Source organism: Brassica napus, chromosome C2, assembly GCF_020379485.1.
Source record: "Brassica napus cultivar Da-Ae chromosome C2, Da-Ae, whole genome shotgun sequence".
In the NCBI taxonomy this organism is placed as follows: Eukaryota; Viridiplantae; Streptophyta; class Magnoliopsida; order Brassicales; family Brassicaceae; genus Brassica; species Brassica napus.
In genome coordinates, this window is record NC_063445.1 from 57606046 (window position 1) to 57678134 (window position 72089).

Genomic DNA, 72089 nt, shown 5'->3' on the forward strand with positions numbered 1-72089 from the left:
GTCACACACACGTGTCCGTCGGTATCCCACCTTCTCTTTGCTGATGATAGCCTTTTCTTCTGTAAGGCGGAGTCCCATGAATGTGAAGAAGTAATGAAAGTAGTCAGGAAATATGGTAAAGCATCAGGCAATGCATTAACTTTGATAAATTGTCCTTACTCTTTGGTAAGCGGATCAATGCAGCCACTAGACAAGAGATTAAAGATGCACTGGGAATACAAAATGAAGGTGGAATGGGAACCTACTTAGGTATTCCAGAGGACATAAGTGGCTCCAAGTGTAAGCTCTTTGCTTCTAAAGGATAAATTGATGCATAGAGTGAATGGATGGATATGCAGATGGCTCTCAAAAGGAGGAAAGGAAGTGCTAATTAAATCCATCATGCTCGCTCTCCCGAAATATGTTATGTCTACATTCCTGCTCCCATTGGAGATATGTGAAAATCTAGCGAGTGCCATTGCTCATTTCTGGTGGAGTTCGAATCCACCAAAAAGAGGATTACACTGGGTAAAATGAGAGAAAGTCTGTTTACCGAGAGAGGAGGGTGGCATAGGTTTCCGTATGATTCATGAGTTCAATCTGGTACTTTTGGCAAAACAACTATGGAAGCTAGTTCAATTTCCTGATTCTTTGGTGGCAAGGGTCTTAAGAAGAAGATATTACCGATTGAGCTCTCCACTGAGAGTAAACTCGACCAGTAACCCATCATATGTGTGGACTAGTATTTCTGCTACAAGGAAATTACTACTACTGGCTATTAGGCAGAAGATCCATTTAGGCTATGAAGTCAAGTAATGGGAGGATCCGTGGATCCCAACGACCCCTGCGAGACCAGCCATTCCTATAGCACCCATTATGCATCCTAATATGAGAGTCAGCGATCTTATTAATCAGGTATCAATGGGTTGGGATGTTAATCTCTTGGGAAAATATGTCAATCTTGATGATACACACTTATAAGAAGTTTGGCTGTAAGCTTAACTCATCATCGTGATACATTCTGCTGGAACTACACAAGGAATGGACAATACACAGTTAAATCTGGTTAATGGGTGGCTCAGAATTTATTAACGATAGAGGATGAAAAGGAAGTTTTGGAGCCAAGTATCACTAAGCTTCAAGCCTCCTTTGCTTGGAAATTAAAGGTGCCTAAGAAGATATGTCATCTTATATGACAATTGTTAACTGGTCATGTGGCAGTAACAAGGAACTTAGCAAGACGCAATATGAGGTGTGAAAACTACTGCCCAAGATGCGGAGAACCTGGAGAATCAGTAACCCATGCCATCTTTGAATGTCCACCAGCTCTGCAGGCCTGGTCATTATCATCAACTCCAACAAGTCCAAATTTGTTCCCAGTATCAAGCGTCTACACAAACATGGATTACCTATTCTGGAGGAAAAACATAGTCATTGAGCAAGAACAAGACAGAGATCCTTATCCTTGGATAATCTGGTATATCTGGAAGGCTAGGAATGACAAAATTTTCAGGGGGATAGACAGAGACCCATTAGAACTGGTTAGGTATCCAGAAAGTGAATGTCAAGCCTGGTTTGATGCGAATGAAGTGCCACAACCAGTGATACATGAGAACAATACTGAGGAACCCGAAGTCTTAAGCTTGGGTAATATTTGCTTGTTAGATGGATCTTGGACATCTGCTGCTCACTTTAGTGGATGTGGATGAGTATGGCGGGGGGGGGGGGGGGGAACATACAGCTTATGGGGACCAAAATTATCACTCGACGCGAATCAGCCCTGCATTCGGAACTAGAAGCACTGCGATGGGCAATGAAGAATATGCTTCAACACTCGACATGTCAGAGCTTTGGGACAGACTGTAAAGACCTGATCGCAATGATAAAGGAACCTCATGCTTGACCAAGCTTTGCGACGGAATTGGAGAGGATAGAGACGCTTGAAATATGCTTCCCGGACTTCAGCATCACGCATGTACCAAGAGCGCACAATCAGATTTCAGATTTTTTAGCTAAAACTGCAAAATCTTTCCATAAAGAGTTACTTTTTATTGGGTGTTTTATTCCGGTCTGGTTACCCATGCTACTTCTAGCTTGAGTAAAAGAATGACCTTTCGACGTCAAAAAAAAAAAACCTTGTCGATAAATTTGCAAATCACCAGCATGAATCCACTGTTAACTATAAATAAATTCTAAAAGGAAACATTAAGGACCTCTGATGATTGGGAATGTTCCCTTTTTAGTTTGACAAACTTGAAATAAACATTTAGGTTTAATAAGTAAACATACATATGATATATTTAGTGTGACAACAACAAAAAGGTCACACACACACAAGCCTGTAAGCTGAAAACATCTATCACTAATGCTTAAAAATATTTCATTAACAAAGATAAGATATATTGATAGTAGTTTCTAATTTACAACCCACTCCAAAACCATGGAGAGTCTGACATTAGAACCATCACATACATAGCCTAAAACAGGAAGAATAAGGTCAAAAGACTCTTAATAGTTCCATTTTTTTATATTTGAAATTAATTGTACCGTCCCTAGAATCATTTTTTTTCTTCTTTCTTCAACATCAATATAATAATAGTAAAATTAAAAATAATCATCATCTAAGAATCTGTGCATTGCCCACCATCTGATGAGTCCCCATTGTTCCACACCCTTTCATAACCACTCCTCCGCCGCCACCACCACTCACCGCCCCCGTGACTCCACCACCGCCGACCAACACCCTACCTCCTCCCCCGCTGTTAACCACGGCTTGCCCCTCCAGGGATTGCACTTGTTTCTTTAGAAACTTCACGTAATGAATAGCTTCGTCGAGCATGGAAGCCGTATCCATCTTGGTTCCACCAGGAACAAGCCGTTGCAAAATACGGATCCTCTCGCTTATCCTTTCCCTTCGGTGCCGAGCAGCCACACTCTGTGGATCTTTAGAGATCCTCACGTTCCTCCTCTTAGGTGGCTTTACAGCCTCGGGATCGATATGTATCGGTTGCATCACGGCGATACGAAAGATCATCTCTCGCATAGCTGCCATGTTCGCGCTATTGTTTCTTTTGTCGTGCAGAACGGAAGAGTAAGCTGTGTTGGGAGAGAGAGAAGAAGGGTTTGTGAGTAATCCGGAACCGTACCGGAAACCGGGTTCATAGGTCATTGAGTCAGGATGGTTGTGGTTTGAGTTGAACAGAAAAGGGTAAGTGTTATTGTTGTTGTTGTGGTCGATGAAAGAGGGGTTTGTGTTACAGAACTCAGGAAGCTTCTCCATTTGTTGCATCATGTTCATTATGTCAGAATCCATGGAGAAATAGAGATGGGGAAGCTGTTGAAATGGGAATGGAGAGTAACTAAGAAAAGCTTACAAGAAAATGAAATTTAGGGCTTTTTTTCTTTCTTTTAGATGATTGATGATTGATGATGAGAGAAAGAGATGGTAAGAAATGGCAATGGTACTACTGCCCAATCAGAACTCAAGTAATACTACAGAAGAAGTGGAAGGATTTATATAGCCACTTGTGGCCCATCCTCTTCTTTTAACTTATACTATATATATATATTTTAATATAAAGAAATTCTTCATATTTTCAACTCTCAATTTCTGTGTACTTGTCTATATATACATATATGTGTGTATACATTCAATATTCAAATTTGTCTTATTGTCTCAGTGCAAATTCCAGTTTCACAAATGCATTCAAATTAACTATCAATACTATTAAATTAGAAACATGTCATATTGATAATAGTTGAGTCCAACTTAAAATATAACTGCATTTAAAATCAATATTACGTGTTTAAATATTAAAACTACATAATCTACATATTACGAAAATGGTTATTAAACTAACTTCTCCTTTAATTCCTATATTCTCGGGACCGTCACTCTTATCAATACTAACTAATTAAATTCCACGGTTACATTCCAGGTTTTGTATATTTGATGAACATACCAAAGTATCACTCGGTTGAATCTGTAATCATTTCCAGGTTCTGTAACTAATTAAAAAATAGTTAATTGTCTCAAAATCACTTTCCAATTACCCTTTATAGAATATCCAAAATTTTAAAAGTCACGTCTACCGTATTCTAAAACAAGATTTAGAATTCACGGTTACATAATATATTTGAGCGGGTGGAAGAATATGACCATAAGATTGAAATATATATATATATATATATATATATATATATATATATATATATATATATATATTTAATATATGTGTGTGTGTTTAGATGCTCACTCGATTTGGTGTAATGTTGAGGCCTGAAAAACTGGACAACAAAACCATAATTGTAATCTTTATAACACTTTTGAAAATCATAATGTATTTATATATAACGAGTGGGTTGGTCGCAAAATTTTGTTTAGTGGAGACGTAAGCTATGGAAAAGCGTATGTGCATCAGTTCATGTAGGAGTTACTATAAGTAGAATTATTACGTGACTTATCTTGCTTGGGAAGCAGAAACAAAAACGCAGAAGTAACGAGTAATAAAAGATCGTTACATTTACTAAGATCGATGATGACCGTCGATCCACGCAGGTATTGACCATAAGATCTTAGATCTCATATAGACCGTCTGGATCATTTGTCTCAGACACATGTCTTACATCGTCTGGCTTTAATTACGCGACAGAACAAGGTGCATGAACCGCTCCCACCAACACAGCAAACGGGAATTCCATTTTCCACAATTATTGATCGTATTATATGCATTTTCATCAACCCAAAACTTTTTTTTTTGGTAAATCAACCCAAACCTTTATTCCACCTTATTTCTCTTATCAACTGTTGGCGAAAACTCTATTTTTTTTATTGATCATCCACTGATTTTGCTGTATTGTATCAACAATATTGTTTTATGATCCAACAAAAATGATTCCTAACCAAGAAATTAAAATAGAAGAGAGCACACCATAATATCTATCGTTAGAACCCCCACATCCACATGAGATATGTCAGAATCCAGGGAGCAGTATTTTATTTCTAATAAATTCACTGGTTAAATATAAATTAATATGTAATCAATTGTATATTACTATGTAGTATGTATAAATTAATTACAATCTTTTGGTTAGAAAATGGGAAAATGTATAAGAAATGGTGGACGAACAAAAATAATATAGTAAAAGCAATATAGTATATACTATAATATATTATAAAATAATGGATGATGATTAATCGGATCGCACTTGACATCGAGTCCTATCGTATGGCACGCTTCTCAAAGCCGATCAGAGAACGACTTCAATAATTTTGTTTTATATTGTTAACGCATAATCCTCTCTCTCTTTCTCAGTAAGCGTCGTTGTAGATAATTTTTTTCCTTGCAAAATAAATATTGTTTTCGATTTTTAATACAAAATTTATTAGTTTTATTCAGTAATTTAGTTTTCTATTAGTTGAAATATGGTTAGATATATTGATAATTATATTTTTATATAGAAAATGTATAAAATTAATTATATCTTTAATCCGTGTACACAGATCCAAAACGACACCTAATATGAAATAGAGAGAGTATTTTATTTGTTGAATTTAACATATTATTGAATACTTTTGTTGCTTACCCCCACTGACTTTCCTTGATTTTCAGTTTATTAACATTGTCAACTTTTTGTTTTTCATTTTTGTTTCTCGCAGATGGCTTATTAACCAAAGAATTTACGATGAAATCGAAAAATAAAGAATCACCATCTGCTCCATCTGACAAGCCGATATCATTCCCAACATTGAGGAGGAAAACAAACAAATAAATTACCAATTTGCAAATGGAAATAGAGAAAAAAACAGTCATATTTATTTTTCTTTCATAACTTGTCCTCTATATGATAATTTTATTTACCAACCGCATAATCTTGATATGTCACGAACTAGATGAAATAATAATCTACAAGAAGAGTAACAAGAAACGTGCTATTGATTTAAGCAAAATACTAGCAAATACTAGTAGTAAATGGTTCTCACGCTAAAAATACACACACACAAGCTCTCACTGTTCTTTCGAGATCTGTCTGCTTCTTTTCGTACAAAATCACATTTAAGGCTGGTTTTTTATTTAAATATAATTATGATTTTTTCGTTGGTGGATGGTTCTTCCCCATAATTAGATAAAAACAAGCAGACAAACCAAGTGCTTCGATCTTGGTTTTACCTTCTTATATCGACACCAACGTATGCAAAATCCTACGAAATGATGACGCTTCACTGCCACCACTGAGTGCACTCTCTCAATCAAGAATCAACATATCCCTTTTTAACTTTTACCCTACACCACTACAACAATAAATACTCATCCTTGTGAAATTGTTCTCAACATTTACGTATAATATATAAACACAGCTAACGTTTGTAATCAGCAAGATCAAGAAAATATATATCAAAGATTCCGTTATTCTTTTATCTTTTACCAATCATGCATGCATGTTCAATTAAGAAAAACCATGCATGTAACTTTTGTAAACATCATGAACTGCATCATCTTATTTGGTGAGCTAAAAGGGGGAACAACAACTGTTATTTCTTGTTTATGCTTGGCAATTTCTATAGCAAGTTCGATTCGATAAACGAGCCCGTCTCGCATTTATACTCTTTTTCGACCATAATCGATCCTGATTTACTTTCGACTTGTTTGGGGTTTAATTAATTTTGTTATACATTTGATCGTGTTTCATCTTCGACAAAGAGTAAGCGGTACTTATCAAAGCATAAGTATCATCTATCGTTATAATTTCAGAGTTAGAAATTCAAAGTTGAAGGAATATATACTCGATAAAAAACTTATGGAATTCAAGATAAAAAGCGGGTCCATTACGATTATTACATCTAGGGATTCTTTTCACAATATTTATTTCATAGGTTTGGGACTTTATCATGACCTTCGTTTTGTTGTTGTTCTCCCTTTTCTCTCTCGAAAGATCTATGTGACAGCACAGTGGCAACAAAGGAGGACTTAAAAAACTTATGAAGGACCACAGACATATTACGCATATAAATGTCTTAAAGATATGAATATGATTGGTTGATCTCTGTATGGTAGTGGCCAAGCTGTCTCTCGGTTCAATGTATGTTGATATTAATCGTATTTTGGAACCAAATGTTAATCGTAGCGGTGTAAGTAATTATGGTATAGTTTATGAAAGCGTATAGAAACAAATACAGATTCGTATATTTGTAATAATTGTTGTTCTGTTTAGATCTCTAACTCTCTATAAGTACATTGAAACACATACAATTGTTTCGCACAATGCATAGTTTTAGAGTGGGCACTACGTATGTTACAATAAGAAGTTAATTATTGGAAACAAATATCATATCATATTTTATTTCCTTATTTTATTTTTAAATACTTGGGTAAGATACCAAAACTGAGATAGGTTGCCTCCCAACGCAAGGTAGCAATACAATTGTGTTCTTGTCCCAAGCATCATTTATGCTCCTTGCTCCACTAACAACCCATTTTATATTTATGATTAAACTAACTCAATCCAATTATTTTCACACAGGTAGTAAATAAATAAAATGCTAACTCCACAGAAAATTACATTGTTGTCTGATTATTGATAAGAAAAAGATCGTCCCACGTGAGATATCCCACAAACGTCCAAACATCACCACAGAGAGTCTCTGATCAATACAATATCCTTAAGATTACATTTATATAGACATTTTCTTATAATATCTTCTTGGGCAAGTGCACTGTATTCTTCTGACACATTTCTATCATCTTACCTTTTTAATTCTTTTGTTTTCTCTTTGAAATATTGAAGAAAATTTGAGAATTTTTTTATGTGTTTATTACATTATCTTTTCTTCAATGCATTTTTCTTCTTCTTCGTCTCCTCTGTCTCTCTTTATTCATCTTGGATAAATTCTCATCTTCTATCTAACAGGATAAAGTTGATGCACCGTTCATTGTTAATACTTTTTTTTTTTTCCATCTTTTATTAAATTGCTGGGCCGAAGCCCAAAACACAGAAAAAACACTAAAAGCCCACAAGATGGACATAACAAAACAGAAACAAATGGGCCTAAAGCCCAATCGACCCACAAACGTAAACGCGCGTCAACCAAACATACATGACCGTCCACACGTTGAGATTCACCGTAAACGCGACACACGCGTCCGGACACCTCATGCAATGTATATGAAGTATTTTATATCAAATACATGGAATATATATATTAATAGGAACAAATAAATATTCGAGATATTGTCAAATTAGCGACATCGTGTATGTCAGTGTACTAGTAGGTTCCAACTAAAACTGAACCGATTAAGTGTTTTTTTGTAAGTGCTTGAACCGATTAAATGTTTTATAAAAAAATTCAAGATGCAAACAAAAGTCAAAATCTAGAACACGGAAGCTTGGTAGGAATGTACTAAAACGATATTGTTGATGTACCATTTAAGTAATTTGTAAAAGTGCAGTAAGATTGGGGAAAGAATGGGGACAAACAAATAGGTGGGTTGATAAAGATTTTTTTATTTTATTGAATTATAGAATAGTAGGCTTTTAAAATGGGTAGGTGTTGAAATACAGATCCCGATTTTATATAAGTTTGTTTTATATATTGGTTTTCTTACTCTTTTTTTTTTGTTGGTTTGTTGATTATTTGGTATTCTGGTGCATTTCTTTGACTCCCTCGCACCTACGTCTCTTGTGCTATGTTAAATGTACTCATCTCTAACTTTCCCGGCCGGTGCACCTCACGACATATGCAAAACAAAATAGGATGTAAGATAATATATATGTATTTTGATGATTTGGGTATATGTGAATATTTTTTCTGCTTTCGTCTCTTGATTTGAGAAGTGTCGTGTAATATATTGATGATACATGTGGAAATCGGACATGCTCATCCGTAAGATGAACTCCGCGATGAGGTCAGAAAATGATCCTAGGTAGGAATCAACTAGGCTCCGACCCCTTTTGCTCGTTACTCCTAATTAATGATTATGGCTGGGCCACAAACTTTTCTTCTCGCTGGGATTCTAATTTTGGGCCATGGCCCATAAATTCTCTCTTGTTGCTTTTTGAGTTTGGATTCCAAGTTTCTAACTAAGGTCTAGGGCCGGGCAAAAAAAAACCTGGATCCGAAGAACCGAACCAAATCCGAAAAAGTAATACCGAACTCGAACCAAAATTGATTAAATATCCGAACGGGTTCAAAATTTTGGTATCTAAAGAACCAAAACTGAGCCTGACCCGAATGTAACCGAAATAGATTTATATACCTAAATATTACTTATTTTTAGATTTAATGTTTATTAAAAACATCCAAAATATATAAGATACTTTTAAGTTGTATAAAATACTTGAAAATATACATAAATAGTCAAAAGTAAATGTCTAAAATAGTTAAAAGTAAATATCTAAAATAGTTAAAATATATTCAAAACAGCAAAATACTTGAAATATCTATTGATTTTCTATCCAAATATTCAAATCAAACCAATTTATATGTTAATTTTAGGTATTTTGACATACATTATACAAATTTATATAATATATATATATTATTTTGTTTTATAGCTTTTGAAAATTTTTAAGCATATAATGAATATTAAAATTTAAAAATAATTTAAACTGGTTATCAAAACCCGAACCGAATCCGGAAAGATTCAAACCGAACCCGAACTGAAATTTAGAAATACCCGACTGGAACTGCAATGTTTAAACCCGAAAATACGAAACCCGAATAGATCCGAACCGAACCTGAATGGGTATCCGAATGCCCACCCCCTACTAATGTCTATTGGGTTCTTTATGGGTTTCTATTTTCAGTTATTATTATTAGAGTAGGAATTTATGTAATGCAATTTAATTTAATGCAATGAAATGTTCCAAAAAAAATATCGTGTAATATATAACAGATCATATACTGATCATATTGATTAGCACTTATTCTTCAAGTGTCGACACTCTGGAAAAGTGTAAAAAGAACTAGTAGGAGAGATATTGAAGGAAGCTTTTACTCTAGAATGGAGTGAGGTTCTAGAAGTAGTTTCTCATTCGATACACTCTCCAAGCTTTATTGCATAGTTTATGCAGGGAACGAAATGCTCGTAGACATGGAGATCAATCAAGAGATCAAAAGGTCTTGATCAAATGTGTGGATAAATTGATAAGATTAAAGATGTTAGCAGTCAAATGGAAGGATCAAAAATACGTTGAAAAAGGGTTATGCGTATGGTTTGGATCAAGAATACATGGCTCTTCTTAGTTTTCGAAGTCCTGAAGGTTACCTCTACGAAAATATTGAGTTTTACGTTAAACGCTTATATTTTTTTTTTTGTGTTAATTTTCTAATGACATATTAAATTTGTATTAATGTATGTAAAACTCTTTTCATGGTATATGGGATCATTATAATTTTTTATCAATTAATTTATTAAAACTTCAAAATACTCTCTAAATCAATGGAATAACCGCTATAAAATCGATATTCTCTTGGAAAACAGAGACAACAAAGGTTTCAAACCTCTTTGAACATCATCATATGTTAGTGTAAGATGAACTATCTATTAAAAAAATATTGTCGTATTTATTGAATTTTTATCCAAATCTATGTATAAATCGATATGTATATATTGAGTTTTACGTTAAATGCTCAAGATAATGAAGCTTATACTTTTTAGTATTGTTTTAAAATTGCTAACCATATTCTACATTCGTATTAATGTATTTTAAACTCTCTATTATGGTACATGGACATCGTTCTAATTTTTTATCAATTAATTTAGTAAAATTTCATATAATCCCTAAATTAGTGGACTAACCATTATAAAATCTATATTCTCTAAAGAAACATAGACAACAGAGATTCCAAGCTTCTTTTGACCATCATCATATTTTAGTTTAGGATGCAACAACGCATTAAAAAATTATTTTTATATTTTTGATTATTTTCAAAATATATGTATAAACCCTTACGAAATAATGAGTTTTACGTTAAACGCTCTATATACAGAAGTTTAAAATTTTTAGTGTTGTTTTGAAATTTTTAACCACATTCTACATTTGTATTAATGTAAGTTTAGCTCTATTTCATGGTATATAAGAATCGTTATAATTTTTTAATCAATTAATTTAGTAAAATTTCATAATACTCTCTAAATTGGTGGTATAACCACTATAAAATCACAATTTTCTTTAAAACGGAGAGGACAAATGCTCCAAACCTCTTTGAACATCATCATATACTAAATATGTTAGTATATGATGCAACTATGCATTAAAACAATATTGTCATATTTTTTTTGAAATTTTCTCAAAATCTCTGTGTTAACCCCTACGAAAATATTGAGTTTTCAGTAAATGCTTTATATACTGAAGCCTATAATCTTTAGTGCGGTTTTAAAATTTCTAATCATATTTTACATTTGTATTAATGTATGCTAAACTCTCTTTCATGGTACATGTCCATCGTTCAACGTATTTTATAAATTAATCTAGTAAAACTTCATATAATACTTAAATTAGTGGACTAACAATGATAAAATCACTGTTCTCTAAAGAAACATAGACAACATTCCAAGCCTCTTTGACCATCATCATTTGTTAGTTGAGGATGCACCTACGTATTAAAAATTATTGTTATATTTTTGATTATTTTCAAAACCTATGTTTAAACCCATACGAAATAATGAGTTTTACGTTAAACGCTCTATGTACTGAAGTCTAAACTTTTTAATGTTGTTTTAAAATTTCTAACCACATTCAATATTTTTATTAATGTATGATAAACTCTCTTTCTAGGTACATGAGCATCAATTCAATTTTTTTTATAAATTAATTTAGTAATATTTCATATACTCCCTAAATTAGTGGACTAACCATTATAAAATCGCTATTCTCTAGAGAAATGAAGATAACAAAGGTTTCAAACCTCTTTGATCAGCATCATATATTAGTACATGAGGCAACTATCAATTAATTTAGTAAAACTTCATAATACTCCCTAAATCAGTAGAATAACCACTATAAAATCGCTATTATTTTGGAAAACAGAGACCAAAAAGGTTTCAATCCTCTTTGAAAATCATCAAATGTTAGTGTAGGATGAACTCTCCATTAAAAAAATATTGTCATATGTTTTGAATATTTATCCAAATCTATGTATCGCTATGAATATATTGAGTTTTATGTTAAACACTCTATATAATGAAGCTTACACTTTTTAGTGTTGTTTCAACATTTGTATTTTAAACTCTATTCAGGGTACATGAGAATCTTTCTAATTTTTTTATCAATTAATCTAGTAAAACTTCATATAATCCCTAAATTAGTGGACTAACCATTATAAAATTGCTATCTCTAGAGAAACATAGACAACAAAGATTTCAAGCCTCTTTGACCATCATCATATGTTAGTATAGGATGCAACAATCCATTAACCAATATTGTTATATTTTTGATTTTTTTTTAAATCTATGTATAAACCCGTAAGAAATATTGAGTTTTACGTTAAACGCTCAATATACTGAAATTTAAACTTTTTAGTGTTATTTTAAATTTTCTAACCACATTCTAAATTTGTATTAATGTATGTTTAGCTCTCTTTCATGGTATATAGGAATAGTTATAATTTTTAATCAAATAATTTAGTAAAATTTCAAAATGCTCCCTAAATTGGTGGAATAATCACTATAAAGTCACTATTTTCTTGAAAAACAGAGACAACAAAGGCTCCAAACCTCTTTGAACATCATCAAATGTTAGTACAGGATGCAACTATGCATTAAAAAAATATTGTCATATTTGTTTTTGAAATTTTCTCAAAATCTATGTGTTAACCCCTACGAAAATATTGAGTTTTCGGTAAATGCTTTATATACTGAAGCCTATAACCTTTAGTGTGATTTTCAAATTTCCAATCACATTTTACATTTGTATTAATGTATGTTAAACTCTCTTTCATGGTACATGAGCATCGTTCAACTTTGTTTATAAATTAATTTAGCAAAATTTCATATACTCCATAAATTAGTGGACCAACCATTATAAAATCGATAATCTCTGGAGAAATGGAGACAACAAAGATTCCAAACCTCTTTGATCATCATCATATATTAGTACATGAGACAACTATGCATTAAAGCAATATTGTTATATTTTTTGAATTTTTCTCAAAATCTATGTGTTAATATACGAAAAATATTTAGTTTTTACGTTAAATGCTCTATATACTGAAGCCTATAATCTTTAGTGTTGTTTTAAAATTTCTAACCACATTCTACATTTGTATTAATGTATGTTTAGCTCTCTTTCATGGTATATAGGAATCGTTATAATTTTTTATCAATTAATTTAGTAAAATTTCATAATACTCCATAAATTAGTGGAATAACCACTATAAAGTCAATATTTTCTTCAAAAACGGAGACAAGAAAGGCTCCAAACCTCTTTGAACATCATCATATATTAGTGTAGGATGAACTATCCATTAATGTTAACCCCTTCGAAAACATTGAGTTTTTGGTAAATGCTTTATATACTGAAAACCTATATTCTTTAGTGTTGCTTTAAAATTTCTAACCACATTATACATTTGTATTAATGTATTTTTTAACTCACTTTCATGGTATATGGCATCTTTCTAATTTTTATCAATTAATCTAGTAAAACTTCGTATAATCCCTAAATTAGTGAACTAACAATTATAAAATCGTCATTCTCTAAAGAAACATAGACAACAAAGATTCCAAACCTCTTTGATCATCATCATATGTTAGTTGAGGATGCACCTACGTATTAAAAATTATTGTTATATTTTTGATTATTTTCAAAACCTATATATAAACTCATACGAAATAATGAGTTTTACATTAAATGCTCTATGTACTGAAGTCTAAAATTTTTAGTGTTGTTTTAAAATTTATAACCACATTCTATATTTGTATTAATGTTTGATAAACTCTCTTTCTTGGTACATGAGCATCAGTTCAATTTTTTTTTATAAATTAATTTAGTAAAATTTCATATACTCCTTAAATTAGTTGACTAATCGTTATAAAATCGTTATTCTCTAGATAAATGGAGATAACAAAGGTTAAAAACCTCTTTGATCAGCATCATATATTAGTACATGAGGCAAATATGCATTAAAACAATATTGTTATATTTTTTGATTTTTTTCTCAAAATCTATGTGTTAACCTCTACGAAAATATTGAGTTTTTGGTTAATACTTTATATATTGAAGCCTATAATCTTTAGTGTTGTTTTAAAATTTCTAACCACATTCTAAATGTTTATTAATTTATGCTAAATTATCTTTCATGGTACATGAGCATTGTTCAAAATTTTTAATCAATTAACTTAGTAAAACTTCATATACTTCCTAAATCAGTGGACTAACCACTATAAAATCGATATTCTCTAGAAAAACGAACACAACAAAGGTTTCAAACCTCTTTGAACATCATCATATGTTAGTGCAGGAGGCAACTATGTATTAAAACAATATTGTTGTATTTTTGAATTTTTCTCAAAATCTATGTGTTTACTTACCCCTACGAAAATATTGAGTTTTACGTTAAAACCTCTATACACTGAAACTTATACTTTTTATTGTTGTGTTAAATTTTCTAATGACATTTTAAATTTGTATTAATGTATCTTAAACTCTCTTTCATGATATATGAGATCATTCTAATTTGTTATCAATTAATTTAGTAAAACTTCATAATACTCTCTAAATCAGTAGAATAACCACTATAAAATCGCTATTATCTTGGAAAACAGAGACCAAAAAAGTTCCAAACCTCTTTGAACTTCATCATATGTTTGTGTAGGATGAACTATCCATTAAAAAATATTGTCGTATTTATTGAATTTTTATCCAAATCTATGTATAAATCGATATGTATATATTGAGTTTTACGTTAAATGCTCAAGATAATGAAGCTTATACTTTTTAGTATTGTTTTAAAATTTCTAACCATATTCTACATTTGTATTAATGTATTTTAAACTCTCTATTATGGTACATGGACATCGTTCTAATTTTTTATCAATTAATTTAGTAAAATTTCATATAATCCCTAAATTAGTGGACTAACCATTATAAAATCGATATTCTCTAAAGAAACATAGACAACAGAGATTCCAAGCTTCTTTTGACCATCATCATATTTTAGTTTAGGATGCAACAACGCATTAAAAAATTATTTTTATATTTTTGATTATTTTCAAAATATATGTATAAACCCTTACGAAATAATGAGTTTTACGTTAAACGCTTTATATACTGAAGTCTAAACTTTTTAGTGTTGTTTTGAAATTTCTAACCACATTCAACATTTGTATTAATTTATGTTTAGTTCTCTTTCATGGTATATGGTAATCGTTATAATTTTTTAATCAATTAATTTAGTAAAATTTCTTAATACTCCCTAAATTGGTGGAATAACCACTATAAAATCTTTATTTTCTTAAAAACGGAGAGGACAAAGGCTCTAAACCTCTTTGAACATCATCGTATGTTGGTACAAGATGCAACTATGTATTAAAACAATATTTTCATATTTTTTTGAATTTGTTTCAAAATTTATGTGTTAACCCCTACGAAAATATTGAGATTTCGGTAAATGTTTTATATACTGAAGCCTATAATCTTTAGTGTGGTTTTAAAATTTATAATCACATTTTACATTTGTATTAATGTATGTTAAACTCTCTTTCATGGTACAAGAGCAACGTTCAACTTTTTTTAAAAATTAATTTAGTAAAATTTCATATACTCCCTAAATTAGTGGACTAACCACTATAAAATCGCTATTCTCTAGAGAAACGAAGACAACAAAGGTTTCAAACCTTTTTGACCATCATCATATATTAGTGCATGAAGAAACTATGCATTAAAACAATATTTTTATATTTTTGAATTTTCTCAAAATCTATATGTTTACCCGTACGGAAATATTGAGTTTTACGTTAAACGCTTCATATACTGAAGATTATACTTTTTATTGTTGTGTTAAATTTTCTAATGACATTTTGCTAAACTCTCTTTCATGATATATGGATCATTCTAAATTTTTATCAATTAATTTAGCAAAACTTCATAATACTCCATAAATCAGTAAAATAACCACTATAAAATCGCTATTATCTTGGGAAACAGAGACAAAAAAGGTTTCAAACCTCTTTGAACATCATCATATATTAGTGTAGGATGAACTATCCATTAATAAATATTGTCGTATTTTTTGAATTTTTATCCAAATCTATGTATAAATCGCTATGAATATATTGAGTTTTACGTTAAACGCTCTACATAATGAAGCTTATACTTTTTAGTATTGTTTTAAAATTTCTAACCACATTCTACATTTGTATTAATGTATTTTAAACTCTCTTTTATGGTACATGGACATCTTTCTAATTTTTTATCAATTAATCTAGTAAAACTTCATATAATCCCTAAATTAGTAGACTAACCATTATAAAATCGATATTCTCTAAAGAAACATAGATAACAAAGATTCCAAGATTCTTTGACCATCATCATATGTTAGTTTAAGATGCAACTATGAATTAAAAAATTATTTTTATATTTTTGATTATTTTCAAAATATATGTATAAACCCATACAAAATAATGAGTTTTACGTTAAACGCTTTATATACTGAAGTCTAAACTTTTTAGTGTTGTTTTGAAATTTCTAACCACATTCAACATTGATAGACCATGGATTTTACCCACTTTTAACCATGGTCTATAAGTGTTTTAATAACTAATTACTACTATATAGAGTATATTTAGAGTGTTTATAGGTTCAGGTACGTTCTCAAGAAATATGGTGATTTTGGAGCCTTTTGAGATGCAGAACTGCATAGACGTATCAGATGTTTAGCTATGAATTGTGTGACCTTCCCACCATTAGATTGATCTCATCGTTTGACATAAGATGGAGCTTTGAGTTATCTTTCCAATGCCACCGGTTTGAGGTCAATCAGCATCATGTAGCAGAAGTTATGCCCGTTTTATTGAGGAGTGGTCAGTCTGCCTCGCGAGAGGAAGCTGTCGAGAAGAGGAACGTATGTCGATCGATGCAGAACTCTTGACATCGATCGATATGGATGCCAGAATGCGGGCTGAGCATATTTTATGACCGCTGAAGCCCAGAAGCAACCTCAAATTACCAGAATACCCTTTGACGACCTAAATCCCTATTTATGTGCTTTCTAAGCCATTGTTGACGGCTAAGCTTTCTTTAATTCATTGTTCTTAGTAGGAGAGAAAGGAGGAACTCCTTCAGAGTCCTTCTGGAACTCCATTGTCTTTGGTTTTTATATCTATTGCAATTTCATCTATTCTATCCATGATTTATGTGACAAACTTCATGTCTGAATAAATCCACCTGTTAGGTTTAGGGTTCAGATAGGTTATGAGGGATTAGCCCAAAATATAGAACTGCTAAGTTGTGATATTCATCATAGGATTGTTCTTACTGCTTGTGTTCTAGAGTCATGAACTAGAACCCTGATCTTAGAATCATTAGGCACAATGCCATTGCTTGGTCTTTTCTCTGAACTGAATTCTATTGAGCTAGGTATGCTAGAAACATACGAGAGTTGATTTAGGAACCTTAGTGAACACATATTCAACCATATCGTAAAGCTTACTAGAAGCGATATCGATCGATGATCCAATAGATTAATCGATCGATATTGTGAAAGGTCTATCGATCGATATTCCTATAGAATATCGATCGACACTTACTACAGATCAACATTACGAGAGCTGAGATCTTAGATCTAGTGATAGATAATTTAGCCTAGCTTAATCGTATAACTATTAGATCTTTTGTGTGTCCTAACTCCCTGTGGATTCGATCCCTAAGTACTAAAACTCGACCTCTTATTTGAGAGAGTATAAATCACTCCTTAGGGTAATTTGAGTGATATCAAATTTGGCGCCGTTGCCGGGGAGCTTTGATTGCCATTAGATCTTGTCAAGTTAGATTTAGTCTAGGTTTTACTACTGTTCAAAAAACTGATAAAAATTTTTCTTCTGTTTCAGGTACATCCATATGAGTACCAGGAGCAATAAAGGGATATGGCTCTTACTAGTAGAGCCACTGGATTTGGAACGCGTGATCCATAAGTCTAAGAGGGCAGTCGACACCCTTCAAGCAGCGATTGGCAGCGTAGAAATCCAAGCGTCGATCGACACTGTTCATCCGGTGAAAAACGACACCACTTGCAGGGAGACAGATAAGATCGAAGTGCTCATACTTAAGGTCGATGAGAATGAGATGTTAAGAGACAAAGAAGGTCACACTCGCAACAGCGCAGGACAATTGATTAATGCTCAGGGTGCTGTGATCCCTGATGTGATTGTTGTTGCTGAGATGAATGACTTTGACTTGAGCCAAGAGTGGTATGATTGGTTAGGTCAAGACCCCTTCCAGAGTCTTCCTCATCAAGATCCCAGAAACCACATCGAAGAGCTGGAGGATCTCGTGTCAAGGAGTGAGCAGAATGAAGTGTCTGAATACCATATGCTCTGCAAGATCTTCTCCTATTCTATCTATGGGGATGCATTCAGCTGGTTCAGTCAACTACAACCAGGATCTCTAACCAGCTGGGATGACATTGAAAGAGCCTTCCTTTACAAATTTCTTGATGATGCTGAAGCAACTCGAGAAAAGGAGAAAAATGATAAATGGGACAGGTTCTTGGCATCGTTAGATGAGGAGTATATGATTCCAATACAGCTGCTCGACGAAATTATGGCAAAAAGGGATGAACAACATGGATTTGGAGAGCCGAGCAAAGGAGAAGAAGATGAGACTAGTTATCCGACCTCAACATCGAACAACACCAGCACCTCAACATCGATCGAGGGTATGACCTCAACGTCGATCGACGACAAGACCTCAACATCGATCGACATTACCACTTCATCGTCGATCGACAGTGGGCACGTATCAGAGCAGAAGAAGTTCGATGTATGTGAAAATCTTAGGGATGGAGATACCACTACGCGATCAGACAAGTCTAGGGGGAAGAAGATGAGGAATTGGAAGAAGAGAAAAAGGATCGAAGACGTTCCTTAGGTATCATTGATTCCTCGCTTCTTAGATGGTGTCAGGAAATCCAGAGTGTGCAGCAGATGCTTCTCAAAGCTATTTGCAAAGCTTCGAGTACTCCTTATTGCTGAGATGATAGACAAAGGAGAAGAGTATATGGAGGAGGCTTTCACACAAGAATGATAAAGCTTCAGAGAGTAGAAACTGAGACTTGTTTTGGAGCGAGTTCTCATCCTCATCCGGACTAAATCATATCTCCAAAGTCAAGCTAAATGACTATAACAAAACGTTGAGTGGGAGACAACCCACTATTAGGTAATTTCTTTCAGTTTAGTTTAGATTGTTACTGATTAGCGTTTCTATTTATTGCAGGTGAAAAAAAGCGGATGAACAGTCATCATATATTAGTACATGAGGCTACTATGCATTAAAGCAATATTATTATATTTTTTGAATTTTTCTCAAAATCTATGCGTTGATCCCTACGAAAATATTGAATTTTTGGTAAATATTTTATATACTGAAGCCTATAATCTTTAGTGTTTTAAAATTTCTAACCACATTCTAATTTTTTATTAATTTATGTTAAACTCTCTTTCATGGTACATGAACATCGTTCAAATTTTTTAGTCAATTAATTTAGTAAAACTCCATAAACTCTCTAAATCAATGGACTAACTACTATAAAATCGCAGAGACAATAAAGGTTTCAAACCTCTTTGATCATCATCGTATATTAGTGCATGAATCAACTATGCATTAAAACAATATTGTTATATTTTTTGATTTTTTTTTCAAAATCTATATATGTGCTTACGGATCTTTGAGTTTTGTTTGATTTTATTTACAAATCAACAATATATGCACTTTAATAGAAGTTTTGATTGAATATATTTTACATTCATTCAAGAAAAAAATTATATTGATTATGTGGATGTATATTATTTTTTGGTTTTCTGCAAACAGACAAAATATATAAATCAGTGATTCAATAAAGAGTGGTTAGATCTTAAAAATTTACCATGTAATATATCTTAAACTAATATTTTATGTAATGTTCGCACATGTCATTTGGGATAAAAAGAGAGTGTCAGTCAGTGCGTGAGCAAATTAGACCAGTGGGTACAGAGAAAGGAAGGCTCTGAACCAGTAGACACGTCTTCACACACACAACACACTTCTCAGTTCTTACATGTCTCTATCTAACAATGTTGGTGTGAAGATCTGCATGCTTATCTAATTATTACTCTCCTTATCCATTCTTTATCCGAGGCGACAAGCTTCGCTTGATTCTGTTTCTTCACAAAACGAATGTATTCTGTTTCTTGTGACCGTTTTCCCGCACCACAATTTACAACTATAACCCTCTCTTCTTACGTTTGGGACATAATCATATTTGTTATCATAAGACAATTTCATCATAACTAAAATCCATGATCAAGTTGGTTTAACTAAAATATTTAGTTTAACTTACACAAATTTAATTGGGATTTTATTTGACAAGATCCAGTTTTGAGAATTATTTTAGAGGTATGAAACGCATTGATTCTCCTCCCCCCCCCCCCCCCCCCCCCCCCCCCCCCCCCCACACCCAAAAAAAAGGGTCCTAAATGCATTGGAAAAGTAATCACTGTAGTAGTAATTGGTAGCACATCTAGTCACGCCATCAATGTCTTTAGGTCCATATGATAATTTTTTAATTTTGGGAAAGATAACAAGTACGGTGTGGACAATAATCTGAAACTAAATTAGCTTCCTTGCCCTCGTTGTGAGTCAACCAACAGGAAGTTCTGTTACTACAATTTTTCTCAGCGTCGCTACAAATCAGAGTGAGAAACGTTTGGCTGTCTGTCTGTTTGTTTGATTGATTTGACGACACTAATGTTAATCCCAACTTTCTACGTCTTATTTATTCGTTTACATAGAGATAAGAGATCCCATCAACAACCCACAAACCCAAGGAAGAGGCAAAACGTTTATATGTTTACTTAATACATAAGAAATGCAAGTAGCTAGGAAAGAAGTCAGTTGATTGGAGAAAGTAAACAGATATATATGTGAATCATCATCAACTGATCATGGATGGATCGGATGGCCACTGTTGAGTAGTATCCTCTTCCACATATCCTTCCCAAAGGTTGAATCCGATGAGGCGCTGAAACCAAAAAGTTAGTTCCACTCAATCAACACTTTTGACTCATCTTTAACAGTACATATATATCTTATACAAGGCCAAGGCCAAGGCCAGCAAGTAAAAATCCTTTCTTCCTCTATAAACAGCAGTGTACCTTGTGATAGTGATCTCAAAAGGGCAATAGATTTCACGATCGTCGTTGATAGGAGGAGGAACATGATCCTTTTTGTCATTAACGAATTTAATGATTTGGAACAAGACTTGTTGAAGGGATTGCTCAAGCTGTTTCCTACGACAACTTCTCGCCTCAGACGCATCTACGTAGAGTCATTTGGATAAATATTATTTAGAACATGGCAAATCACTCCTCCACTTTTATGATAATTTAGAAGAAAAAAAAAAGAGTATATTCATTAAATGATACACGTACGTACCACCAAGGTCCATAACTAGCTTAGAGTTTCCGACTGGGGATTTAGTGGGATGGAGAACCACATCCACATTAAGATTGATGTACCAGCGTTCCCAGAAGGAGCGATGATCAGTTTTACTAGCGTACCATGGCTGTTTGCTTTTGGCTTTATAAAACGATACACATAACTACTTGCCAAGAAGAGATAATTAAATTTTAATGAAAAAAAAGACAAGAGTATATATATGATGACAAGAAGCCACCATTAGCCTATATGCTGTAATAAGGTTCAGGCTTTGCTGTGAAGTAGAATAGAGAAAAGGAATATGAGAGTATATACACCTGAGTCTTCTTCTTGTTGGGGTGTTTCTCAATCCAGCTAATGAAATGCTCAATCCTGTCGTCAATCTTTTTTTCCACTTCTATTTCACCACATTGTACCTGACAATGTCAAAAAACAAAAACAACCAAAGCATACTACTAATCTCAAAAAAAAAAGAATGAAGTACGATGATATCTTAAACTAGCATGCATGATTGATCAGAGAGTTACGTAAGTGATGTCAAAAAGCTCCAAATCAATATCTTTAGGGCGGATAAGACCAAGTGCTCTGTGGAAGACTATCGTATGTAGAATGCCTGCCCGGCCCATCCATCCATCAATAAATAAATAAAAAAAGATATGATCTGATCAGACCTCTAAAAACTGGCATCTGAATAATCTCAAAACTTAAAAACATGATGAGGTTTGATCAGTAGTACGTAGTAGTAGTAGTAGGATCATCCAATCAGCTAACTGAGTGAGAGCACATGAATCAAAAACCTACCTACTTCCTCCTATAACTAAACTTACAGCGTAGAACCTCTCGTATCTCGAATGATTCCACTTCCTGCACGAAACCAAATAGAAACACGAGACTCATCTCTCTCTAGCAAATAACAAGAAGAAGAGGGAGGAGGATTTTGATACCAGTTCCTTCAGCTGACAAACTTGGCAATTCATTTTTGAAACTCTCCGATCCAAAGCAGCGATTGAGTTTTATGATCGTCCAAACGTACAAGAAACTGCTTCCTTTTATTTATATATACCAAACCCTCTTAGACTTCATCCCCTAGTCAAACTTTCTTTTTCAAAGCTCTGTTTTGGGTATGGACATCTCTTCTATTAGGCTTTTTTAGGCCCACTATCTCTCAAAAATGTCTGTTTTTTTTCTTAACACACACCCATTTTTAGTTTTAGTTTTCTCCTTGGAAAGTTGTTTGATTGCTAGTATATCTTCCATTACCAAAAAAAAAAAAGATGTTTTAAATGATTTGCATTAGTTTTGTTGTCAACCGTCTGAAAACACTTTACATATTATAAATAGCACACTATCTTTCTGTTCTTGTGGTATCATACATAATAATCTTATAACATGAAGAAAATGCATCATCCCCAGTGGGTATTGTTCAGTGTCAGAGCATATAGATATAACATTTTTGCGAGAATTGTAGCATCTATCCCAAAAGTTACAGTTGATTTTTTGGTAATACAGAAAGATATTTGGATTATATAAAGAAAAAACAAGTTGACTGGAGTTATACAAAATATTTATTTATTTTTAAACCTCCAATCTGAAGAAACAACCTACTTAAAAGGCATTAAACTTCTCTCTCCCTCCCTGCGGTGTTTAACACATTACAAATGTAAAAAAACCAGCCATACTCTCATGACCAGAAATAACAAAACCATTAACCCTCAAACAAACACATGATCAACTTAAATAATAAAAAAAAGAGCAGATGAAGTAAAAACTTGTATAAAATGATCACTCTAAAGGTGTCTTCCAACAGCTTTGCCACAGCGAAGAAGATTATCTGGAGGATTGTACTCATTGGCAAGACTCTTCACTGGATCCCACACTTTTAGATAAAACTGTTGTCCCAGATATTGTCTGTCCCATCTAGCTGATCTCATACTCCACATCCCTTGATTGTCCAAAGACACCAATATTGTTGTCCAAGCGTTTGGGTACACCTGCCCATTTTTATATATGCACAATCAACAACATGGGAAACACCTCAAAGTTTTGGTTTAATTATGACAGCTCTACCTGAGTTGTGTGTCTTGTAAGAGCATCAGCAAGATTGTAAAGTCTTCTCTTGGCAGGAGTCCATTGTCCAGAACCAAATCTACGTGTGTCATAACAAAAGAAAACAGTTGGAGAAACTCTGTCTTAACTTGAGAGTCAAAAAGCAACAAGCACCAATGCAAGAAGAAGAAGAGGAAACAGGAAGACTCACCCAACGACCCAAAAGTCATAACCGTCAAGGTGCCAAGACTGCACTGACTTCTCATTGTTCTGAAACACAATTTCAAGAAAATCATGGAGAGATGCTTGAACAACCGACGTCGCAACAGTCACACGCGAGTTAGAGGGGAAGCTCTGAATAGCATTCGTGCTGAACACTCCTGCGATGTTGAAGTGGTCAGCGAGTTTCACAGGCGTCTCTGAGTTCACATAAGAGACTCCGTTGACCGCATAGCGTTGCTTCCCGTTGATCAAAGGAGCTGAGTTCGAGAAAACAAACGACTTGGTCGGTTTGATTTTCCCATAGTGGAATGATCCTTGAGGGTTTGGCCTAGCTGCATTAGCCGTTAAGTTCCACCTGAATGTTCTGGCTTGTCTCATGGACCAAATAAGCTCTCCAGGAGGAAGAGGAGGAGGAGCACCAGAAGCTGGGACTCGGGAGTTTGAATAGCGCAACAGACCAGTAAAGTTAAGCTTCCTTCTCAGGAACCGGGTGCTTGCAACGATGTAATAATCTTTAGGAGGTTGGTTTAAGGTCACAAGAAGAGAGAGAGACTGGCCAACGTGAACGTCAAGAGACTCATAATCGTTTTGAATCACGTGAGAGCCTTCGACTTCGACTACTTTCATCTTATGTCCTTGGATTCTGAAATTGAAAGTGCTCGATAACCCAACATTGGAGATTCTCAACATGTAAGTCTTCCCTGAAAGATTTTAAGACACATGACGTAAAGGACAAGAAACAGTTTTTTTTTTTTAAGACAGCTGAGAGGTTTTATAAACTCACCTTGGTCGCCTGTGAATGAAGTTTGGGTTTGTCCGTTTATGAGCATACCGTCTGGAAATGGAAGGACCCCACCAGAGTCCAAACGCTGTTGGAGCGTTTTGTGGTTGGTTTTAAACCAATCACCGATGAGTAGAGTGAAGTCTGAGACTGGGAGAGGGTAAGGGATTGGGATCCTAGGCCTTGCATAGACGTTGATAGCTCCGAATCCACCGGCCGCTTTGTGAAAGGCTGTGGAAGGGAAGTAGTTGTAAGTTCCGATCTGATCTTTGGTTTGGAACTTGTAAGTGAAGTTTGAGTTCGGTGGGATTGGACAGTTTGTTCCCAGTACACCATCTTGCCATGAGTTCTTCCTCTGCTTTATTCCATTCCTAATAAACATTGAAAAAGAAATATCAAAAACCCATTTAAGTATGATCCAATCAGAAATAGTATAAGAGGTTACCAGGTCAAGAGGAAAGGTTGGTCAAGTTTGTTGATGAGATTGAGGATGATGTTGTCATTAGTCACAACTTCAAGCTTTGGACCAGGAAACTGACCATTGATCAGAATCACCTAAAACAAACAAAAATATATCAATCAAGAGTTTTTTTTAAAAAGGGTCAGAGCATCAAACAAAAAATGGATCTCAGAATGTCCATAAGTAGAAACTGTTGTTTTGTGTACTCATTTGTACCTGTTGAGGGACACCAAGAGGAGAGATAATGCCATAAGTCACTGTCCAAGTGTAAAACTTGTAAGGGCTTTCTCCTTTCACTGACACCAAACTGATCAACAAAGATCCAAGAAGGAGAATATGAAGCAAAGATGTTGCTTTCCCTCTTGCCATTTGAAGAATGATACTGACAGGAGACTGAAGACAGCTCAAAGGCTCTTTCTCCTCAAATGGGATTGAGAAATGTAGAGGACTTTGGTCTATAAAAATGCAATTAGATAGCGAGAGTTGCGGGTGACATTATTAAATGAGATTTAAAAATTCTAATACAAAAGGTAGTTCTAATAATCAATGACAGTGAAGATCTCGAGAGAGTTTTCGCTTTATTTTATTTGTTTGTTTGGTCAAAGTAATTAAATTCAACTATTCATCAATTAACTTCAACAATTTTTACACTATTTAACTTTTAGACACATGTTTCCTCTATTAAATTTTAAATGTTTGTCGACATATCTTTATATCTTTATATATAAAGTTAATTTTTTCTCTTCTTAAGACAAGTGGCAAGAGAGTTTGATGACATGTGTCTTTCATATATATTTTTTTTACATTTTAAGTCATTTTTCTTATAGATTATTGCAATTTAGCGAAGTACTTTCTAATTATGCATTATTTACTCTTTTAATATTAACAATCTTTGTATAAAATTTGATAATTTATTTTATTGGTCACTAAAATTCAAGATGAATAAAAAATCTTTATATATAAAATTAATAAATAATTTTAAATATTTTCTATTATTTTTGTTATTTTACCATTTTCTATTATTTTATGAGGAGATGATTCATGATGAGGAAGAAGAGAAGCACGACGGGCAAAGCCAAGATAAACTTATGTATACAGACTCCCAATCACAACAGGAGAGGTATGATTCGGGAAGAGGCGTCGGTATGGATATCGAGGAAGAGGTCGTGGTAGATTTGGATATCAACAAAACAGATATTATAGGCAAGAGAGAGACGCATCAAAGGTTGAGTGTTACCGATGTGATAAGATAGATCACTTCGCTCAGAACTGCCCTACAACTTCCACAAATAACCAAACTAATAAGAAAAAACTAGAATACAACACATAATCTAAACCTACAACTTCCACAACCAAAAGAAAAAAGCTAAATACTATAGTAACACTAACTCAATAAAAGTCTGGAGCTGGAAAAAGATCAACAAAGAAAACTAACTTATCTCATCTTACCAATAATATCATGGATAAAACAAGCAGATGTTAGAAAAGATAAAAGGATATTCCTTCTGTTCCAAAATATTTGATGTTTTGAGTGTATGCACAAGAATTAAGGTATACACTTTTTTCTAAAAAAACATTAAAAATATAAACCAAAATTAATTAATCCAATCCTTTAAAATAAATATAAAACATCACTGGTCACACAGTTTTCAATAAAATTTAAATTAATATAAAATATCAAAACATCATCTATTTTGAAACATCATAAACTTTCTAAAACATCATCTATTTTGGAACAGGTGAAGTAAAATATAAGACAAAGCATTCCTCCGAGCTCAAAGGAGTGTGATCAAGCACCAACCCAAAAAATCCAAAAACCTCAAAAAGGTCAGAGAAAGAATAATCATCAGGAGACCAGAGTCACCACGAAAGAAGACACATGCCTCAAGCACCGGAATCACAACCACCAGCTAAAAGGTAAGAAGCACCTTACAAAATAAACAAGCACATACAAGACGTTCATGCCAGCGAAGAACCACAAAGCTCTAAGTAGAAGAGACCAAAGCTCCAAAGACTAACTCCGCACACCTACACCATGGAAAGCAAGAGAAGAAAAGAAACAACCTGAGGGAGGGAGACTGGAAGCCTACCACCGAAAAACAAGAGCTCAAACTTTAGACTAGAAATAACCTTCCAAGCACACAAAGCATACACAGAAGAAAACACTATCCAAACCTGGAGTAGCAAATATGGCGAAAAAAGAGCCACCAGAGAAGCGAGCAACAATGAAAGGGCTACAAGATGAGAGAACAAAGATAGAAAAGGAGACGAAACAAAATCATCAAACCGTGGAGCCATCCTCGAACTATGAAAAAGAGCATAGAAGTCAGATCACCAACAATCAGATCTTGAAAACCAAGACGAGCAGAGACTATCGACGGCAAGTCAACGAGAGGAAGACAACATCAAAGACAACTGAACTCTGACCCAACCCAACGAGATGTAGTTCCTAAAATTAGCCAAAATCTAAAAAAGAAGCGGACCAATATTGACCAAAACAACCTACAACACAGTGAAAAACAACCGCACAATTGGAAATTCGTAAGCATAATCTATAACAAATGCCAGATAATATCACAAGAGATGAATGTGAGGAAAAACAAGAACAAAAAGGTGAGTCTTTTCTCAGTGATGGCGAGATGCGCCACACACCGGAAAGGTAAGCGAATTACATAGATGGGGACGGCTCAAGGTCAAAATATGGAGAATGGCCAAAAAAAATTTAAAAGAGTAATGTTCAAAAATGTGACAAATTAAAATACAATTCTAACGCTAAAACCATCAATCTTAAAATTAACAAATGCCTAAATGCAAAGTTATTAAAATTCAATATAATTTTCATTAGAAGCTCACTTCACCACACAAGTACTATTATACACACAGCAACACATTATTGAAAAACAAACACATAATATATTAACATATTATCTAATACTATATAACACAATAAAACATCAAATAATTCTCTTTACAAATAAGACTGACCACTTAATTACATCATCCAAAAAATCATATCTAACAACAATAAAATAATATCCCGCGCGAAGCGCGGACACCCTTCTAGTTAAATCTATTCTCTACTCAGGTAACTTTCACATTAAAATTGTACTATACGTTGTTTGGTTTAAAATTAATTTACATTTTTGAGGAAAATAAAATCACAATAAAGTTGTCAATGTGAATAAAGGACAGTGGATAACGCGGTGCAAACGGAATTGAATGGCTTCACGCGTTTTAGTTATGATTATTGCTTCCAGCCAAAGGTTAGTAAAAATATTCCGGTAACGATTCCATAAAAAGGTAAATGAAATTAAATTAAAAATATAAAAGTGAACCAGAAAGAAAATGAGTACTGAAGATAAACTTTGCGTAAATTTGATGTCCTAATTTATCGCCGCTGATTAGTGACTAAATTCGCTCTGTTTCTGTTTCCTTCGTGTTCATGTTCTAGTTTCTGCAATATGATAATGACATTTTTTTTTGTAACTCAATATGATATGGGGATAATTTGAAAAATACTCTATTTATAGTTTAAAATTTGAATAATATACTTATATTTTCAAGTTTTTAAAAGTACATTTTTTAAAATGTGATAAGCCATTTTTATCCAAATTTGAATAAAAGAATTATGTATTCTAATTACTACTAAATTACAAATTCAATATTACTATTATTATTGTTTATGTTTATAATACAATTTTTCTGATTTCATGTATCCTCGTAGATCTTTGCAGTACCGAGAAAAAAAAATCTATCACCGCAGCATCGAAGTATGTCAATTTTTGAATTAGTGGATGTATGTGCTTGCTTCATTATGTCAATTTCAGAAGAAATGTATCCCAATTGTTTATGTATGATGATCTCAGTAAACTGATCTAAACTTTCCAAGCCTAAAGTGTGTGTCTTGAGCATTCAAAACATGTTTTGGAAACTTACTTTGATGTCTGTGGGACAAAATTGGAATGTAGAAGATCTATCACTCATGAGACACATCAAACAATATACAAAGATTATCGTACTGTATAAATGATACTACTTTTGATGTTTTCTGAATCAAAAGAAAACCAAAAGGCTATATAGAAACCTTATTCAAGTCTTCTTTTAAAAGATGTAATACTAATCTTAACATGATAAGAAATCATATGACGAAACTACTGCAGCCGTAGATGTTGGCTATACAAAGCCGATGTCTACGAGATTAGACGACGAGAATATACAAAATCAAATTACACCTAAGAATATTGGTGACAAAATAACACAAACATATAAGCCCTACAAAAATGGAGAACTAGAGGAAGAAGAAGATGATACAAATAAATGGAGACCCATAGAGAAATGAGGAGATAGGGAAAATGGAAAAACGTCAATTTTTAAGTTTTTTCATCAAAATAAATGTAAGATATCGTATAATAAGATATTATACACAGATTTAGGAGTGTTATTAAAAGCAAAAAACAATCTGTAAAATAAAAATATTTATTTAGATTGGGTAATTTAGTCATTTAACTTAAATCAAAGTGTAGTTTTCAAAAAAAGATAAATGAAATTATAGTTTTCAAAATAAAATCTCACGTAAATGTATTTATCCAAATTTTCCCATATGATAATGACATTTGTGAAAGAAAAGAGGAGTACCTGTCTATTTAGTATTGTTGACAAAAAAAACTGTCTATTTAGTATTAATCATTACGGTAATCTGCCTTCTTGAAAGGTGAAAATCTGATTAAACATATTTTTTGTATTATTATTTATTCATTTCAAGTTTTTAAATCTCGCGGCTGGGAAATATGTTTCACGATCTACGGACTGATCGATTATATATAACATTATATTTTGTGATTTTTTTTTTGAGAAAAGGCTTATTTTGTGAAAATTGCTACTTTTCTTTATCATTAATTTATAGAAATATAAAATGTTATTTACCGGCCCAAGAAATGAAATATAGAAAAGTAAAACAGATTTTTAAAAGAATGTATATATGTTCATTATAAATTTATGAATTGGAGGATCAGAGGTCCATGCATGGACTCCATGCAACCGTGAGACCAGAGCTGTGTTTGGGATAAAACTGTTGTATTAATGAAAGAGTTTTTAGTAATTAAATTCCTCAACTAAGATGAATCGTTAAAAACAAAATTCTCAACTAAAAATCTTACGAAATAAATCTTCAACTTTAGTTCCGTTAACGTATATTACTCCATCTAAAAAATCATGACGGAAGGTGACATATATTAAACAGTTTATAAGTTGAAGGTTTATTATGTTGAAAACTTAGTTGAGAGATTTTATTCCAGTTTAAAAATAGGTGAAGATTTTATCACTAAAAGTCATTTAATGTTTTATAATCTTTATTATCATTTATGCAATGTCTTTAATTGATTTATAAGCTATTAAAACTAATTTATAAATTTTTACACATTACTTTGTCAATCTTATAACCAATTTAAAAAAGTTCATAAATATTTTAATACTTTTACAAATAGTTAATAAGGTTTCACAATGATTTTATAAGCTTTTACCATTCCCGCTACTTGTTAGAATAAAATAATATAATTTTATACGTGATACTACAGAAACATAAAGTAATACTACAAAACATGAAGTAATACAATAAATAAACAATAATAGATCAAAGATATTATTTTATGGATCAATAAAACAAAAATACAACATATTGGTTCAGAAATCAAGAAGAATAACAATAATAATGCATTATTTGTCGGGGATAGGAGGAAAGTATGAGCCAAAAGTCTGAAATCGTGACAATAAGAAAAGAAGACTAGCATATTACTTTAAATAGGAAGATTGATTTCATGGATAAATTATCCTCGACACTACTTAAGACTTAATATTTCTAAATTATATTAAGTTTTAAGTAGTGTTGAAAACTATTAATTTAGATACATTAATTTTATATTAAAGCAATGTATAAGGATTTATAAATTATTTTCAAAAGCTCATAAATCAATTTTAAATAATGCATAAAAAATAATAAAGGTTCTAAAATATTTAATGAATTTTAATGATAAAATCCTTCAACCACTTTTGAATCGGAAGAAAATCCTTCAACTAAGTTTTCAACATTATAAACCCTGAACTTATAAACCGTTAACATATATCATCTTTCGTCATGGTTATTTTGACGGAAGGTAACATATGTAACATAATTAAAGTTGAGGGTTTATTTCATTAAATAAAATAATCAAAATAGTCTATTTTTATTTTGAAAATAAACAAAATAGTCTATTTTTATTTTGATAAAGAGATACGGAGAGTTATTTTGAAAATAACAAAAATAGCCCTCAATAAGAAAAATAATCAAAATAGTCTATTTTTATTTTGAAAATTTTAATTTTAATTTTTTATTTTTTAAAATTTGAAATCCTATTCTCAAAATTCAACTTCTTAACTTTAAACATTAAATCTAGATTAGTTAACCCGATGATATAAATATATTTTTACTCATTAATAACAGTCTGTTTAGTCATTTTCTTCATTGATAGCTAATTTACTGAAAGCTAATTTGTGACAAAAAGTTACGTACAGTCAAGGTAATTTCTCAATGATCAAATAAGATGAATTAGTTGATCAAAAAGATGGTTTACAGCCAACAATCTCAAGTTTAACAGAATGGCTCCGCCCCTGATTACGTTCACTTACGTACAGTCAAGCTAAACTGTAAGTGTGTAAATATTGTGAAAGTTGATAGTTGACTCTGTGAACAATATGTAAGAAACAAGTCAACCAAAAAAAGACAATAAAAAATCGTATTTAAACAGAATAAAGATGTGTCGGGAGGTTTATCAAGAGAAAGTAGGAAGCATGTGGGGGGGGAAGGGTAGTTGATTAAGCATCATTGCTTAACATCAACCACTAATTTTGATTATTTTTAACTTGTCGTCTCTTAATCACTAATTATTAAAGATTAATAAAGTGAAACAAACCACAAGAGTCAAGGGCTGGCCGTATTCGGAAAATATGTGGAAGCTCTCACTATAATGGACAGAGTCACATGCGATGTCTCTCTTTACTGTCTTGTATCTGTGATGATTTGTTATTTCTTTTGTAAATTCTGAATATTGATTTTGTAATCTCTAATATTTATTAATAAAATTGTTTTTTTGCAGAAAATAATACACATCCTTTTTCATGTTTGATGGGCCCAAATAATTATAAAGTTTTGCTAAAAAAATAAAGAAATTTTTACACGTAGAGACACATTTTGTCTTATCAATTACACTGTAAGACACATTGTGCTTGTAAAGCACTTTCTAGTGTTAAAAAGACCAAAAACTTCCTAACCGAAAAATTATATACATTAACATTTTTTTATTTTTTCTTTTGTCTCTTTCGTTCTTTCAACGTGACTTTATTCAAATTTCATCTTCCAATGATTCTATCACCTCTTTTTTTTTCTCTCTAACACAAAAGGAAAAAAAGGCAAACCGAGAGACTACAACTTGTAAAAAAATGAAAAGATGTAGAAAAAGAAGAAGGTAGTTTGAACTTCTCATCTTCTAAATCCTAGATTCTCCGAATTTGTCTGATCTTTTAAAATCTTTTTAATCGATTCTTGTTTTGTTGGTTTCTTAGTGTTGTTGTGGATTTCAAAATCCAGATCTGCAAAGTTACAATTTCAGAATCCAGATCTGCAAAAGATGTGGACGGATAGCGTGTGGATGGGGGTTGCGTGGATAAGTGGTGTGTGGATAGCTGGAGCGTGGATGAGTTATGCGTGGATGGTTGAACAAATCTCTGGGAACTAGTGGGTGGCTTCAACCGAGGAGATTCTTTCCACAAAGAAGATTATCTTTCTTACTTTTCCTACATCGAACACAAACTATAAATTCATGTATTTGATGAAATCTAATCCTCACTTTTTTTTAAATTATGTCCACATTTTCTTTGTCCACAATTCATTCATTTATATTATTTTTTCGTGGATGGCTTATCCATCCAATACTATCTACAATATTTTAATTATAAAATCATTTTCTATGTTTTTATTTTTAAATTTCTAAAGTATATATAAATGGATGTCGAAATGTAGAGGGTGAAAAGTTAAAATTTATTACATCAAATTTATTTATTTATATTTATTAATATTTGAGATAAAAACAAATAAGTAAATGAGGTTGAAATTAATAACAAAGCTCTTATCAGGGGTATTATTGTCCGATCAAATAACAAGTGCCAAGGAAAAGTGCCTCAAATGTTGAATGTGTCTCTGAATGTAAGACAAACTCAGAATGTGACCCACTGTGTAAACAACTCAAAAATAAGAGAGGCAGTTTCGAAGTAATTGCGCGGCAAGTGGGAGGAAGAAAGAATGGGACCAGTGGACAAGAACAAAAGGAGATTGCTTACCATTGAGCAGAAGCTTTAGATCTTAAGAGCACCATTAACCCAGGTGCTTAATGAGGGTGCTTAATAATTTTTGGATTTAAAAAAAAATGAAGTAATTATAGAAGAATCGATGCTTAATTAAGCGTTTGAAAAAGCACGTCTTATTGGACACGTGTGGTTCTCTCATCACTCCGCGTTCCTTTCTCTCTCTCTCTCACGAAACACAAGTCTCTTGTGTTTCTCTCTCGACGACTCTGCCGATCTCGTCTTTTCTCTCAACGAAACCGATCTCCCCTCGACGCTTCCGTGATCAATCGACGATGATCTCTCCTCGTCTCTCTCGATCTCCTCGACGCCTCCGTGATCAATCGACGATCTCTCCTCGTATCTCTCGATCTCCTCGACGAAATCGACGATGATCTCTCCTCGTCTCTCTCTCTCCTCGACGCCTCCGACGATGATCTCTCCCTGTGGGGGTTCTTTAAAACCTGTCAGAATCTATCGACAATATTATAGATATTAACTTTTTCCCTGTGTTTTCGCTTAAAAGAAAGAAAGAAAGAATGAGCGATTGTCTTGGGGGAGCTTTGGTCTCTGAGGTTCTGAAAGGTTTGATCAAAGAGGCTAAGACGGTGATAGATTTCAAACTCTTGTTTGAAGAACTCGCATCAACCATGAAGATAATGATTCCTCTTACGGAGCAGATCGATACGATCCAAGGGAACGCAGACTTTGATTTTGGGGATCTCAAGGAAACCATCCAAAGAGCTAGGAAAGTGGTTGATAAGTGTCAACGGACGTCTGGTTTTACGAGAAACTTACGCTCTCAAGAAAGATTAAGGGAATCAATAAGGATATGTTCAAGTTCTGCCAGATGGACCTACAGCTTCTTCAGTACCGGTACCTGGAGAACCTCAATGATAAGGTTGACGGTTTAAGCAAGAGAGTGGATAGCTTGATTGTTCCTCCGCCGTCGTCCGTTTCTACGGCTCTTTGTTCTGTTCCAAAGCCTGTGAAGGATTTCGTTAGAAGAAGCTCCTTGATGATGATTCCCTTGCTTCTCTTGTGGTTTGCGCTCCTCCCGGGTGCGGGAAGACCACGCTCGTTACTAAGCTTTGCCACGACCAAGACATCAAAGGTATTCTGACTACATTTTAAAGTGTCTTTCTCTTTCACCTGAGAATTTCTTCACACACTCTTTGTTTCAATTGGCAGGAAAGTTCGTCGAGCATGTCTTCTATTGGGATATCTCAAGTACCCTTAACTTGAGCTCATGGTTCAGCATTTACTCCCGAGCAACGAGTACAAAGACCTTACATTTGCCAACGACTCTCAAGCAGCTAGTGCCTTTGGAAATTTGCTAGAGAACCTTTAAAGGAAATGGTGGTATATTGTTGGTGTTGGATGATGTGTGGGATGGAGCAGAATCGTTACTTTAGAAATTTAAGATTTGACTTACAAGATTTTAGTCACTTCTAGGAGTTTCCAAGTTTTGGTCCTACTTACCATCTGAAACCTTTGCTACCTAAAGATGCCAAGAACCTTCTCATTCAGTTCTCATCGCCACTGCCTCCTTACACAAATTCAAATGAGTTTGAAGATCTTCTCAACAAGGTATTACCTTCTACCTTCACGGTTTAAGCTTTGATTGTCCTGTCTCTGGAAACACTAAAATTCATCTTTTTCTCTCTCTCTTTTTGGACATGGCGAGGGATTGCATTGCAGATATTGAAACGTTGCAGTGGATTCCGAATCGTGATTGAAGTAGTCGGCTGTTCCCTTAAAGGACTAGATCTATTTTTATGGAAAGGCAAAGTCGAAAGCTGGTATGAAGGGGAACCAATTATTGATAGTTCTGATGTGCTGGAATGTCTGCAGCCTAGCTTCAATACCTTGAAACCCACTCTCAAAGAGTGTTTCATGGACATGGGTTCATTTCTCGAGGACCAGAAGATACGCGCTTCCATAATAATTGACTTATGGGTGGAAACTATATGGTAAAAGCTGCACCGTGTGCATGAACTACCTCAATGACCTTGCTTCTCAAAACCTCCTTAAAAGTAGTACCGTGTGCATCAACTCCAACAATTTGGTGATTCCTTTCTTTCAAGGATTTGATTATTCAAAGATCTTCTAGATCTTTCTCATGATACTCATCTTATAAACCATCATTAAACTGGTGTAAATTATCATGGCTTTATCTTTTTCTTATCCGATATAGTTTTAATTTATTGATGATTTCTCAAAGCTCATTTTCTCTCAGGTGCATCTTTGCATCCACTGCCCAGGTTATATAACTATTTCCCGTAATATCAAGGGCATTTATTTTGAGCTTTGTCAAATTTGATATGATAACCGAATTCATAGAATAATAATATATAAAGACAGAAATTGAAATGCATAATTTAAATGCAGAAACTAAATGCATAAATTTAAATTGCATAAATTTAAATAGCATAAATAAAATTGGAGGCTTAGCCTACCACATGATCCGAGGAGTCTTAGACTACCATATTGATCATTTTTCAAAGCCCGAGGAGACATGGTCTACCATTTTGACTTTTACTTATTTCAAGGTCCGAGGAAACTTAGTCTGCCATTTTTGACCTTTATTTTTTTTTCATTCACGGAGGCAACGCCTACCACGTGTTTCTCTGATCACGAATGCATAGTCTACCATAACGATCAGTCGGGAAAGGCAACGCCTATTATTCCGAAAATAAACGGAGAAGACCTAGTCTCTCACTCCGGAACAATAATAAAATTTAAATAAATTAAGTATATTGAAACACATAAATTTAAACATTACCTCGATTGGTTTAAAAATTTTGGGATTGATAAACCTCAGTTGGTCAGAGCTTCGTGCTGATAACGTGTTGCAAAAATATAAAGATGAACTATATATATTAAAGAGCGAGAGAAGTTCGATGTGTACGAGAGAGAGGAGAAGACTTTTGGTCTCAGCTTATGTGTTGAATATATATTATTGTGTATGAAGTGATCTACGAAAAAAAGAGAAACTAAACTTAGTGAACTCTTGTCCATCTATTTAATTTGATGAGGCCAAGATGATATTTATAGAGAAGGTAAGTCGGCTAATTTTACTCTCTCTAGTGAAGTAATTATTATTTTAATAGTTACGCAAATATCCCAAAATGGATAAGCATTATCTTATCTTTTAACACATGTGAAATATTGCTGAGGTAATTGCGCGGCAAGTAGTAGGAAGAAACGGATTTGCCAAAAGTCAACGACGACGACGGCATTAGATTTGCGATTAAGCTTAAGCCCTTTCTTTCTTCTCGTCTCTCGTCTCTCGTCTCTCGTCTCTCTCTGTTATCTTTATCGTCGTTTTGGAAAATCTCAGAGCATAAAACCTTTTCAGATCGTTTTAAGAAGAATGAAATGAACGCTGTGGCTGACTTGGCATCAGGTTCTTTCGGGGGAGCTTTGGTCTCGGAGGCTCTGAAACTTGCCATCGCCGAGGCAAAGAAGTACAAATCATTCAAACCCCTGTCCAAGGATCTCGTCTCCACGATGACCAGATTGCTTCCCTTGACCCAAAAGATCGATTCCCTGCGAGACAAGCTAGACCACAGTTCCGGAGAGCTACATGAACTCAGGGATACCATCGAACAAGCTCATCTACTGATTCACAAGTTTCAGAGCGTCCGGTTTTACAATAAACCCAAATACGCCAGAAAAATCGAGAGGATCAATAAAGCTATGGTCAAGTTCTGTGGCATCGATCTCCAGCTTCTTCAGTTTAGGGACCAGTTGGATCTGTCCCTTGTGGTGGAGGGTTTGGGTAAGAGAATGGACAGCTTGAGTGTTGCTCCTGCACTGCCTTTTTTTACGGATCATCTTTGCTCTGTTCCAAAGCTTGATAAGTCCCCCTCCCCCGTTGGGTTGGACTGGCCTTTGATGGATCTTAACAAGAGATTCATTGACAATCCTAATGTGGATACTCTCGTGGTCTCTGCTCCTCCCGGGTGCGGCAAGACCACCCTCGTTACTCACCTTTGCAACAATGCACACGTCAAAAGTATATGCCTATCTTAAAAAAAGTTTCCATTTTAAGTTGTTATATTTGTTTCTAATCATATCTCTACGTGTTGTTTCCATTTTTGGCAGGGCATTTCAAGCATATCTTGTTTAATGTTGTCTCAAGTACTCCTAACTTCAGGACCATTGTACAGAATCTACTCCAGTACAACGGTCACGCTCCCCAAACGTTTGAGAACGATACTCAAGCAGCCGTTGCCTTGAGAAAACTGCTGGAGAAACTCATTGAAGACGGTCCTGTACTGCTGGTGTTGGATGATGTCTGGCAGGGAGCTGATTCTTTCCTTGAGAAGTTCCGTATTAGCATTCTGGGTAACTATAAAGTTTTGGTGACTTCTAGGTCTGAGTTTCAGAGCTTTGGCCCCACTTATTATCTGAAACCTTTGGAATATGAAAATGCAAGAGCCCTTCTCGTTCAATGGGCATCACCGCGTAACAACGCCTCTCCAGATGAGTACGAACATCTTCTCAAAAAGGTAATTAGTTTCAATATATGTAGATTAGAAATGTGATTACTTATATAGCTTCACTTTTGTCTTGCTATTGGCAGATATTGAAACGTTGCAATGGATTCCCAATCGTAATTGAAGTAATTGGCCGTTCACTCAATGGAAGATCTCTAAATACATGGAAAGGGCAGGTGGAAAGCTGGTCTCAAGGGGAAACAGTTCTTGATAGTCCTCCTCAGCCTACTGTGCTTGAATGTCTCCAGCCTAGCTTCAATGCCTTGGAACCCACTCTTCAGAAGTGTTTCATGGACATGGGCTGCTTTCTTGAGGACCAAAAGATACGCGCTTCTGTCCTAATTGACATATGGATGGAACTATACTGTAAAAGTAGGAGTAGTAGCAGTACCGTGTGCATGAAGTACCTTGAAGACCTTGCCTCCCAGAATCTACTTAAACTTGTTCCTCTCGGGTATGTTGTTGTTTCTCTCTTCCCATCTACCATTGGATGAACTTACTTACTTATTTGGTTTTCATCAGCAGAAATGAGCAGGAAGAGGGTTTCTACAATGAGTATTTAGTCACTCAACATGATATCCTCAGGGAGCTGGCTATCCATCAAAGCGGATTAGAAGCATTCTTGGAAAGAAAAAGATTAAATTTGGAGATAAGAGAGGCTCAATTTCCAGACTGGTGTTTGAATCAAATGGAACCTATTATCATCAATGCCTCTCTCTTGTCTATCTCTACAGGTAAGTGGTTTATATTAATCTCTCTCTCTGTTGTTTCTTGAAATATGATTTTTTCTGCTCTCTTTTTGGTTATGACAGATGATTTGTTCTCATCGAATTGGATTGAAATGGAATGTCCCAATGTCGAGACTTTGATTCTCAACATCTCTTCACAAAACTTTGCATTACCGAGCTTCATTTCTGGAATGAAGAAGCTAAAGGTTCTGATAATCACAAACCACGGTTCTTATCCAACAAGACTGACCAGATTCTCGTGCCTCAGCTTATTACCAAACCTGAAACGGATCAGACTGGAGAAAGTTTCAGTCACTTCGCTGGACATTCTCCACTTGCTGCTCGTCAGTCTGAAGAAGTTGTCTTTGGTTATGTGTAGCTTCGGTGAGGTTTTCTACGACATTGAAGATGAAACAATAGATGTCTCTAGAGCTCTTCCTAGTTTACAGGAGATCGACATAGACTATTGCTACGATCTTGATGAGTTGCCGTATTGGGTCTGTGAAGTTGTTTCGTTGAAGACACTTAGCATCACGAACTGTAACAAGCTCTCTCTACTTCCTGAGGCTATAGGAAACTTGAGTAGTCTACAAGTGTTGAGGCTGAGTTCTTGTATTAATCTCTCTGAGCTGCCTGAAACGGTGGAGAGACTCGGGCAATTGCAGTTTCTGGATATTTCGCATTGCTTAGGACTGAGAAAGTTGCCTCTAGAGATTGGGAAGCTGCAGAAGCTGAAGAAGATGTCGATGAGGAAATGTTGGAGATGCGAGCTGCCGGACTCAGTGAGGAGTCTAGAGGGCCTGGAGGTGAAATGCGATGAAGAAACTGGGTTGGTCTTGTGGGAAAGGTTGAAGCCGAAAATGAGAAGCTTGAGAGTTCATGTGGAGGAAATAGAGCATAATCTGAACTTACTTCATATGTTTTAATGTTTGTATGTGTCTTGTTATTCAAGATGGTCCCAAGGTAAATAGAAGAAATGTTGTATGCTTCTGTTTTTATTAATAAATAGAATAACTTTCACACTACAAGTTCTTAGTTTCAATTTTCTTGTTGAATTTTTCTATTGACGTCTAAGCTTCATACCTTTTAATTTACCTCGTCAATGGTCTAATAAACGTTTTTGACCCTTCGTTTGCCTTCAATGACACTTCTGACTTTACCGTGGGTCTCAAGTTATCATTTACTAAAACTCTATTTTGGGACCATTTCGTTATAAATGTCGATAATTCAGTTACAAAAAGAAATAAAGAGCCACACTGAATAGAAAACGGCAGTAAAATTTCTCATGGATTCGATCGAAAATTTTGATGCCTCGAACAACAATCTTAGAGAGTGTTTCATAGACATGGGCTCGTTTCTTAAAGACCAGAAGATCATTGCTTCCACAATAATCGACTTATGGTCAGGATTATACAGTAAAGAGGATATCATCTGCAGGAATCACCTCCAAGATCTTGCCTCCCACAATCTCCTTAAACTTCTTCCTCTTGGGTATGTTACTTTCTATTCATCTACCAATTCTTGATCTTGCTATATATGTTGAAAACTAGGTCCAATATCCAAAACAGATTCTGCCTGTTATTAATTGTTTGTCTTTGAAAAGTTTCTTTTTATCAGTTATCATTTTTTTTTATATATGCTTTAGTATCAGGAAAAATGAGTATGGAGATTGTTTCTACAATGAGTTATTGGTGAAACAAGACAACGTCTCTAGAGAGTTTGCAATGCATCAATGTGAAAAGGAGTCGGTTTCGATCCTCCAAAGGAAAAGATTAAACATGGATATACAAGAGAACAAGTTTCCAAATTGGTGTTTAAATCTAAAACAGCCTATAGTTTTGAACGCTTCTCTATTGTCTATATCTACTGGTAATACGATTGTTTCTTTACTTTGTTGTTACACACTCTTTAACAATAATATTCTATAACTTGATGTGATTGATCTTTTCTTTCTTTTTCTTTTCTTCTTCTTTTGGTTACAGATGATTCATTTACATCGTGTTGGGTTGAAATGCATTGTCCCGACGTTGAAGTTTTAGTTCTTAATCTCTGTTCATCGAACTATGCATTACCAAACTTCAATGCTACAATGAAGAAACTGAAAGTCGTGATGATCATGAATCACGGTCTTGAACCTACAAAGCTGACCAATTTATCGTGTCTCAGCTCATTACCTTACCTGAGACGAATCAGATTCGAGAAAGGTTCAATCACTTTGCATGACATTCCCAAACTTGAGCTCAATAATCTCGAGAAGCTATCTCTTTGGTTGTGTCATTTCGATGAGCCTCTTAACGAGTCAGAGTTTGATGGTTCTGAAACTCTACTACAGAGTTTGCAAGAAATCGAAATAGATTATTGTTACAACCTTGTTGAGTTACCAAATTGGGTCTCTCAAGTTGTATCATTAAAAGAAGCTTAGCATCACAAACTGTAACAAGCTTCGCACACTCTTTGAAGCTATAGGCAACTTGAGGAACCTTGAAATGCTGAGGGTGGTTTCTTGTAGTAGTTTATTTGAGCTTCCTGAAACGATCAAGATACTAAGCAATTTGCGGTTTCTAGATGTTTCTGGATGTTTCCAACTAAAGAGGTTGCCTCTGGAGATTGGAAAATTGCAGAAGTTAAAGAAAATTTCCATGAGAGATTGTTATCGATGTGAATTGCCAGATTCAGTGAAGAATCTAGAGAATCTGGAGGTGAAATGCGACGAAGGTACTGTGTTTTTATGGGTAGGATTCAAACCGAAAATGAAGAATTTGATAATCACTGAAGAGGAAGCAGAGCATAACCTCAACTTGCTTCAACTATTCTGACGTCAGTTTGCTTTGTGTGTCATGTCTTGCAAGTTTGTAACATTATAAAGCATTATCTATATGTTGTGTTCCAAAAAAGAAAGAAACAAAAACACTATCTATATATAACATGATATTTTACATTGCATAAAAGTAACATACAGACAATGAGCCCAATACTGGTCTCTGCCATTATGCCGCTACCTCACGGCGTAGACACTGACTGCCAAACGGAACGGAGCTGGAAAGACGGTGTGAGGCAAGGCAACAGGATCAGATGCTGAGGATGACATTGACAGTGACGTGGTAACTTTTATTACTAACTAGCGGTGTTTCTGCATTACGAGCGGAGCGATTGTTTTTGGTGTAATTTGTATTAGTTGATGTAGCCATATTTTAAGCTATAGAATGTTGTATAAAAGTGTCAGTTGTTGTTGTTTTTTTTTAATGAGAAAGCAATGGTGAAAAAGAAAAATATAAATTAATGAGCACACATTATTCATATATTTTTTTTTTAAATTAAAATCAAAGTAGAGAATAGTATATAAATGATATTAGAATTAGGATCCAATAAACCCTTTTTAATTTTTTTAATTAAGCTGGCATCATAGATTACTTTCTCTACATACCAGACAACTTTTTGTGTACGAAGCCATTGATCAATGCAAGCAAAATGGAAATTATGGTTGCAAGTAAGAGAGCAAAGATTGTTTCCATCATTGTAATTTCCGAAGCATACAATGCATATATCATTTTCCTCGTCCGTAGTTGGAGGCCTATTAGCACCCTCTAGATCGGTGATGATCATATCAACGTCTAGTCTTGATGTTGCGTTTTGGTTATAGTCTCTGATAGTTAGAGTAACTTAAATATCATTAGCTAAGATATTGATGTCATCTCTTACTTCATTATTTCTTACTTCATTCTTCACGTATTGGATAGTTTCTTCAATGAAGAATGTTGAATCGAGGTAATGAATGTCATAGTATGTTAACATGTATTACATGCTCTCAGTTATTAAGTCATTAAAATTACTTTGGCCGTCGATGATAGATGGTAGCTGAAAATCAATGATGGATTGTTGTGTGTTGGATCTGTGGACGTAGACTTGTAGTATTTGCTTGGATTTTTCACCTGAACAACTTGTTTGATGTGAGAGCTGATGAGATATAAGTGGTTGGTTACTCATTCTTGGAGTATCTGTGGGAGCATAAGGTATTGTAAAAATGTATTATATAGGGTGAGGTTAAAAAGATGAATTTATTGTCTTTTTCTAACTTTGGTTTTAAAAATCATTTATTTATGGGTGTTAAATTTTTTGGAGTTATTTGTTTGTGTTGAATTGACTCTTTTTTTTAACGTTTTACAGTTTATTTTTTTATCGAAACTATGTATTATTTTCATATTGTGTTTATTTTGAAGAGACTTTTATAGTATATGGTTTAGCTAACCAAAGACACTTGTGCTCTTTATTGTACAGTTTGTGTAGGGAGTGTTGTTTTATAACTAATTGAGACATGGCTAAGCTTTTCATGAATTTTATATAATTCATGGTTGTAGTGGAATATTTTTGTTTTGTTTTTGCAGGGGATGAGTGGTAGATCACTACAAGAAAACAGCGGTATTATGACGGACATTCCGACGGAAAATGAAATCCTCGGAATATCCCGAGGAATTTCCGAGGAAATTCCGGAAACACAAAATTGGGTTTCCTCGGAATTTTCTCGGAATATACCGACGGAATTCCGAGGAAATATCAATCCGTCGGAATATTCCGAGGAAATTCCGAGGAAAAATGGGTTCCTCGGAAAAAAACGATGAATTCCGAGGAAATATTATAGCCGTTGGGGGATTTTACAAAATTCCGAGGAAATTCCGACGAACTAGCCTTTTCCGTCGGAATTCCGTCGGAATTTCCTCGGTCTGTCGGCAGGATTTAAACTATAAATACAAGCACTCCTCTTCCTCTTCATTCACTCCATATCTTAATCCTCCCTCTTACTCTATTTACACACGAATTTGATTCATAAAAAATATGTCTTCTTCAAATTATTTTCGTTCTTGGATCGATCGACCTCATTTGGATCCGAACACGAGATTGCTTACGGAAGAATACCAACGAGGTATAACCGAATTCAAGGGGTTAGTTCACCGACAACCGGAAGAAAAAACAGGTATGTTAAGATGTCCTTGCTCTAATTGTAAAAATAGAAAGGTTATTAAAGAGTGGGATGTTTGGACTCATCTATATTTGAGTGGGTTTACACGAAGTTACAAAATTTGGTATCATCATGGGGAAACTGATTATGAACATGGTAGTACTAGCGAACCTCAGCCAGCGGTTAGATTAGAAGAACCAATTAGAACGGATGTAGATTATGGTGTAGGTACTGAGCAGATGGTAAATGATCATTTTAGAGGGAAGATTTACCCAATGCAGAAGCTAGGAGATTTTATGATATGTTGGATGCTGGAAAGCAACCATTGTACGAAGGTTGCAGAGATGGTCATTCAGCTTTATCATCTGCTACAAGATTGATGGGCATTAAAACAGATTATAATTTGGCTGAAGACTGTGTGGATGCGATTGCTGATTTTGTAAAAGGTATTCTACCCGAGGATAATGTAGCTCCTGGTTCATACTACGAGGTTCAGAAACTCGTAGCTGGTCTTGGTTTATCGTATCAGGTAATAGATGTATGCAGCGACAACTGCATGATTTATTGGAGGGCGGATGAACAGCGGGTTACATGCAAATTTTGTGGAAAGCCTCGTTATAAAGATACGAGTGGAAGAGTTCCAGTGCCATATAAAAGGATGTGGTATTTACCTTTGACGGAAAGGTTGCAGAGGTTGTATCTGTCTGAACGCACAGCGCAACCAATGAGATGGCATGCGGAGCACTCAACAGATGGTGAGATCAGACATCCTTCAGATGCAAAAGCGTGGAAGCATTTCCAATCAAAGTATCCCGACTTTGCGTATGAGAGAAGAAATGTCTACCTTGGATTATGTACTGATGGTTTCAGTCCGTTTGGCAAGAGTGGAAGACAGTATTCTCTATGGCCCGTCATTCTTACACCATACAACCTACCCCCAAACTTGTGCTTGCGACGAGAGTTTTTGTTTCTCTCGATTCTCGTTCCCGGACCAGAGCATCCTAAGAGATCACTTGATGTGTTTCTTCAGCCACTAATATATGAGTTGCAACAACTATGGGCTCAAGGTGCTGAAACATACGATGTTTCGTGTAAAGAAAACTTTCAAATGCGGGCAGTACTAATGTGGACAATAAGTGATTTTCCAGCATATGGTATGTTGTCTGGATGGACAACGCATGGAAGGCTATCATGTCCATATTGTCAAGATAACACTGATGCTTTCCAACTAAAACACGGAAGGAAAACGTGTTGGTTTGACTGTCACAGGAGATTCCTACCACCTGATCATCCATATCGTAGGAGTAGGAATTTGTTTACGAAGAACAAGAGGGTGTTTGACAGTCCACCTCCGGAAATTTGTGGGAAAGATTTGAAGATACAACTAAGAGATTTTGGTGCAGAAAGGACGCCAGACGTCGGTGGACATGAGCGTTTTCCGGTAGATGCTGTTGGAGAACTACATAACTGGCACAAAAAAAGTATTTTCTGGGATCTGCCATACTGGGAGGATCATCTGCTAAGGCATAATTTAGATGTCATGCATATTGAGAAGAACTTTTTTGACAATCTCATGAACACGATCCTTAATGTTCAAGGTAAAACAAAGGATAATTTGAAGTCAAGACTGGATTTAGTCGATATATGTGCTCGTTCAGAACTTCATGTTGATGAGAATGGTAGGGCTCCTTTTCCCATATACCGACTTGATGCAGAGGGAAAAGATGCGTTCTTTGATTGGATTTCAAACGATGTGGAATTTCCAGACGGTTACGCATCAAATTTGCGTAACTGTATCGACAGAAAGGAAGGAAAGTTTACTGGCTTGAAAAGCCACGATTGCCATGTAATGATGCAGCGCCTCCTTCCGTTCGCCTTCAAGGAACTATTACCACGAAATGTTCATGAAGCAATTGCAGGGATAAGTGGTTTCTTCCGCGATTTATGCACGAGATCAGTGACTCTTGAAGGTATTGAAAATTTGAAGACTAACATAGCCGTGATTCAGTGCAACCTTGAGAAGATATTTCCTCCCTCATTTTTTGATGTTATGGAGCATCTTGTTATTCACCTGGCAAGAGAATTGGAACTTGGTGGTCCTGTGCAGTATAGATGGATGTATCTGTATGAGCGGTATATGTTCCATTTGAAAAGATGGTGAAAAATTTAAGTAGGGTGGAAGGTTCTATAGTCGCACAGATGATCAATGAAGAAACTTCAAACTTTGCCGAGTACTACTTTCCAGCAGAAGTTCAGACCAAAAACAGAAGACCTGCTCGGCATGATGATAGAGGCGAACGGGCAACATATCATGTTACGGTTCCAGACATTTTCACAGACGTTGGACGACTTAGCGGAAAACCAAAGGACCGTCGACTTACTGAGCAGGAGCGCAGTCATTTGCAAACATATTTGCTCACCAACTGCGAAGACGTTCTTCAATATGAGAGGTAAATAAATGAGCTTACAAATTTTTATTTTAACAAGTTGAAATTTAAATCTTAATTAATTACATTATTGTCATCATATACAGGATTTTCATGGCAGAAAAGCGGTTCGAGTATAGATACGCCACAGAGGACGAACTAGAAGAAATGAAGCAGAGAGAATTTACTGGATGGATGTTTACTTATGTGAGTGCTTTAAACAAATTAAAATATATTTTATCACATATTTATACTAATTCACATTTATTGATATAACATATATATATGTGCTATTAATAGGTGTCTGCTGGTTTGGCCAGAGGTGAAACATTTGACGATTGGATACGTGAGATGGTCGTTGGACCAAACTTTGTTGTGAAGTCATATCCGAGATTTTGTACTCGAGGATATGCATTCACAACTCAGAAGAGGAGACGTTCGAGTACGACTTATGATGCTGGCGTTTGTTCTGCATCAGGAGATGATGTATACTACGGACACATACATGAGATTTTGGAAATCAAGTATTTGGGCATGGTTGGATTGCGCTGTACTGTTTTCTATTGTGATTGGCACGACAACACTCCAGATCGAGGTGTGAGAACAGATGCATTTGGTGTTACATCAGTAAATTCGAGGCGAAAGCTGCAATATTATGATCCTTTCATTCTTGCTTCTCAGGCCGATCAGGTAATTAAATGTTAATTATTCAGAATGATTCATCATCATGTGTATTAATTTATAATTTTTCTAAATGTTACAGGTTTGTTATATCAAGTACCCCCGGGTAAGGAACAGAGATGATCCATGGGTTACTGTTACAAGACTCAACCCGAGAGGCCGAGTTCAGGGAAGTTCTGAGCTGGAAGACCCACTACAACCAAGCACATCCGGCAACTTAAGTGCAGCAGAAGATTTAGCTGGAGTTGGCCTTGTAGTCGATTTAACCGACTTTGGAGAGGAAGCCGTCGTTCACGTAGAGGATGAACCAGTGATTGGAGAGTTTCACCAAGATCCAGATTCAGATTCATCTGGTGATGATGACTCGGAAACAGACTACCATTGATTTTTTTTTTTTTTTTAAGAAATACCGAGGAAATTCCGAGGAACACTTGATATAACCTCTTTCCTCGGATATTAGTTATTTGGTTTATCTAGCAAGGCAAAGCTGAATACGAATTAAAAACTACTCAAAACACAACCAAATAAAACGAAGAAACCATGTAAAAGAAATACGAACTCATAATTAAGAAAAAAAAAAAACTAAGTTCAAAATTAACAGAAAATAAGACCATAAAACGTTAGAATAGAAAAGAAAATAAAATAGCGCGGTCGGAAATCAAATGGCAATACTGGCCGGTGATAGCTCCTACTCCTCGTCTCCTGCTCCAGATGTTCCTGCATCGTTGGGTCTCTTGGACCTCTTTCTTACCCTGTGTGTACCACTCGAACCCGAACCAGAGCTGGATGGAGAGTTGTCCCGATGAACTACATCATCCTTTTGGCAACGACACGGCCTGATACGTGAAATGGCAGCCCAGATCTTGTGTAGCATGTCGTTGTTTGTCTTTATGCTCTGATCTCTCCAATGTTGTTGCTGGCGCGAAGTGGCGTTCGGTGGAAGCTCTTGCAGCTTGTACTGGCTGGAGTCTGATGGGAGTAGCTGATGGGGTTGTGAATCATCTGGAATGGCTTGTGCAGCCTCATCTTCTCCTTCTTCATCAACCACGGCCTTGCCTTTGGTCTGATATTTTGGCGTGAAGAAGGATGGCTTGTCTACTAGTGCGGTAGCAGGGGGTAGGAACTCAACTGCAGCCTCTGAAAGTAGAGCAGTCAGGCCGATCTGAGGCAGGTGGCAGTAGAGTGTTTTCTTCGCTCGGTCCTGGAATACGTAGACGTAAGGACCATCCCGATCGATCCTCGAGTGGGGACCAGCTATGAACTCCTTACTTACTAGAGAAATGACATCCAGGTAGTTCCAAGCAATGTTGTTCGATCTGTCCAGTGCTACCTGATGGTTCTCGCAGTCTACACCCACATGTCTAAGGATCCGAGTAATCACTGCACCAAATCCACATGCATTGCTCTTGGATTTGGTTACTTTCCCCTTGTATCCTGCTAAGTTTGCGGCCAGCACCGCTCCCATGTTGAAGGCAGTAGCAGGTGGGAATGTAGAGTTTCCAAATGCCGGTAGCAAATGCCTCACACCTTGGTACAGGAGGCACAACTCCCATTGCGTGACTGATGCGGCTGTGGTTGTCCCGTATAGCAATGAGCCAATGAGGCGTGTGGCATATCTCAGTACTGGGCTCCGGATAAGTGACTCCTTTGCCTGAGAAGATCTATAAACCCCTGTGCCAATCGTTTCCCAGAAGTTCAACAGCTCTGAAGTCCAATAAAGACCAGATGTCCTCTCCCCTGCACTCAATCCAAATAGTCCGCAGAGGTCTGTGAAAGATACCTCAAAGTATACTTTCTGCACTACGAATGCCAGAAAACCTTCCTGATGGCTATCATCGGGACGGCTGACGTATGCGGATGCTATGAACTGGCGTACCAACTCCGGATAAGTGGGTTCGTTGAGGTTGCATAGTTGGCCTAGACCCATGTTCTGGAACAGCCCTTCAATGTCTGCTTTGATTCCCAATATTGTCATCGTCTCAGGACATGCTAGTTGTGTAGCCGGAACGGCTACCTTCTTCATGTTGTTGTAGTGGGTGGTATCAGACTTATCCCACTTCTTTGGCCTTTGCTTCTCTCGCTGAGACGAACCCTCTTCTTGTGTGTTCTTCTTTGCTGATGTTTTCGTGCGCTTCATTCTCTACAAAATAGAATCATTGCTCTCAACATGGTTATAATCAATTAAGAACTCAAGGCAACATGAAAATGAAAGGCGAAATCGAGTTGTGATAAAAAAAAAACAAATTGAAAAAAATTCTCAATCCCTAAATCATCTCAAATCCTGTTCCAAACTCATTGATCACAGACAATTGTGTTCTATTCCATGTTTAAACATCTGTTTCATGCATATTTGATCAAGGAATCAACACGGAAATAAAAAATTCACAAAACCCAAAAAATTGCTCAAGAAAACAGTTTCAGAATGTGGAGATTCGCGGAGTATACCTGTCTTAGGGTGAAAACGAGTGTAGGAATCAGGTAGAGCTCGAAAAATCAAGGGGAATAGAGCCAAAAATTGTTCAAATCAGATGATTATAGAGAGAGAAAGGGGGGGCGAATTATAGGGGAAATCGGAGGGGATGAGAGTTCTGAGGTTTAGATCCAAAAAGTTCGGGTTTTGCCTTATAATTCTGTTTCCCGCACACGCATCGATCGATGCGTTTTTGGACATATATCCATCGATCGATCCGTTTATAAAAAAACTTACAAGATTTTCCGAGGACATTCCGAGGAACAATTGAGATTCTCGATCGATCGATGGGATAATCTCATCGATCGATCACATTCTTACGGTCCGGTCCATCTTAGTGATCGATCGATGCGTTTTTGGACATATATCCATCGATCGATCCGTTTATAAAAAAACTTACAAGATTTTCCGAGGACATTCCGAGGAACAATTGAGATTCACGATCGATCGATGGGATAATCTCATCGATCGATCACATTCTTACGGTCCGGTCCATCTTAGTGATCGATCGATGCGTTTTTGGACATATATCCATCGATCGAACCGTTTATAAAAAAACTTACAAGATTTTCCGAGGAACAATTGAGATTCTCGATCGATCGATGGGATAATCTCATCGACCGATCACATTCTTACGGTCCGGTCCATCTTAGTGATCGATCGATGCGTTTTTGGACATATATCCATCGATCGATCCGTTTATAAAAAAAAATTGACGTATTGAAACCCCAAACACTAGTTCCTCGGAATTTCCTCGGAATATTCCGAGGAAATTCCGTGGAAGAAGAGGGTTTCCTCGGAATTCCCTCGGAATAATCCGAGGAAATTCCGAGGAAATAAGGTTTTTAAACCGAAAACAACATTTTCGGTTTGAATAACACCTATATAACCCTTATTAAGTGTCTTACGTTCATTATGAAGTCAAAAATTTGTTCCTTACCGTATAATTAACACTTTTCCGATTGTATGAACGAAATCCCACAACATAAGAGAAACACTTATACCTTTTAATGAACGGTAAAGGGAATACTTTCAATTAGTTTTGAAATTTGTTATTTCATGGTTTATGCTCATCTATACAAAGAATCCTCAATGGTATGCATTACAATTGTATAAGAAATGAAATACGGCAAAAAAAATTGATGTTTTGAAACCCCAAACACTAGTTCCTCGGTATTTCCTCGGAATATTCCGAGGAAATTCCGACGGATATTTTACTAGTCGTCGGAATTTCCTCGGAATATTTTCATTTTACTGGGCAAATATTTCGCGAAAATTGAAATTAGAATTCTGACGGATAATGTCCATCGGACCCTAGGTTTTATAACCACGAGCCCCTTCTTCTTCCCCATTTCTCTCTTCTTCCTCTGCGCGACTCCTCTCTTCTCTCCGGTGATTTCCCCCTGAAATCCGACGATATCTCCGGCGATCTCCCCCTTCTCTTACACAAATCATGTAAGGACCCTATCCCACTCTCTTAGGTTCTATTTGTTAGGTTTTTGTGTAGTTTTGATAGATTTTTGTTAGGGTGATTGGTTAGGATTGTGATTTGGTTGTATAATAGGTTTAGAATTATGATTTGGTTGAATAATTTGTTTTGTTGAATTGATTTAGAATTTTTTTATAATTTTTTTATTTTTTTTGTATTTATAAAATCGATTTTTGTATATAAAATCGATTTTTGTATTTTACAAAACGATTTTTTTATATAAATTCGATTTTTTGGATTTTACAAAAAAAATTTGTATATAAATTCGATTTTTTGGAGTTTACAAAACATTTTAAATATCTATAAAACTTTTTTTGTGATTAAAAACCATTATTTGGGATTTAAAATATTTTTAATATATATATATATATTATTAAAACTATTTTTTGTAATTATTAAACTATTTTTATTTATTAAAACTATTTTTTGTTTATTAGAACTATTTTTATATATTTATTAAATATTTTTAATATATATAAATCTTTTTTTGTGATTAAATTATTTGGGATTTGTTTTTAAAAAAAATTTATTTATTTATTTCCCTATTTATTAAATATTTTTTTTTTAATTTACAGGTCTCATGATGATCAGACCCGGCCTCGACAGCGTCGTGGACGTGGTGGTACGGGGAGCCAGTCTCGGGATTCCAGCCATTTTCAGGATTCCCCTTCACCCCACAGCTCCAACCATACATCTCCCTCTGCTGCACCCGCTCCTGCTCCTCTCGCTCCCGCTGCTGCATCTGCTCTTGTTCCTCCGGGTCCTCCGGGAGTGATGAGTGTTGCGGAGTTGGTTCAACAGCCCGGTCGTGACCATCTTCCGTATCTCACTCCGTATCCACATGGACGGGGTCAAACATGGTAATTAAACATTTTTTTTCTTTAAATTTGGATTCATTATTAACCGTTTGTTCTTTTTATTAGGTTCAACCGATCCGGGAACGGGATCAGCGCATGGATCAACCGTATGATGTACTCGGCCCTCGACAGTGGACATCCGACTTTCACTCACTTCCCTACCGACAAGCAGGTTCTGTGGTTTCGTCAGTTTGCGGTAAGTATTCTAATTTTTTACTTATATTTTTAATCTTTAATATAAATTTTCTACTAATTGTGTTTTTTTTTCAGCAAGAGTTCAACTGGAATTCCGATGAGACGCTCTTTATCTATCACCACTTCGTCCATAAAGTTATGGACAACTATGGGAAGCAGATCCACGAGTGGAAGAAGAAGTGGGAAATCAATAAGGTTCGATTTAATTTATTAAACAATTTTTTAATTTATTAAACTATTTTTTAATTTATTAAACTATTTTTTTTTTTTTTATTAAAAGGTCCCAAAGTCGATGAACGACACGGTCTGGAAGGAGTTGTGTGCGCATTGGGATAAGAAAGAGACGAAAGAAACTTCTTCCACCAACTCCACCAACCGCAGGAGCGACCGTAAAGGGAAGGGCATCTACAAGCATAACTTGGGTGCTCAATCTATTGCCACTCTGGGAGATCGCATGGTAAGTTCAACCGCTTTTTCTTCAATTATTTGAGTTTCTGAATTTTAATTTATTGTGAATTTCTTCTAATTTCTAATGTTTCTTTAATTTATGTTTTTTTTCAAGGCGGAAGAAAATGATGGCGAGCCGGTTGATGATCTCGCCCTAATGAGGAGGGCGTATACCAACAAGAAGACCGGCCAGATTGATGACGGTCTTGTGAGGGACGTGGTCGACCTGGTCCAAACTCAGGTGGTAGACGAAGTGTCTCAGCTTCAAACCGAGGATGACGCTTCGACGGCTTCGACCAACTTGTCCCGGTTTCGAATCAACGAAATCGTTGAATCCGTAAGTTCTTTTTTTTTTAAATTCAATTCATTTATTTCTTGGTTTAAATTTGTAAATTTGGCTATTTTCTATTCAGTCGGTTCCAAAGAAGAAGGGACGTTTGGTCGGTTTGGGTCGTCGCACCCGGTCGGTTCCTCCTTCTTCTGCACCACCGCCCTTTGTTGATCCAGAAGTATTTACGGCTCAGTTGAAGGACAAAGATGATCGTATATCTTTGTTGGAGACCCAGATGGCGGCTCAACAGGCGGGCTATGAGGCACATAGGAGGCTGAACCAGCAAATGATGGAGACGATGCAGAGGATGTACCCGAACGAAGTGTTCCCGGACGTGCCAGACCCGTAGTTTTTTGTTTTTTTCCAAAAACTCGGAATGTTTTATTTTTATTTGTGAAACTTTGAATATTAATTAATATGATTCCAATTTTAATTTTAATTTCATATTTTTGAATTTAAATTTCAGAAATTTTATTTTTTAAAAAAAATTAATATTTTTTACATTCCGAGGAAATTAATTATATTTTTTACTCGATCGATCGATGCGTTTTTGGACATAAATCTATCGATCGATCTGTTTATAAAAAAACGTTCGGAATATACCGAGGGACCTGTTCCTCGGAATATTCCGAGGAACCGGTTCCTTGGAATATACCGAGGGACATGTTCCTCGGAATCCCTCGGTATATTCCTATCGATCGATGTATATATGTCCAAAAACGCATCGATAGATGAACTTCCGAGGAAATATCCCGACGAAGTTCTCCCTCGGTATATTCCGAGGAGATTTCCGACAAACTAGTGATCCTCGGAATTTCCTCGGAAATTTGTTTCCTCGGAATTTCGTCGGAAAATTCCAAGGGATTTCCGAGGAAAGAAGAAATTCCGAGGAATTATTTCCGAGGACTTGTTTCGTCGGTATGTCGTCGGAATAACGATATTCCGACGAAATTCCGACGATTTTTTTCCTCAGAATCCTTGCTGTTTTCTTGTAGTGGATATATATACCGTTTTGTCATTTTTTGAGTTGTGGTTATCTGTAAATATGAGATATTAATTTTTTTCATGGGACTGCGAGAAAGATTAAAGGGAATTGTTTGAATGTAATTTAAAAGGTATTTTGTGAGCTTAACTTTTGTTTTGGTACTTTTCAATACACGATTATGAATATATTTTATTTTATTGGTCCTTTTATATCTGTGATATGTACTTTTTCATATATGTTTTGCTAATTATTCAAGACAGTTAAAATAACATAGATTTATTTAGGCAAAATAAAATTGCGCGAAGAAAAAACGGAGAAGAACCGCGTGTACGAAGCAAAAGAGTAAAGAAGAAGTTGTCTCTGCTCGACACGTGGTGCAATATGGAGATAGGAAAGATGAGGTGGCATTCCTTATTATTATATATACTAGTGGTTTGTCCGCGCTACGTGCGGAGCGGTTGTTTATTGTGTTTATAAAGATTTTGTTTATGTTGCACATTTTTTTACTATGGAGGCTAGTATTGGTGCATAGTTTTTCATGAAATCAGCAGCCAACATTTTGCTATACACGATGATGTTAAGTTCGTTCTATGTATTTTTTTTTGATTGTGCGACTTTTATTTTACAATTATGTTTTGTATATTTTGTTTTTTTTGTAATGTATATGAGATTCATGGTCGAAATGGTGAATAATGTGTATTAGGTTTAGTAGTGGAGATAATGTCTATTAGGTTTAGTAGTGAAGATATATTGGAAGGAAATGGTGAATTGTATGTTATAGCCTCAACATTTGAAGTTTAAGTTTAGACATTTAGCTTTGTTTTAGTTTAAAATGTTTTTGTTTTTTTTTGTTATTGTTATGAAAAAGTAATGGTGGGAATGAAAAATATATACTTTTGGGGATAAATTATTAAAAAAAAAATTATTTTGTATTAAAATTTAAACAATTGTAAAAAGCAATACATAAATTAAACTGAAATTTAAACATAACAAACCCCATATTAATTTTGTGTAATCAGGAATCATAGATTACTTTCCCTACATACCGGTTAACTTATGTTTGTACGAAGCCATTGATTAATGCAAGAAAAAATGGAAATTATGTTCCAAGAACCTCAGAAGACGCACCTCCGCCGTGTTTGAGCATCAGTCTGCGCTCAAGTTGGCGAGAAGAACATAGGAAGACGACATATCTGAAGGCGTCCGTCGGATTGCTTAAGCTATGAGATATCTCAATGGTGCATATCTTCATCGCTCCAAAACACTTATTTATAGCTCAGTCTTGGATCTGTTACAAACGCCGCTTGTTAATGAGAATAAATGAGATAGAGTGGGAAGAAAGGTGGGATGAAGCTTGATGACTGAATTAAACCTTGATTTTAAGTGAAAGCGAAGACGTTACATGAAAATGCAGTCGGGGACGATGGAAGGTGACGGCGTCGATCAGCTGAAGATGGCACACCTAACTCTAAACACAAACGGGCCGCATATATTAAAGTATGGGCCAATAAATAAATAGAAAATCCCAATAAATAATCAGAAAATCCAGCTAATCCACGAGCCAGAAACACCAAAGAAAAAAAAACTCTATGAATTGGAAGAAAAAAAAACTCTCTATTTGTTCGACACGTGTCGCAAAATGGAGATAGGAAGGATGATGTGGCGCATTGTAGAGAGATTCTCTTCGACTTTATTATTATAGATAGATAAATTGATTGTTTAAAATCTCGACTTGCGAAAAAGTTTGATGCGCCTCTCTACTTGTCATCAAAAATATTTGGCCCTTTAAATATATCACAAACACCAGTTTAATTGTACCATGAATTATTTGACTGGATACATAGCATAGCATTGGCATGCAGTCAACACTTTAGGTTATTGATTTTGTCGGTCCATATAAATATAGACACTTGAATTATAATTCATCAAGGACGGTCGTATTAAATTTAAATTGGTTGTTGGATTGACCTAGTTGGAAATGAAATTATTTCTACACGAGCCATTTAATTTGTTAAAGAGTACCAAAACGTACAGAAGTGACTAGTGTTAGAGAGAGAAATGTATACAATAGGAGTATAATTTATTTAAGATAATAAAAAGGAGTAGTATTTGGGTTTATGGGCAAGTGCGCAACTAATAGTTCAGTGCTTAATTTAATGGCTATGTTCATCAGTTTCACCACCTTCTCTTTATACTAAGCATCCTACTGGTAACATTAATATAATATTATATGCACATGCACATTAAGTATCCATGTTTCTCATGAACTGGTTGGGCATAATATCCATATCCGAAGTATTTACCTGACCCGGAAAATAGAGTACACGGGTCGGATCCTGCCTAAATATCTGAATGAGACCATTTTTCTAAAACCCGAAAAACCAAAACCGAACTTGACCCGTACCAAGAGCCAAACGAATATCCGAATATATCCAAACATATAAATAAATATATACAATATTATTTTAAATTATATTTATAATAGTATTAATACCTAAAATTAAAATTATAAATCAAATATATTAGTTACTTTAGATATTTATAGATAAAATAGATGTTTTGGATTAAAATACTCAAATAACATTATGTATATGGTTATTTTAGACAAAAAATAACCAATTCGATATATAAATTGAGTATTTTTGGGTTTTAAGTTATTTGGATAAGTTTGAGTAATTGGATATAAAATACTTGAATCGAATCGAATAGTTTGGCTACTTCGGATAAAACCCGAACCCATCCGGATCCGGGAGGATCCGACTCGAACCCGACCCGGTTTTTTATAATACCTGAATAAGACCATTTTTTTAAATAAAAAAAACCGATACCCGAATGGATAGTATATATATCCGAAAAGGTACCTGAATGCCCGGGCCTATCATGAACCATCAGGTATATATATATAACTCACCCACGTACATATCTCTGCCGATTTATATGATCAACGTTAAATATTCATGTTTCTCATGAACCATCAGATAAAAATATTTACAGCTCACCCACATACAAATCTCTAACGATTTATATGATCATGCATGCTGGTCAAATGAGGTGGATGAAAGTTAGTTAATACTTTAATTAAGATTTATTTTACGGTGTATTATGCTTGCAAGTGTTTTATAGCCTGGTATATTCTCTCTGTTTTATTTTTAGTTGATAAGGTGTAATTTTATCTAATTTATCTTGATCATATGAAATATTATTAAACAAAATTAATTCAGCCAATAAAAATGTACTATTATGTAATTGATCACAAATTAAATAATATTAAAGTTTTATATAGAATAATGAGAATATCAAATAAACCGCCAAAAAAGTGACCAGTATATATTATTTTTTCTCGAAGAAGTGAGAAATCGGACCATGTTCTGTTGAGTCTTAATTAAGGGGGGTATGTATATATAAATAAATAAATATATATATATAAACATAAAAAGTACTAGTATTGAAGAGGAAAATGCTAAGCCAAGATTAAATTTATGGTTGGTCAAAGAGTGTTGGTAAATGACCAAACACAATCTTACTTGCCAAGCATTCACACTAAACTACTTCAACTTCTTCTACTTAATGATTAGTATATGCGTTTACATGTAAGTATAATAAGTGTATAACACACTCTTCAAAAATGTTGTAGAGTTTTTGTAGTCATCATGATATTTATCAAATTATATTATTTTTTCTTTGTTGCAATTAATATGCATATAATAAATTATAATAATCGTATAAAAATTCCAAGGTATCACTTGTGAGAAGATTTGGAAAAAAGAGTAATATCAAAAATTGTGTAACCAAGTTAAAAAGGAATTTCAAATATAACACATATCAGCATTGGGGAAACAAAGCTGGGTGATTCCATAGTCTGGTTTGACTGTGATAAATCACTGCCAAGTGACCCTGCTCGTAACATCAATATCTACAAAAATATTAATATCTCTCGCGTTTTCACTTGAACCCAAAGAAATATCAAAATTTAAAATAATATATGTTTCCATACTGAAAACGAGAGGGGAGAGAGATGGAGTGGAGATCTTTTGTTCAATTTGATACGAGCCTTTAGGGGTTATACTCTTCAACAAAAAAAATCAACCAAATATCGCCGACTTTTTGTGTGTCGTTTGACCTTTATATGTTGAGTGTCTTTTTGCTGTTGGACATGCGACAGAAGTAGAAAGGAAGAAAAACTCATTAAATGCCTTGAGCAAAGTCAGACTTTCCAACTGCACGAAAAGTCGAGGAAATAAGTTAAAATAAAAGCAATGGATCTAAGAAAAAAATTCAAGAAACGATAATATAATTAATACTAAAAGAAGTTGATCGATGTACCGATGCTAATTCATGGACGAATAAATTGTATGTGTAATGAGAAACCCTTAAAATATTTTCAGACAGAAAGGTGTAAGCAAATCTTTAGACTCTTTTTTTTTTTTTTTTTCAACAATCTTTATACTCTTAGTAGGGGTTATGATTGTTGTATTTTAATGGATTTGAAAATCCGAACTAAATCTAGTGTTATTGGTTCTATGATTTTCAAATCTGTATTAAAATCATGTGTTATTGGTTTAATGATTAATAAATTCTATATCAAATTAAGTGTTATTCAATTGTACGGATTTACTAATATATTTGATTTAATAATGGATTTGAATGGATTTGTTTAGATTTTTTAGTTAAAAATACAAAGACTCAAATCCGAGGAAAAACCTCCGGATTTGTATATTTTACTTGGATTTATAAATACTATATGGATTTCTAAATCAATCAAAATATATAAACCAATAACACCTCCTTAAGCTACACAAATTATCTCTGTTAGGTAGAGGAAAGCTAATATATGTTGCAAATTACTACAATATTCAATCTATTTCGTAATGTAAGATGTTATCACTAAAAATATTTTATTAAAATATATTAAAATCATTGAACAGTTTTAACCAAAAAATCTAAGAACATTTTATAATTTGGAATATCAAAAACGTTATTAAACATTTCTCAAAAAAAAAGAATTTATAAGATATCATATATATATATATATATATGTTTTTGATAACCTTGGTGTGATTCCAAAAGCTTTCTAGGTCCAAATACTAATTATCAAGAGGTCCATAGAAATTCGAATTTTCTTGCGGATGGCCAACGGGAATCACCAAGAGGCCCATAGATATCATATACTCCCTCTGTTCCTAAAAGATGTATGTTCTGGAAAAAAAATTGTTTCAAAAAGATACATTTTTACTTTTTTAATGTATGATTTTGTGAAAAATTGTAAGTTTCAAAAAAATTAATGGTGTTTATTGAATTTCTATTGGGTAAAAATTATGAAAAATTGTTATTCATAAAAAATAATGCATATTTAATGAGTTTTCTTAATATATATGAAAAGTATAGAATATGCAATTTTTTAAAAACTGGAGTATTATGAAACGAAAAAAATACTGTCGTAAATAATCGGTGAAATGATTTGGCGTCCCACCATGAATTTTATAAAGGTTTAATAACTAGGTTAATTAATGCATTATTGTTCAAGGAATCTAACAAAAAGGAAGTTTTATTAAAATGAGCTATAAAGGCTAGAAGTACAAGAAGAGTTATTGAAGAAATGACAAGGCTATTTCATTAAATGTTGCATACATAAAGCGAAACCTCTTATGTACCACTGTAACTGTACTATACCATAACGAATTAACGATCAATCAAAGATGCAGAGAAGATAAAATAGGAACCCTAAATATTAATAGTTGGAAAATTAACATTCGAACTATTTTGTTTCCACGTACCTTTAACTGAGGTTACTGAGCAAGCGAGAAGGTCAAAGGCCGTATTATTATTTTTAATCTCTTTTTATTTTTTGGTTAATTACCGAGATGAACCAATGATATTCCCTCTACCCTCCTCGCTCTTTGAATTCGGACGCGTCTGAGTCTCCTGCGTTTGAAGCGGTAGCGGTTGAGAAGATTGTTGATGTTGTAATTGTTGATCCCTATGATAATTATCATTAGTTGAAGGACTATCAACAAAGCTATCACCAAGAGCCAAAGACGGTGACATTCCGGTTATGGTTGTACCGCTGGAGCTTAATTGATTAAACCCGGTTACTGTAACCGAACCCGTCGGTACAGAGCCAAATCCACTATTGAACCTCAAAATATCAAATTGAGGTTGGTTATGGTGATGATGTGGACTATTACTTCCTCCTCCGTACGCTCTAAACATTTCATTTAGTTGGTCTCTGGAAACCGAATTAACCGCTGCTAATTGCTGAGCCTCGAAAATATGTTGCTGATGGTACAGTAGTTGCTCAGTTGGAATAGCCAACACTGGCAACAAGTTATGATGCTGCTGCTGCTGAGTCAGCACAGACGCTGAAGAAGAAGCAGAAGACGGTCGCTGCGGTTGCGGCGGTAGAGACATAAAATGCGGTTGAGGATGATGCATAGGAAGCATAGCATTAGGAGCAGCGTAAGCAGCGAGTTCTTTCTTGGCGTTGTCAAGATCGTGTTGAAGCTGTTTAAGGCGATGTTGAAGGATTGAGATTAAACCGACGCAACCGTAAACCGGGTCGCGAAGTCGAGCTTCGGCTTCATAGAAAAGAGAGTTAACGGCGTCTTCTCTTTGGTTAGAGGCGAGGTCGTTGAGAAGCTTAGCGACGTTACTTGCTCCGAATATTTTGTGAACGTATGCGAATTTGTGAGGTTGGTCTGGTGGGAAATATGGAGCGAATACACATTCTTGTGTGCATTTTCTCCTAAGGAATTTACAAGCTGCACATGGTGAGCTTGAGCTTGAAGACGCCATGTTTGTCTCTCTTTCTTGAAAAGCCTAGAAGAAGAAAATAATCAATATCTTTGATTAATTAAATAAAAAGTCTGTATTTCGAAAATAGGGATTGTGAAAGTAAATGCATCAAGGAAGCTTCGTGTCACAGTCATTAGAGGATAACATTGACAAAGAAAATATGATATCGTGATTCGTGCTTACAGAAATGTTTAGTAAGAGTAATAGAATAGTGAATCAAAGAGATCACAAGTTTCTTAAAAGAAACTAATGGTAAATTATACGCACTTTCATTTTGAATAGATAAAAAACAAGAACTTGTTACAAACCTGAATTAATCAAGATGATGGCGACCGTACGACTTTCAAAAGCTTTTTTCAATTACAGATCTGTTTGGGAGTAGAGAAACTTTCATTTTTTTCCAGTATTTTAAAGGAGAAGATCATCATGTTCCAAAAGAAAACAAAATATATATCATCATAAATGATGTAAAAATCTGTCAATATCAATCCATGTCAATCAGATATTAACTGAATCAAATCATCTATCAAAAAAGGGGAAAAATCAGAATTACCTCAAATAAACTTTTCACAATGTTTCTTCTTTTAACTAGCTTCGTATCTCTTTCATTTTATCTCCTGATCACATGATCCTTGAGATATAGGAAGAGTGAATAAGAAGTTATTCAAGGTTTCTGAGAAAACCCACAAACCCACGTTGTTGATCCAACCTCTGATTTATTCTTCACTATGGCCCAAGATTTATAAATAGAAGATAAAACAATAAAGATCAAGAAAGAAAACGGAAAGAGAAGAAGCTTTTTGGATCACAGAGACGATATTTTATACTGGCGGGTACATGCAATAAACTATAGCCATTGAGATTACAAGAGAGGAAGGTCTACAACCGTCAGATATCATAATTATTTTTTTTGGTGTTAATTATAAGCAACCGCGTGCGTAATTACAGTGTTGTCTGATTTAATTATGTATGACTAATTTGCATTGAACTGCTGTCTTGGTCTCGAGATAATAAATCAATAATTTCCTCTAATCTCAAACTGATACGAAATCTTAAACAGTTACTGAAAAAGTCAGCCCCACTAAATACTAACAGTCTAACACAACAGTTTCTTTTATTTTCTCCCATTTTATATACAAATTCACTGCAATTTTCATTACTGAATGATGCAACTAATATATTTAAGCAATGATATAGTTTTAAGCTACACTTGCAAAAAAAATACAGTAGATAGTCATGGTCACATGCCAACTGGATATGGAATTAAAGTGCTTCGTTATGTTCAACACAAGTCTAATGTTGCACATGGTTGTGTGTTTCATTTCATCACTAATAATTTAATTTAATTTGTTTATCATACTGGTGTATATTGTATTCCCCGTTTTGTTTTATTTGTTGTTTTAGTTTTATATCTACAGATTAAAAAAATATTTAATTTTATACATACATAATCATATTTCAATAAATAGAAAAATAAATAGGATAATTTTATTAATAAATTTTGCATTTAAATCATAAAACGACACTTATTTTGAAACGGAAATTTTGTTCTAGAAATTTGAACATGTCATAGTACTGTGTTTTTTTTTCATTGACAGTAAATTTGCATTGCTTTTGTAGTGTCATTAGCTAAATCATGTGAAGAGAGATCTCTTACTTTTACATGATAGTAATGTTAGTGTTCTAATGATTTTCAAAAAAAAAATGTTAGTGTTCCAATGAAATATGGACTAACTAATGAGTTATTCAATACGTTTGTGTGTTTTTTTCTTACCTCTGGAGTACCTTATACATTGGAGTAGAGTACTATATATAGTTTCACGAATGTAGTATAAGGAATTTTCACGAATGCGACATCAAGGACAAAATGTTAATGCCTGAAGTTATATTCCATCCATCGCTGAAGCTGTTGAGAAAGAATGAAACCTTGGCTGTGTGTAAGATTGTTGCCATAACCCGGTGAAAGAAGCAGAAGCTATTCAAGCAAGCATAAGAGCAGTCCTTGGGAAGGTATGATGTCACTCTCTGAAGTTTCTGTCCTAATTTGTGGAAACTTTAGAAGGAAAGAAGCAATTGTTAGAACAACTCTTACTGTAGAAACACTTTTAAGTGAGAGAACCCTAAACCCTCTTGTTGCGGTTAGACGGATTTTAGATTAGTTGGTAATAATAACAATAATGAGGAAAAACGTAATGGGTCGTGAACACTGAAACAAGAACAAACGACTTGGTCCATAACAGTGGGAACTGGGACCTAAGAGTAGCACGTGTCGCTTGTTATGACCAGAAAGTTTAGCCACGTATATTGTGGGTTTCTTTGACCACTGACTTGTTTATGGAATCAATGCAACAAACGTTGTTGACCTGTAATCAAATTCAGATAGCTCTCCAGTTTACGGTCAGATATAAAACTTTTTACCCAACCAAGTTGGTCTATATCTTTTTTTTAGCTTTGACTGATTTTTTTTTTTTTTTTTAATAAAAAAAAGTTAAACCCGGATCTATTAAAGACACATACCTAATTTTCGGGTGGAGGTACAGTCCACGGATAGACCTTCTCCTGGACATTCAAATGAGCCGAAAGCAATAGTCCATATCCGTGTGGCCAGCGAAGTTCGAACCAGGGTTCACCGTATTGGGTTTATTCCCTCGAGCTTTGACAGATCTTGCTATGTGCTCCTTTTTAAAATAAAATTTCTTCCCATTTATTAAAATATAATGATATAGTGCATTAGGAAATCATAGAGATCAAATAAACTAGAAATAAACATAGAGAGTAGTTGACGAAATCAATATATGTATAAAAGTGAGTAGTCTTTAGTTGAAAAAGTAAAGGTTAAGTTGGACTAAATCAGGTTTGAAGTTAAAGTCAATGCCTGGAGATACGTACCGTACGGTTTTACATTGGAGTCGGCTCTACGCCTGTCTATTTACAAATTGACATTTTCTGGCCTCAAAAAAAAAAACACTTTTTACATTTTGGTGACATCTAGACTTTTAACACTTTTAAATTTGGATGATGGCATGAAATAGAATATGAATACAAACTAAATAAAAACTAGACCGTAATTGGTTTCAGTGGAAAAGACCAAGAGAAAACCGAATTAGAAAAACAAAAACTCAAACCCAACCGCTGCTCATATAGTTTCCATTATCTCAAACATCCTTTCGTGTGTTTGTTAGTATTTTTTTATTCTGTTAAACCCGTTGGGCTAGTTTCCATGGATGCTCATCGCCATCTCCGTCTTTCAGGTCGATTCTAACCGAGAGAGAGAGAGAGAGAGAGTTATTTTTATTTTTTATTTTGAATTTTCGATACCATGATTTGTCGCAATGCGTTGGGTTCAGCAAATCTCGCTCAAACCGGATGGCTTCTTACTCTGAATCGCCCGATCGAGACCTGGATCGGGATCGTTTCCATCGCCGCTTCTTTCGTTTCAACCGCGGGAGGCTCACGCGCCAGAGGAAGCTCCGTCACTTGACGGACGACGACGTCTTGGGAGGAGAAGGCGGCGGCGGTGCGTCAACCTCTTCCCCCGCCGCCGTGCCTTTACCGTTGCCGTTGCCGTTACCGTTAGGTTAGTTCCAGATCGCACCACCTCTGGTCCTCCTCTCACCACCAATGGCGTTGCACGTGACTCGAGGAGGAGAGGGTCGGAGAATCAAGAGTTTAGCTCTCCAACGATGAGTGCTCCAGCGACTCCCTACATGAGTTCCTCCAAGGCAGACTAAGTCCTTTTCTCTATTTGCGCAATCAAGTCTGGAAGCTTATAGGTCGTGGTACTTTTGGAAGTGTTTACGTCGCCACCAACAGTGAAAATGGAGCTTTGTGTGCGATGAAGGAAGTTGAGTTGTTTCCTGATGATCCCAAATCGCAATTAGAGCAGGTAAGCTCCATCTCAGACTACCTGCTCTCAATGAGTCTATATCATTTCTTGTTTTTGCTTCAGGAAATCAAACTTCTCAGTAACCTTCAACATCCAAACATTGTGCACTACTTCGGTAGTGAGATTGTGAGTATATTTATATATATATATATCCTCTCTTTACATTCATATCATCTAACTATGGAGGCTGCTGTTTGAGTAATTCTTGGTATGTAACAGGTAGATGATCGTTTCTTTATATACCTGGAATATGTTCATCCCGGTTCAATCAACAAATATATCCAAGACCATTGCGGCGGTACCATGTCCGAGTCTGTTGTTCGCAATTTTACTCGTCATATCTTGTCCGGCCTGGCTTATTTGCACAGCAAAAAGACTGTACACAGGTAAACTCAATCTTGGTCATTATGTTTCAAGATGCTCAAGCTTTATTTAAGCGTATTGATTTCCCTCATTTTATTTATTGAATGTTCTTCAGGGATATCAAAGGTGCTAATCTCCTTGTTGACGCCTCTGGTGTTGTTAAGCTGGCTGACTTCGGCATGGCTAAACATGTGAGTTCTATATTCTCTCTAGTATTCAAATGTTGACTAAACAAGTTTGATAATGATTGACGTTGTTATTTTTTCTTCAGCTTACTGGGCAAAGAGCTGATCTCTCATTAAAGGGAAGCCCGTATTGGATGGCACCAGAGGTACTCTTTTGTTCTATCAAAATACACTATAAACCTTACTAATATATTCTCTTAACCACACAGCTCATGCAAGCCGTGATGCAAAGAGATAGCAACCCAGATCTCGCTTTTGCTGTTGATATATTGAGATGTTCACTGGGAAGCCTCCGTGGAGTGAGTTTGAAGGGGTAAGCATACACACACATATGCGTTGTTACACTAAAGATAGATTTGCTCCTGATCTCTAAAACTGTTTGCCTAATCATAGGCAGCAGCTATGTTCAAGGTCATGAGAGATAGCCCACCAGTACCTGAAACGATGTCAGCAGAGGGTAAAGACTTTCTAAGATTATGTTTCCAGAGAAACCCGGCGGAGAGACCAACCGCATCTGTGTTGCTAGAACACCGGTTCCTGAAGAACTCCTCTGTGCTGTCAACCTCACCACGCAACAGCGATGTCTCAAACTGCTCACAGTTATTTAACAGGATGAACATAACGGTAATGCAAAACCTCAATCCCAGCTCGCAGCTCTATAATTATTAGTAACATTCTCTTATCTCTCTTTGCGTTGACAGGAACCAAACAGTAGGAGGGAGAAACCAAATTTCAAACTAGATCAAGTCCTGCGCGCTAGAAACGTGACATCTTCAGAGAGGTAGTCATTCTTCATTCGCATTTAGAGACTTTTTCCAGTTTCAAAACCGAAACATATGTGAAACCTATGAGTATGTGTTTCTCTCTGTGTTGTTTGTTAAGCTTCTTCACACGTATTTTTATTTACTCCAGTGAAAGTTGGCAACAACAGCAGCAGCAACAGCAACAGCACCGGTCTCCTGATGTAATTGGAACAGTGACACGTCTGTCCCCTCGTTCGACTCTGGAGGCAATTCGAAGCCCGTCTCCGAGCCAACAACCAAAGGCAAAGCACTGATCGGAGAAGAATCGGGGTGTCTTCAGATCACATTTGATTTGCACCAACCCAAGGAGAGAACATTTGAAGCTAGTACTTTGGTATTCTTATGCACATATGTGTGTGCGGATAGAGAGAGAGAGAGTGCAAGAAAACGAGATGAGAGGGTAGGAGTATTGTGGTGTATGTAACATTTATAAACAAGTGCTGAATGTTAAGCTAGATCGGCTTCCAGCCTAAAACCAATTGGTGATAAGTGGAGTAGTCCATCTATCTTATATATTACTAAAGATTCCTTCCAACTACCGATGTGGGACATTTGTCCCTAATACGCCCCCTCGAGATGATGGTTCTTTAAACGTCAATCTCGGAATGTTTGGGCAAGTATCGAAGGCCAATTTTGGGCCGGGTCGATGTGGATCGGGTTGGACTGCGTGGATCGGGTTCTGATACCATGTTAAGCTAGATGGGCTTCCAACTTAAAACTAATTGGTGATAAGTGGAGTGGCTCATCTATCTTATATATTACTAAAGATCTCTTTCAACTAACGATGTGGGACATTTGTCCCTAATACTGAATCGATAGCAGAGGAGTTATTTGTTGCTTTTTTTTTCATTCTGTGTATAAACGAAGTATTCTGTGTATCATTTTTTAGATTTAGTTCCATATATTAATAATCTCTCTGATTAAAGTTATATATCTTAAGACTTATCAGATATCATACACCGTTTGCATAATTTTGAATTCGAAACCTTCCTCAGGAGAAGGTAATGATCGATCTGTGTAGCTCGGACGAGGAAGAAGACGATATCAGTAGTATTGATGAGGAGATTGATTGTATTCCCGAAGAGCTTAACGAAATGGAAGAAGAAGAATCGATTTTAGGGAATTAATTATTAATTGACTTGACTGCTTAATTTAATCTTCTCTTTACCGATAGTGCTTGTTGTCTGTTCAGCGATTGGAGTCATCATTGTGTGACTGTATGTTGATATCATCATTGTGTGACTTTGCTTTATTCTGATAAAAAACTGACCCATCTCATTTGTGCCAAAGATTGAAGTGCTTTGGTGCGAGGGGATACAGAAACTGCCTCCCTTTACTACCCTTTACTTGTGAAAGGACGTAATCTTTATAAGTTAATGACCTTGAGGCAGGTGAGTTTTGTGTGCTGTATATAGTTCACTCATGTGTTTTGGGGGGGATAATTAAGAAGACAGAGGGACAATACTTTCTGAAAAGCACAGCCGTGGTGCCGCACCCAGAAAAGTTATGAGAGAGAGGAAATTAAAGTCAGGCTATGTACTAAAAGGTACTCTTCTTCCTTTTCCTTGCTTTAGGTGTATGTTCAGTTATAAAAAGATTTTGTTTTGGTGGATTTTTCTGTGTTTGTAACCCCAGATGGAACACTTCAAAAGCCTGGTCATGTGAAGAAGAATCAAACTCAGCGGGTTTTACAGGACACCCCTGCTAATCATTCTTCACATGGCCATAGGAATCCAACTCAATGTTCACCATTCACATTTTCCTCTTCCAGGCTTTCCCCCCTTCACAATCATATGCTCCTGCCTTCAACGCATCAAATCCAATGTATCCAAAGACCACCACCAGCTTTCTACAACGGAATCTAATGCCTTGCAGGGACATGCCTCTTTTAATCCACATGCCAATACATCTTTGTCATCAAGAGGACTTGCGATTATTAACCTTTTCTTATCCAGCCCATAAGTCACTTAGCCATTAGAAAACTCTGATCATAAAGCCCAGTGGGCTTGGCATTAGTTTAATTTATGCTATTATTTTATATTTTTATTAGCACCATTGGTTGCAGAGACCTGGCATGAGAGCAGCGTTCTAACAAGTTCTGACGACTCTTGACTGAAAGAAACTATCAGACTCATCTACACCATAACCTCAGCTCCTTTTACCTTGTCTCACTTCCTTTAAACCTATCCGTCAAATGAAGCCCCGTTAAGTGATCTCCCTAAATATCGTAACTTATGCTCTTTCCCATTCCCTTTTTTTTTCACCCAGGAGCTCTAGCTCACATTCGGAGCCAGAGAGCTTTTGTATGACCATTGACTTGGCACCTGAAACAGGAAACGTTGATGGTGCCTGAGTGCGATAGGACTGTGCTTTAAAATTTACACTATATTATTACTTTTAATACTGTTAAATAATTTATACGATTAAATTTGTTCAGAGCCCATTAAACCGTTTGAACTTATTTGCCAATTCTAGCAGTGAATTAGAAATTCCTGTCAAAACCATATAGTTCACCTGTGACCTGTTAGCTTCAATATATGAATGATCCCGCATTTTTTGGGCTTTTATAAACATACGCTTCCAGTACCAACCCTAAATATTATTTTTGCTTTTAGATTGAGAGAGAGAGAGAGAGAGCGATAGAGAATCAACGTATATATATACGCATGCTTTCAGTTTTTCAGTTTTTTTTGCATATTTAATTAGGAAACTCACGAAAACATTTTCTTATAAGATCGTCAAAAACATTATTACTATTAATAATATGGAGTAGTAGTACTACACATTTCGACCAACTTGTACCTCTTATTCACTCGTTTTTAACTCGTACTTCCAAGTGCGCACCAACCTCATCATCTTGATCCACATTATTTATTTACTATTACTCTCAACATTTTTCTGTGGAGGCCTGGCATATTAAACTGAATGTTTTCTGTCTGCATCAAATCTTGTTTCTATTAAGTTTTTTTCTTCTTCTTATAACCGGTGGATCTTAGACCAAAATCGGGACAATCGATCGCATGGCATGTGGATGAATTTTACAATTTTACCATTTAAGACATTTATAATAGGCAGCTGTTATTGAGATCGTGGTAGAAGAATTCAATCCTCAAGTTTGCTTACAAATAGAAAAACCACCACATATTTAAACTACTTATTTATACTAGTTTAGCAAATGTATCTTCCGGATAAATGTGGAAACGAATACCCTCTCATCCTTCAATACTTTCTTATTTTAGAAAACTTCATTATAACGTAAAATCCAAGCGTAGATTGCTATGCATAGTAATTTGATCATATATGTACGAGATGCAATAGACGTTCACCAATAATTAAAGAAAAACACATTTTGATACGAGACGAGACGAGAAGAAAGAAAGAGAAGCAAATTAATTTATGCTTGTAGCAAGTGTAAATCTGTTAATTCATTAGGTTTTAATGGAATGGCCAATATGCCGGGGCTGTTTCCGGGGGTTGTTGGCCGGAACTCATCAACGCCGTGTTCTTCTTCACTAATGCCACTCTTCTTCACGGAACTGACGGCAGTTGTGCTCAAGTCACCTGAGCCGCCATGTGCCCTGGGAGTAGTTGTTCTGTTTTTGATTAGCTTTCTATGAGTCCTCAGGTGTCTTGCCTCGGTCGGTAGGATTTCATGGAACAGAATTATGGTAATAATAAGAAGAGATATGCAAAAATTCAAGGACACAGCTTTTGCCATTGATAATGATTGAATTTATGTTAATAAACAATCTAAAGAAGTAAAAAACCGTGTAGTACTCTCTCTCTCTCTCCGTTTCTTTAGGTTTTAAGGGAGAATTTCAAGTGTCTTTAAGCTTGTATAAGAATCTAAAACAGTAGTTCCTATTTTGTAAAAGAGTCTTGAATCTTAAAATGTTCAAGGAATCTCTTGTGTTTAATGGTGTGTATATGTAGGTACCCAAATTAACATGTGAACCATAGTTAGGCTTATGGGTTACTTAGCAAATATCTTTATTATATTCTTGTTCCTCTACAAAAATCGTAACCAAATTATAGTGTTCATACTAAAAACTAATATAAATAATATATTCGTAGCTGATGTGAATTAAAGGGTTAACAGCCACACGGCCCACACCACTTGATATTGTGCTTAGTTTGCTGTCTATATTCCCCTTCGCCTACTTACCCTTATTTTATATATATAGGAAAGTACAATGAGCTAACGTCTGGATTCGTTCCGACTCTCAAGCTCATTAGAGCTATCAACTCGAACACTTTTCCTATGGAGCTCTATGGAGTTCTCAAGGACATTGAGTCTCTATCCTCTGCTTTTGCTTTTGTCTACTTTTCATACGTACCAAGGTTAAGTAACGCTCATGCTGATTCGCTTGCAAAGAATGCACTGCGACTTAACCAATCTATCTTGTAGTAAATCTCTTTTATTAATAGAATGCATGTTGTTCAGAACAAAAAAAGGAAAGTACAATGAGTGTCATTCGATAAATAAATAAAAAATGTGATGAGAAATACAGTGTGATAGTTTACCTAAGTTTGACGTACTTTTGCCGCCTATTTCAAAATGGTTGAATTTAGGGGTGATTAGTAGATGTTGTAAGAACCGTAGAGAGCTTTTTTAATTTATACAACCATTTTTTAAAGTAATCATACTTTTATTTGTAAAACTGAATCTAAAGTCAAAACATTATAAAAAAAAAATATGTTAGCTTTAGAAAGCATTTTCTCTAAAGATTTTATTCAGTGCTTTGAAAAATTTCTACAGAAAAATAAATTAAATCCAAAGCTAAAAACCTAAATCATAAATCTTAGAGCAAAAAACAGAAAGTCATAGCTTCAACCAATCAGCCCCTTAATTTGTTTTCTTAGTTTCTGAGTATTTAAAGTGAAACTGAATTAGTTTCCGAGTTTCATCACCTATACTATAAGTCAACGTGATCATGAAGGAAGGAGAAATGTGCAATTATACTGGGATAATATACTGAATGTTGTTAATGAGAGTTTTTTGTTTGTTTATTCTCTATCCCAGTTTCATCTTGTTTTACCATATTTGGTGGTGACTTATTTCTATTGAATCGTTGGCAAATTTCGTTATCCTAATCTTTATAAAATGATTATTATATTAAATTTAAATTGTTAATTTTCATAGTTTAGAACTCGAAATTTTATCTTCAAGAAAATAGTAGTGAAGTGAATAAAAATTTTATTCAAAAAATAAAAATAATAGTGAAGTGAATATAATAAAAAAAATATTCAAAAATTCAAATAATTGTGAAGTGAATATTTGGATTTTTTATCTTTTATATATTATGTTTCAATATGAGGTTTTCCTCACAAAAATAATACTAAAATATATCTTTTTGAGCTAATGGCCGAACCTAATGCCTATTTATTTGTTACCTAAGAAAAATCAATAGTGGGAAAAGTAAATTCGTAAGGTTGTTCATAACATTTTTTCTTAACTTCCGTTTCACTTCCCCAAATGGGGCCTCATTTTACAAAGCGTTGTTCATGACTTCATACAGAGAATCCCATTCTGCTGCGTAGGTGTCGCAGCTAAACACATGATCAAATTGGTACTTGGGCTCATTGAATTTTAATATACATGATTGTGGTGGGCTCATAGCGTTCACGAAACTCCCGAACCATTCATTAGTTATGTGTACGATTTAGAAAAGAAAACATAAATATTTCTTTATAAAAACTAATACAGTATATATTGCCCTAACCGACTAAACGTACGGTGTTAATATAATCACACTTGCAATTTAATGAACCGTACCTATGAAGCCTATACTATATTTTAAAAGGCTAAGTACATATTGATCGACAGCGAGACCAGGCTTTCCAAGACCATTGGGTGCTTATTATAATCATCCTTTTAAAATTTTGTTTAATAACCTAGCTTCAAGCCACCCTTCAAACTTCTCAAGAGCTACATCTCTTATTTTATATCAAAACATATTAGTTATTATCATGAAAAAGGCTTTCATTATAATAAGATAAAGAAAACAGAGTGTCCTTTGCCACTATTCCATATGCCCTACGGCCACTATAGCTTGTGACCGCTAATTATTAATTAAGGATTAAACCAAATATGGAAAATAGGGTTAATTGGCTTTTAGCTGTCAAATCAGCCACAACCGTCAGTTTAAAGATCTAGAGACCAGCGTAATCTTTGGCTAGCCCACCACAACCATGATTAGGACAAAATATTATTCTCGGACTTTCTATTTTAATATTTTGTATCTTTGATTTTCTATTTTCTTTTTTAATTTGGTAATATTAAGAAAAAAAAATTTCTCCTTCTATCCAAGTCACACTAATAGAAACCAAGTGTGTAAAATTTGGTTGTAAAATTGCCTAGATAAATCAACAATAATTCCTACCCAGTTCAACACTTCTGATTAGCAGGAGACTTTACGATCTCTTATTTTCATATTATCAAATTACGGACTTCCTTAAGGTAGAAATAATTAGTGTTCTAAACGCGTTCTTAGAAAGTACACA

General features: G+C 35.0%; 5 protein-coding genes and 4 pseudogenes across 8 annotated transcripts; 5 read left to right on the forward strand and 4 right to left on the reverse strand.

The window, feature by feature from the left end:
- Nucleotides 1-2342: 2342 nt before the first annotated feature.
- Nucleotides 2343-3488, reverse strand: LOC106431214 (transcription factor HEC1-like). The gene has a single exon (XM_013872019.3). It carries the CDS (start codon nt 3290-3292, stop codon nt 2597-2599), a length of 696 nt encoding a protein of 231 aa, XP_013727473.1. The 5' UTR covers nt 3293-3488; the 3' UTR covers nt 2343-2596.
- Nucleotides 3489-20922: 17434 nt separating this feature from the next.
- Nucleotides 20923-22761, reverse strand: LOC106431215 (autophagy-related protein 101). 3 transcript variants are annotated; one of them, XM_013872020.3, is made up of 7 exons: nt 22554-22653; nt 22437-22473; nt 22137-22222; nt 21927-22025; nt 21607-21772; nt 21327-21489; nt 20923-21193 (listed from the first exon to the last, which is right to left on the reverse strand). In XM_013872020.3, the coding sequence occupies exons 1-7, from the start codon at nt 22584-22586 to the stop codon at nt 21115-21117; spliced, it is 663 nt and encodes a 220-aa protein (XP_013727474.1). In that variant the 5' UTR covers nt 22587-22653; the 3' UTR covers nt 20923-21114. The 3 variants fall into 3 exon arrangements, with proteins under 3 accessions (XP_013727474.1, XP_022553035.1, XP_022553034.1); XM_022697314.2 differs by having other exon boundaries at nt 22346-22473; nt 22554-22648; XM_022697313.2 differs by having other exon boundaries at nt 22346-22761.
- A 352-nt stretch (nt 22762-23113) lies between these two features.
- LOC106431180 (L-ascorbate oxidase homolog) lies at nt 23114-25584 on the reverse strand. The gene is made up of 6 exons (XM_013871989.3): nt 25335-25584; nt 25104-25213; nt 24662-25029; nt 23867-24578; nt 23677-23755; nt 23114-23600 (listed from the first exon to the last, which is right to left on the reverse strand). The coding sequence occupies exons 1-6, from the start codon at nt 25485-25487 to the stop codon at nt 23397-23399; spliced, it is 1626 nt and encodes a 541-aa protein (XP_013727443.2). The 5' UTR covers nt 25488-25584; the 3' UTR covers nt 23114-23396.
- A 6147-nt stretch (nt 25585-31731) lies between these two features.
- On the forward strand, nt 31732-36468 carry LOC106431191 (annotated as a pseudogene).
- A 167-nt stretch (nt 36469-36635) lies between these two features.
- Nucleotides 36636-39746, forward strand: LOC106431221 (probable disease resistance protein At5g66900). 2 transcript variants are annotated; one of them, XM_013872027.3, is made up of 5 exons: nt 36636-37509; nt 37599-38005; nt 38080-38447; nt 38519-38727; nt 38806-39746. In XM_013872027.3, the coding sequence occupies exons 1-5, from the start codon at nt 36870-36872 to the stop codon at nt 39645-39647; spliced, it is 2466 nt and encodes an 821-aa protein (XP_013727481.1). In that variant the 5' UTR covers nt 36636-36869; the 3' UTR covers nt 39648-39746. The 2 variants fall into 2 exon arrangements, with proteins under 2 accessions (XP_013727481.1, XP_013727480.1); XM_013872026.3 differs by having other exon boundaries at nt 36656-37509; nt 38516-38727.
- A 231-nt stretch (nt 39747-39977) lies between these two features.
- Nucleotides 39978-41797, forward strand: LOC106431193 (annotated as a pseudogene).
- Nucleotides 41798-58888: 17091 nt separating this feature from the next.
- Nucleotides 58889-61441, reverse strand: LOC106431218 (LOB domain-containing protein 36-like). The gene is made up of 2 exons (XM_022697312.2): nt 60657-61441; nt 58889-60372 (listed from the first exon to the last, which is right to left on the reverse strand). The coding sequence occupies exon 2, from the start codon at nt 60346-60348 to the stop codon at nt 59410-59412; it is 939 nt and encodes a 312-aa protein (XP_022553033.1). The 5' UTR covers nt 60349-60372; nt 60657-61441; the 3' UTR covers nt 58889-59409.
- Nucleotides 61442-63714: 2273 nt separating this feature from the next.
- On the forward strand, nt 63715-66120 carry LOC106379099 (annotated as a pseudogene).
- A 469-nt stretch (nt 66121-66589) lies between these two features.
- LOC106379097 lies at nt 66590-67653 on the forward strand (annotated as a pseudogene).
- Nucleotides 67654-72089: the final 4436 nt, after the last annotated feature.

Excerpts from the sequence above, each read along its gene's own strand:
- LOC106431214 (XM_013872019.3), bottom strand. The coding sequence starts at position 3,292 with ATGGATTCTGACATAATGAACATGATGCAACAAATGGAGAAGCTTCCT.
- LOC106431180 (XM_013871989.3), bottom strand. The coding sequence starts at position 25,487 with ATGGCAAGAGGGAAAGCAACATCTTTGCTTCATATTCTCCTTCTTGGA. Across the intron at positions 25,030-25,103 it reads CAACCTTTCCTCTTGACCTG|GAATGGAATAAAGCAGAGGA; the intron begins GTAACCTCTTAT and ends AATGTTTATTAG. Across the intron at positions 23,601-23,676 it reads TTACAAGACACACAACTCAG|GTGTACCCAAACGCTTGGAC; the intron begins GTAGAGCTGTCA and ends AAAAATGGGCAG.
- LOC106431218 (XM_022697312.2), bottom strand. The coding sequence starts at position 60,348 with ATGGCGTCTTCAAGCTCAAGCTCACCATGTGCAGCTTGTAAATTCCTT.
- LOC106431215 (XM_013872020.3), bottom strand. The coding sequence starts at position 22,586 with ATGAATTGCCAAGTTTGTCAGCTGAAGGAACTG. Across the intron at positions 22,223-22,436 it reads GATACGAGAGGTTCTACGCT|GCATTCTACATACGATAGTC; the intron begins GTAAGTTTAGTT and ends TGGGCCGGGCAG. Across the intron at positions 21,490-21,606 it reads GCTAGTTATGGACCTTGGTG|ATGCGTCTGAGGCGAGAAGT; the intron begins GTACGTACGTGT and ends GACTCTACGTAG.
- LOC106431221 (XM_013872026.3), top strand. The coding sequence starts at position 36,870 with ATGAACGCTGTGGCTGACTTGGCATCAGGTTCTTTCGGGGGAGCTTTG. Across the intron at positions 38,006-38,079 it reads ACGAACATCTTCTCAAAAAG|ATATTGAAACGTTGCAATGG; the intron begins GTAATTAGTTTC and ends TGCTATTGGCAG. Across the intron at positions 38,448-38,515 it reads CTTAAACTTGTTCCTCTCGG|CAGAAATGAGCAGGAAGAGG; the intron begins GTATGTTGTTGT and ends GGTTTTCATCAG.